Consider the following 72,089-nt stretch of genomic DNA (forward strand, 5'->3'; position numbering starts at 1 on the left):
TAATAGAGGCCGAAATTATTGGGTTTGCTCCACTGGGGGGTGGGGCTCTCTCCATATACTGTATGAGTGAAGATTAATCACATCCGGGTTAACATCCGACGCAGTAAACGCCGGAAAGGAAAGGCAAGGCAAGGCAAGCTGGTTTTTTTTTTTTTACGCACTGAAATCGCTGTACAGACAGACAACTCGTACATAAGTGTTGCAAAAGTCACGTGTAAAAAGAAAGCTAATGAAGAGTTCCTGCTTCACACAATTTAAATACGCATACGGACATTTTTCTTTATTAAAACAAAAGATTTGTTGGGTGATAAAGGATTATTCGTCAGTGCAGTTCCTAAACATATTGAACTATCATGTGCTCGAGACGTCATTCTACACGACAAAACAGATAGAAACCTGGAAAAACATGGAGGTCTACAACTTATTTGTCGGTGGCTGGGTCAAGGAAATTGGTATCAAGACCCTATCGGGTAAGGTTTAAGATCTTTCGCCTTTCTTGATAACCTCTCGAGGAACTCTGAAGAAACGTTTATCCTTTTTGCGATTCAAACAGTTCGTACAGCCAAAAACAACGCAAGCATAGGGCATTTTTCTTCGAGAAAGGATAAATGGTGCCTAGTACCTATTGAGAACAGAGGCGTATTTAATGGCCATATGTGACGTAATCCCCCGGGAGGAGCTGGACGAAGTGGCTGGGGAGAGGGAAGTCTGGGCTTCCCTGCTTAGGCTGCTGCCCCCGCGACCCGACCTCGGATAAGCGGAAGAAGATAGATGGATGGATGGATGTTACGCAATTTTGAATCCAAGCAGTTAGCCCTGTTATCATATCAAAATTTGCATCTTTTGTGATACATGCAGTAGTGGATTCAACAAAACTAAAAAAAACCCCACAATACACTCTCTTCTTCAGCTAAAATATCTTTAATATTTACAATATGCCTTAATTAGCCCTTGTTATGATTTCCCAGGTCTGGCAGCACGGGTTGCCTCTGACATGACAGGCCGGGGCTGGCGCCATTTATGGAGGCGGATGCAGGCCGGCTGGTGTCCCGACGTTGACCGTGATGTTGGTGTAGAGGGGTAGGCGTTCCCAGGAGATGACCTCATACATGTCTTCGTTCAAGCCGTCCCTCTTCCAATTCTCAAGTGCATTGACCAGATATTTGGATCTTGAAAAACAAACAAACCTCAAGGTCAATATGAAAAAAATTTCAAAAATGAAAGCACTTTCATAAAGAGGAACTGTATTTTTTATTTTATTTTGCCTATCTTTCACAATCATTATGAGAGACAAGACGACGGATGTATTTCTTTTTGATGCATTCTTAATTTGTAAATAAATGTCAGTAAAAGTCACCTTACAAAGGAGCCAATGGGAGGTCCTCCTTCCCGCCCTTAAAGCCCTCTAAAAAAACATCCAAAAAGCGCCAACAATATTCCATTTACATTTCGTGACCTAAATTTTAAGCAAGTATTAGCAATATTGTTATTATGAGCGCAAACGCAGTCGAACTATGTTTAGCGGCCCATTGCCACTGAGAGCTAACAGCAGGTTGCTGCTAGGGTTGTACGGTATACTGGTACTAATAAAGTACCACGATACTATCCATCCATCCATCCATTTTCTACCGTTTGTCCCTTTCGGGTCGCGGTGGGGGGGGGTGGGGGGGGGTGCTGGAGCCTTGGCATGGTGTGTTTTGGCATGGTGTGTCTTGGACTTGGTCTTGGCATGGTGTGTCTTGGCATGGGGGGTCTTGGACTTGGTCTTGGCATGGTGTGTCTTGGCATGGGGGGTCTTGGACTTGGTCTTGGCATGGTGTGTCTTGGTCTTGGCATGGTGTGTCTTGGTTTTGGCGTGGAGCTGCGACTGGCGGCACTGGGCGTCGTGGAGCTGCGACTGGCGTCACTGGGCGTCGTGGAGCTGCGACTGGCGGCACTGGGCGTCGTGGAGCTGCGACTGGCGGCACTTGGCGTCGTGGAGCTGCGACTGGCAGCACTTGGCGGCGTGGAGCAGGTAGCGGAACTTGGCGTGGAGCTGGGCGTGGAGCAGGTGGAGGTGGCCTAGCTGGAGGTTGCGGCTTGGCAGGCCGAAAGACCGGTGGTGGTGACCGAACCGGAGGTTGCGGCTTAGCAGGCCGAAAGACTGGTGGTGGTGGTCGTGCTGGAGGCTGTGGCTTGGCGTGACGAAATACTGGTGGTGGTGGTGGTCGTGCTGGAAGCTGTGGCTTGGCGTGACGAAAAGCGACCCCACCTGAACAGTCCCCAGCCCTAGCCCCCCCCTCAAGGAGCGGATCCCAGACGCGCTCCCTGCGGTCTGGAACCGTCTTTTGGGGTGGGTGGAGGGAGGTCAGGAGAGGGCAGAATCTTCCCCTCCAAACTGTCCAAAAAGTCTTTCTTCCTGGGATTGAGTGGGTGAAAAAAAATAATTGTGTGACTTGGGCGTGGCTTGAGTTCTGGGGGGCGGGGCATGAAAACTGGGTGACTGTGACTGACAGGATCTAATTTGTAAAAACATGTCCTGATAATGTCTTACCATGTTTTTAAAGTCTTTTGCTGTAGGTGAGTGATCACAAGAAAAAGAGTTCAGAGAAAAAAAATCTTGAGCTGTGATGTCATCAGGGTGACGCCGGGCTGCCTGTGGCTTGCTTCCGCCCGGAGGGGGAGGAGCTTGCGGGAGTGACGTGTCCTCTCTGCTTGCGGAAGCCCTCCCTGACGTCCTCCGTCGGGAGTGGCGCCTCCGGGACTGCGGTGACGCAGCGCAGTCCTCGGACCAAATGGAGTCTCTGTACTCCATGGAGGAGTAGCGCAGCGATTCCTCCTCCATGGCGCGGAGGACCTCCCTCGCTGCCTCGTCAAAACCGTCCAACTTTCGTTTGGAGAAACTGTTATGCTGGCGTCCTACTGTCACGACTGGGTTCTTGGGTTTTGTTTCTCCAGAAGGCAACGGAAAGTTGGCGCGAGCCAGACGTGAGTTTGAATACATGATTTATTATTTTTTTAACACTAATTAACTACAAACAAAAAGGAAGCAAACAAATGGCGCGCACAAAGGCGGAAATACAAACTTGACTAAGAAACAAAAGACATGCACATGGGCACAAAAACTATGAACAATAAAACAAAAACACTAACTGTGGCATAAATGAACAAAACTTACTTGGTAAAGAACTGTGACACGACATGAAGCAGAGTGACGAAATAGTGTGAGGACGCCAGGACGAACAACAGAAACAGACAGATTTAAATAGTGACGTGATCAGTGAAAACAGGTGCGTGACTCGAAACGTGAAACAGGTGCGTGACAAGACAGGTGAAAACTAATGGGTGACCATGGAAACCAAACCAAACAAGGAAGTGCAACCAGGAACTAAAAAGAGTCCAAAAAACAAACACATGGCCAAAACAAAAACATGAACAGACATGACGCATGACCAAAACAAAAACATGAACAGACATGACAGTTTTGTTTCTCCCGTTTTGGACCCCTTCCCTTGTCATAATAAAGAACTGCTTCTGAAATCCTGCGCCTGTGTTCAGAGTTCAATTCTGGTCGTGATACTTTCATCTGCGGCGGTGACTACAGAGCCGAGGCGCATGATGTTGAGTGAGTCAAAACGCACACACAAACTGCATACAAGTAATAACATTTTGGAGCGGAAGAATGGCAAAAAAATACAATTCTACTGGTTAATAAAGAGGGTGGTGATACTCAATATGAAGGTATGTGGGCTTCAAAACTAACAATAAAGGTGACACTTTAAACAAGGAAGCGCTGCGCTTCAAGCGTTACTTTAAAGCGCTCCTCGCCAAATGTGGCGATTAGTATTACCACCTTTGCTTCAAACTTAGGTAAACATCTAAATAATGAACATTCAGATCTGCACAAGGAGTTAGAAACACCTGTCCTGCTGTTCGCTCCGTTGCAGACTGTCAAGGAGCACAGGGCAGACGTTCCCTTCAGGGTTGATGTTTTCGTCGGTGGTAGCACCCTTCACTTTACAATGGGTCTGCTAAGCTCTGCTTTCCGGTCAGAATTCGAGGCCGCCAATTTGTGACATTCTGGTTGCTTAATAATTAATTTTGCAGGACACAACAGGGCCTGTTCGTTTTTCTACTATGCAGTGCAAGTACTACCTCTCCCTCTCTTTACTCTCCCACTCACTCACTGACGTCAGTCAGACAACACGTTGACATTCTCGCAAACACACATGCACTACTCTCATAAGTTAACCAGCTCCCCTGCTGTGCACATGTATATACATAACATGTAGATACATAACATACACTACCGTTCAAAAGTTTGGGGTAACCCAAACAATTTTGTGGAATAGCCTTCATTTCTAAGAACAAGAATAGACTGTCAAGTTTCAGATGAAAGTTCTCTTTTTCTGGCCATTTTGAGCGTTTAATTGACCCCACAAATGTGATGCTCCAGAAACTCAATCTGCTCAAAGGAAGGTCAGCTTTGTCGCTTCTGTAACGAGCTAAACTGTTTTCAGATGTGTGAACATGATTGCACAAGGGTTTTCTAATAATCAATTAGCCTTCTGAGCCAATGAGCAAACACATTGTACCATTAGAACACTGGAGTGATAGTTGCTGGAAATGGGCCTCTATACACCTATGTAGATATTGCACCAAAAACCAGACATTTGCAGCTAGAATAGTCATTTACCACATTAGCAATGTATAGAGTGTATTTCTTTAAAGTTAAGACTAGTTTAAAGTTATCTACATTGAAAAGTACAGTGCTTTTCCTTCAAAAATAAGGACATTTCAATGTGACCCCAAACTTTTGAACGGTAGTGTATGTATCTACATGTTTGGCATCAAGCTGCTAGGCTTGATGCCAAATATTAGGTGGAAGTAAGACCGCCCATCTAACGTCAACTAGTGCAAGTAAAATTACGGAATTTTGTAACAAATTCTTACAGTTTGTGTTTTATCTTTAACAAATGTGTGTTTTACCTGCTACATGGCTCATCTGTGTACATTTATCCATAGTTTTGTTTTTAGTACTACAGACCAGGATTGGCAACCATCCATCCATCCATTTTCTACCACTCATAAATCATTTAATATTATGTTAATAAAGCTTTTTTATTATATTGTTATCTAATTCTGTCAGGCTTGTCCCTGACAGTTTGGTTATGTTTTAGTTTTTCCTCTGTTTGTTTTATTTCCTGTCAGCGCTCTTATTTTGGTTCAGTTTCCTGCTTGTCTCCCTGAGCGCTGTTTCCCCTCAGCTGCGGCTGATTGGCACCTGGCCACACCTGGTGTCAATCAGCCGGCTGCTATTTAGACCTGTCTTGCCCTCCAGTGTAGGCTGGAGTATTGTCGTTGTCGTTGTAGCTGTAAGCTACTATCTGTAAGCTGTATCCTGTATCCTGTAGCTGTTTGCAGCTTGCTGTCTTTTTGTTCCTTGTTTCCTGTTTGCTGGTACCTGTTCCCTGTTTCCAGTTTCCTGTCTCCTAATTCCTGGTTTGTGTTTTACCTTTATTTTGGACATTAAATTATGTTTTCCTGCACCAAGCCTTCCGTCTCTGCATCTTGGGATTCGTCACCACCAAAACGTGACAAATTCTTGATTATGGAAAATTGTAAATTGTTCTTTGAGTGCAACAAGAAAAACACAATGTGTTTAATGCCTTTTAATTTATATTTTAACCTTCTAAAATTGTTATTTGAGTGCAGTAGGAAACATATGTTTATTGTATTGTAAGATTTTCTGTTAAATTTTTTTCGTAGTTCCCTTTATTTGGAAAAATATCGAAAAGTATCGATATACATTTTGGTACCGGTACCAAATTATTGGTATTGGGACAAGCCTAGTTGCTGCTATGTTAACATCATCGGATGGTGAGTTGCTTTCTTACCTCGGAGCTTGTGAAAGTTAATTCCAGATCATAAATATTGCCCCTCACCTTGATAGGAAACGTATGAAGACCTAATCTGACCAATTGGTCAACTTTGGCATCCAATTTGGACCCCAAAATGGTGAGAAAGACACGAAAAGAGGCTTGGTTTCACCCCCGTGAATGTCCTTGCGATGATTATGAGTCATTCCTTATTTAAACAGGAAAATAACAACGTCTTGACAGTTGCCATCCTAGTGAGAACAGCCTTTGTACAGTAAGTGATGTTTTATTATGTTTGTTGGCTCTTATTTAAATTAAAGTGCCGCTATATGCTTAAAATCAGCAAAATACGCAAATATTACATGCTATTATGAATGTGTTTGTTAATACATTACATATACAGCATGTATATAAAACCTTGAAGGAGATGTTTGGATGTTTTTTAGAGCGCTTTTAAGGTGGTATAGAGCGACTTCCACAGGCTCAGAGTTCCTCTTCATCTTGTTTTTGAGTTGCTTCTGTTACGACCGGGTCGCATCGTGGTGCGAGGTGTTCTCCCAAGGATGCAAACGGGCTCGGACACAGCTTGCAGGTAGGAAAATGATTTATTTTAGAACTAAATCAGACAAGAGAAAAACAAAAACGACTAGCATGGGAGCTAGTAAGCAAAATAATCTAGCATGAGAGCTAGCAGGAAGCAAAGTGGTCGTAACTTGTTGCATGAGAACAAACTAGGAAGCCAGGCAGAGTGCTGCCCGGGCAAAGACTAAATAGCCCTCTGATTAGCGCTCGGGCAACAGGTGCGCGTCCCGAAACGCTAACCAGAGGCAGGTGAGCAAAATATGCTGTCATGGCAACAGAAACGAACAAACACAAGGGGCTGAAAACACATGTGACTAGAAAACTTAAACAAACTATGATCCGGGCAGCGGATCCTAACAGTACCCCCCCCTAAAAGGACAGATTCCAGATGTCCCTTGAAAACAAAAAAACAACTGGAACCCAAAAAAAACAAGCAATAGTTCACGAGTCAAGGGCGGGCGGGGGGGTGAATTGGTGGTGGGTCGCCAGGCCACGTGTCCCCGAATCCACCGGGGAAGGGTCAGGTGGCGGCGGCGAATGGAACGCCGCCGCCGCTGGCGAGGCGGGCGAGGCGGGCGAGGCGGGCGACCACGGTAAGGCCACATTCGTGGCCGCCGAGAAGGTGGGCGTGAGTGGCGCCAGAATCTCAGCAGCCTCTGAGTCCTCGAGGGCTGCATGCGGGGACCTGCTTTCCGCTTGCGCCGCCGGACCACTCGAGGTCGCTGAGATGTCGCCGTGGGAGTCGCTGTCGTGGCAGCCGGAGTCGCTGTCGTGGCAGCAGGAGTCGCTGTCGTGGCAGCCGGAGTCGCTGTCGTGGCAGCCGGAGTCGCTGTCGTGGCAGCCGGAGTCGCTGTCGTGGCAGCCGGAGTCGCTGTCGTGGCAGCAGGAGTCGCTGTCGTGGCAGCAGGAGTCGCTGTCGTGGCAGCCGTAGTCGCTGTCGTGGCAGCCGGAGTCGCTGTCGTGGCAGCCGGAGTCGCTGTCGTGGCAGCCGGAGTCGCTGTCGTGGCAGCCGGAGTCGCTGTCGTGGCAGCCGGAGTCGCTGTCGTGGCAGCCGGAGTCGCTGTCGTGGCAGCGGGAGTCGCTGTCGTGGCAGCCGGAGTCGCTGTCGTGGCAGCGGGAGTCGCTGTCGTGGCAGCCGGAGTCGCTGTCGTGGCAGCCGGAGTCGCTGTCGTGGCAGCCGGAGTCGCTGTCGTGGCAGCCGGAGTCGCTGTCGTGGCAGCAGGAGTCGCTGTCGTGGCAGCAGGAGTCGCTGTCGTGGCAGCAGGAGTCGCTGGTGCGAGAACCAGTCGTGGTACAGGTGCTGGTGCGAGAACCAGCCGTGGTGCAGGTGCTGGTGCGAGAACCAGTCGTGGTGCAGGTACTGGTGCGAGAACCAGTCGTGGTGCAGGTACTGGTGCGAGAACCAGTCGTGGTGCAGGTACTGGTGCGAGAACCAGTCGTGGTGCAGGTACTGGTGCGAGAACCAGTCGTGGTGCAGGTACTGGTGCGAGAACCAGTCGTGGTGCAGGTACTGGTGCGAGAACCAGTCGTGGTGCAGGTACTGGTGCGGGAACCAGCCGAGGTGCAGGTACTGGAACCTGTGGTGGAGCTGGTGCTAGCCTTAGCCTTGGCGCTAGCTTAGGTGCAGGTGGCCTAGCTGGCGGTTGCGGCTTAGCAGGCCGTCGGACTGGTGGCGGTGGCCGAGCAGGAGGTTGCGGCTTAGCACGCCGTTGTGCCACCCCACTCGCACAGCTCCCAGTACTAGCCCCCCCCCTCAAAAAGCGGATCCCAGACGCGCTCCTTGCGGATTGGAACCGTCTTCAAGGGTGGGTGGTGGGAGGTCCGGGGGAGGGCTGAATCCTCTCCTCTAAATTGTCCAAAATGTCTTTTCTTACTCCCCACTTGAGACTGGGTGGGAGCACAGGGGGAAAAAATATGTGCAGTGGGCGGAGCAATAGTCACTGGGGGTGGAGCTAGAAAGTCAGGTGACCGGGACTGACTAGATTTACATTTCACAAAAATGTCCTGATAATGTCTTATCTTAGAATTCAAGTCCTTAGGAGGTGGCTGATAAAAAGGAGCAGAAGAATTTAAAAAAAATTCTTCGTCTCTGACGTCATCCACAGTGGGCGGGATGACGTCATCTGTGTGGGTCTCCAGCTGACTGACAGCCCAATCGGTGAAATGTTTGGCAAAGTGGTCGATAGGGTTGCCAAACATGTGAGGAGGGGAATCTTGGGCTGACTGTTGCTTACTGTGTACCGGTGGAGGAGTCTGTGGGAGTGGCGCGTCTTGGCAGCGAAGTGAAGACCTCTTTGGTGGCTTCCGTCTTCGCTGACGCGTCCGGTGGTGCGGAGGTGTGGCGATGTCCTCGGGCCAAACGGAGTGGATTGGGACCAACCTTCCGTTAGGACCCCATATCAGGTCCTGGCGCTCCGAAGGGGAATAGCGGAGAGTCTCCGCCTCCATTGCTCGCAACACCATCCACGCACCTTCGTCCATCTCCTCCGACGTGCTCGTTGCGGGAGAACTTCTTCTTGCTGGCTTCCTACTGTTACGACCGGGTCGCATCGTGGTGCGAGGTGTTCTCCCAAGGATGCAAACGGGCTCGGACACAGCTTGCAGGTAGGAAAATGATTTATTTTAGAACTAAATCAGACAAGAGAAAAACAAAAACGACTAGCATGGGAGCTAGTAAGCAAAATAATCTAGCATGAGAGCTAGCAGGAAGCAAAGTGGTCGTAACTTGTTGCATGAGAACAAACTAGGAAGCCAGGCAGAGTGCTGCCCGGGCAAAGACTAAATAGCCCTCTGATTAGCGCTCGGGCAACAGGTGCGCGTCCCGAAACGCTAACCAGAGGCAGGTGAGCAAAATATGCTGTCATGGCAACAGAAACGAACAAACACAAGGGGCTGAAAACACATGTGACTAGAAAACTTAAACAAACTATGATCCGGGCAGCGGATCCTAACAGCTTCCAAATGAAGCACCGGCTATGTGCCTGGATGCCGAAGAAGAAACTATGGACCTTGACCCCATCGGTTTGGTTGGATGAGCTCAAGAAAGGTTTTTCCATGAGTGAGGTCATCGGCTGGAGTTTCATTGGTGGCGACATAGCGCCATGTTGACGCTTCCACCAGCTCTTGAATTCCCGCAACACTTGTTCCGGCGAAAACCTTTATCGGCATTAGTCTATTTTCAGGCATGTTAAGACTGTGGTTGAATCAGTCTACAATATGATCTGCTGAGGCGAGAATGACAGTTCGGTCATACTGGCTTTAGCTAAGTGTGCGTCAGATAGAGCTTCACATAAGTCAAAGCGTGGCAATTGTTTGTGGGGGAAAACACGTGATCTGGCCATCACAAATGCCACATGAATATTGCCATTGTTGTCTCGCGTACGCAGATATTCCACTGCCCCATAGGCTCTCTCAGAAGCATCACAAAAGATATGTGCTTGTTGGCAAGCTGGTATATAACACTTGGGTATTTCTAGTTGTGTGGGGTACACCACAACTACAAATACCTTGAAGTGCTAACAGAGCTGATGAATATGGTTTGGGATTGTACATATAAGCTTGTGATAACTTGTAGGCACTTGGCAGCTTTCAATGGTCCAACAGCACTTAAACTGCTCTGTAAGGTGGGCATGTGAATTTAGCAGATTATCCAGAGCCATTTTGAGCAGTGCAAAGTTTGACTCTTTTCCAGATGTGAATTAAGGCAAGGTAGCCTTGAAAGTCCATATGAATTAGCTATGAGGAAATCCATTACGTGCTGTCCTGGAGCCTTTTGGCAGTGCTGTGAGTTTGCAAGACTGCATTTTGCATCATTGGCTGTTGTAGTGGCTAAACTGTGGCAGGGGCTGTAGCAGGAGGAGCTATGGTATCAAAAGCAGGCTGTGGCTGATACCTCAGAAATGCGGTGATAGAAGGCTGATGATCTTGAGGAGCATACTGGACTTGGGGTAAATGCGGACTGGTTGAGACGGTGGGATTAACTGTTGTGGCTGGAAGAGCTGGTGGTGGACCATTTGCTGCTGGACTAGTGAGTCGAGATTCAAGTTCACCTTGGTGGAGCTCCCTTTAGATCAGCTGGGAACCGAAGGTTAAACTCACATTCGCTAAGTGGCCGAGTTAGTACAGAACTATTTGTATCCTCCTTCAGGAAGGATGTACTTCGAGCAGCTTTCTCCGATTCCTATAAATGTGAAAATTGTGCAAGATGGCACCGTATGAACATAAGACAAAACTGCACCTATTGTCCATATAGATAAAAAAGTAATATAGATTATTTTTATTAATATTGAAATGATGATTATTAATCACATTTATTCATTATGTTAGGTAAAACAGTGTTGGGGTGGGGTGTGAACGCAATGCAATCATTGAATTTGTAATGTCTAATAAAAAGGCTATAGATAAACGTTCTCCATATATTTAAAGACAAATATTGGATACCATACCATTATCAACATGACAGTTTGGACTTTAGGTTTCCTTTGTCTCTGCTATGATTTCCTGTTTGGGATTCTTATTTTGTATTTTCAACTCTTTTTGGCAGGGCAGCACGGTGGTAGAGGGGTTAGTGCGTCTGCCTCACAATACAAAGGTCCTGGGTTCGATCCTGCGCCCGGGATCTTTCTGTGTGGAGATTGCATGTTCTCCCCGTGACTGCGTAGGTTCCCTCTGGGTATTCCGGCTTCCTCCCACCTCCGAAAACATGCACCTGGGGATAGGTTGTTTGGCAACACTAAAATTGGCCCTAGTGTGTGAATGTGAGTGTGAATGTTGTCTGTCTATCTGTGTTGGCCCTGTGATGAGGCGGCGACTTATCCAGGGTGTACCCCGCCTTCCGCCCGAATGCAGCTGAGATAGGCTCCAGCGCCCCCCGCGACCCTGAACGGGACAAGCGGTAGAAAATGGATGGATGGATGGAACTCTTTTTGGCACAGTCGGCAGCACCCTCACTTTCAGTATAAACTACTACACACTCAAATACTTTTGTCCACATACAGTACTTAAAATAGGGGTATCCGTATACAATTTTGATATTGGATACCGGTCCGATATCAACAAAAACAAGGATCGGATGATATCGGCTTGCATTGCAAATCTCCGATATAAGCTCTGATACAAGCAGTCCTGGAGAGTGTTACTTGTGCAAAGCTGGACATTCAGTTAACATCTAAATGACCTCTTATAAGCACACAACATTGGTATTTTCATACTTTGGTCATATTGGTTGGTCATATTATATCACTTACACATACAAAGTATCCAAGGCAGATGCGTATTGGAATTATCCCAGTAAAAAATGTGTCTGCATTGTTCAATTTACTGTGTCGACTCAGGATATTGTAGCTCGGTGGGGAGAATATTTCAAAGACGTCATCAATCCCACATACACATCTTCCTATGAGAAAGCAGTGCCTGGGGAATTTTTGGTCGGGTCTCCCATTGCCAAGGTAGGTAAAAAGGTGGATGAGATCCGCTAGTATTTCATTAAGGCTCTCGATGTTGTGAGGCTGTCTTGGTTCACAGGACTCTGCAATATTGCATGGACATTGGGGGCGGTACCTCTGGATTGGCATACCGGGGTGGTGGTTCCTATCTTTGAGAACGGGAACCGGTGGGTGTGTTCCAACCATTGTGGGATCACACTCCTCAGCCTTTCTGGTAAGGTCTATTTTGGTGTGCTGGAGAGGAAGCTAGGCTGAATAGTAGAAGCTCGGATTAAAGAGGTGCAGTTTGGTTTTCGTCCTGGTCGTGGAACTGTGGACCAGCTGTATATTCTCGGCAGGGTTCTTGAGGGTGCATGGGAGTTTGCCCAACCAGAGTATATGTGCTTTGTGGACTTGGAGAAGGCATTTAACCGTGTCGCTCGGGAAGTCCTGTTGGTAGTGCCCAGAGAGTACGGGGTATCGGACCGCGTGATTGTGGCGGTCTTCTCCCTGTCTGATCTCTGTCAGAGCCTGGACCGCATTGCCGGCAGTAATTCGGACCAGTTTTCACTGAGGGTTGGACACCCTTCCAAAGCTGCCCTTTGTCATCGATTCTGTTTACAACTTTTATGGACAGAATTTCTAGAAGGGGCCAGGACAATGAAGGAATCCGGTTTGGTGGCTGCAGGATTAGGTTTCTGATTTTTGCAGATGATGTGGTCCTGATGGCCTCATCTGGCCAGGATCTCCAGCTCTCACTGGAATGGTCCGCAGCCGACTGTGAAGCAACTGGGACTAGAATCAGCACCTCCAAGTCCTAGTCCATGGTTCTCGCCCGGAAAAGAGTGGAGTGCCATCTCTGGGTTGGGTCGATCTTGCCCCAAGTGGAGGAGTTCAAGTACCTCAGAGTCTTTTTTTTACGAGTGAGGGAAGAGTGGATCGTGAAATCGACAGGCGTATTGGTGCGGCGTCTGCAGTGATGCAGACCCTGTATTGGTCCGTCGTGATAAAGAAAGAGCTGAGCCGGAAGGCAAAGCTCTCAATTTACCAGTTGATCTACGTTCCCATCCTCACCTATGGTCATGAGCTTTGGGTTGTGACCGAAAGGACAAGATCACAGGTACAAGCGGCCGAAATGAGTTCACCCTTCGAGATAGGGTGAGAAGCTCTGTCATTCGGGAGGAGCTCAAAGTAAAGGCGCTGCTCCTCACACATCGAGAGGAGCCAGATGAGGTGGTTCGGGCATTTGGTCTGTATGCCTCACTGGGGAGGTGTTTAGGACACGTCCGACCGATGAGAGGTCACGAAGAAGACTCAGGACACGTTGGGGAGAGTTAAACTGGCAGGTTAAAAACAAAAGTAAAAAAATTTGAATATTCATCGAGATTAGATGATTTTTTTTTTGCCATGATCGCCCAGCCCTAAGATCTGATAATCAGCTAGGAAAAATCACAAATAAGGAAGCAACAATAATAAAAATAAGAACGCTAATACAAATGATTATAAAAATGCATTTTTCACATCTTAATTTGTATCAATAAGAATACTGATTAATACCGATATTGATACAATTCTAACACTATTTATCCCAATTTAGTACACCACGTACCTAAACATCCTCATCAAAGAAACCAAATAGTCTACCTCAGCCGGTTGACAGTGTTGCCTTTGTCGTGACCGTGTTTAATCATATCGTAGCGTCCCACCTCCAGGGACGGACGTAGGACACGCATTTTTGCCAAATACACTCTGAGAAGACAAGAGTCACAAGTGTCAAGGCAGAAATGGAAGTTTTACAAGGAATGTGAATTGACACAGAAAGACCGTCCCATCTGTCAGAGTCTAAGTTGTCAAATGTCTCACCTGAGCCCGATGTCATCATCCTCGCAACCCCAGCCCCAGTAGTTATTGGGAAAACCGTTAATTGTGCGGTATTGGTCAGGTGTGAAAGCAGTCACTCCTCCGAAGTATGTATCGTACGGAAGCCTGGAGGGGCAACACAGATACAAAGGTATTACCCAGTCAACAATGTACTCAAGTTATGTACAGACACGAGAAACAACGCACTTGAAGCCAAACTTGTTGATGGCGGTGGCGGCGTGTTTGGGGTGGGATCCGCACACATATATGTTGCGGTCATCTGTGGGAATGAGGTCCACGTCGTGGAAAAAGAGACACTCCCATTCCTTCTCTTGCAAGGCCTCCCGGACGCCGGCATTCATCAGCCTGGCCTTGTTAAATGTGTAGTTCCCAGCCTGCGTTAGGAACAGTACGTTGGAGAAAACAACTATGATATTTTGCATTTAATTCTACAGTGGTACATCACTGAAAACTACAACCATAATAATACACAGGCCTGATCTACTATGATCTCAAATAACAAGTGCTAAACAGAGTGTGTAAAATACAAATAGTGCAGGTACTATTATTGGATGGGTTGCGGGTGATCTACTAAGACTGCGTGCACAATTGATAAAAAGTGCAGAAATGGTGCGCACTGCCCTACTTAAATAATGTTTTTGCGTGCACCATGGAGACTGGTCCTCCCCTTCAGTGGCATCATGCTCTAATCAATGGCGTTTTGCTTTGTTGTGGGACATGCAGCAGACAACTACAGTTTGGAAAACCTTTATGGGCAATATAGAATTGCTTCCCCAGTGCGATCCATACAACAGAACCAATGTTTTACAGAACCAAGTTTGAATGTGTGCAACATTATAGTGAAGTTCTACCAGAATGGTAGGGTTGAGTACAGGAAGCAAGAGAAAAAATCGATTCATGTCTAAATCACATTTCTGACTCGATCCAAAGTTTTCAAGAATACATTTTTTAAAGTAAATGTTTTCAGCCATATTAAAAAGTTAAAGTACCCATGATTGTCACACACACACTAGGTGTGGCGAAATTATTCTCTGCATTTGAGCCATCACCCTTGATCATCCCCTGGGTGGTGTGGGGAGCAGTGAGCAGCACCGGTGGCCGTGCCCGGGAATCACTTTTGGTGATTTAACCCCCAAATTTCAACCCTTGATGCTTAGTGTCAAGCCGGGAGGTAATGGGTCCCATTTTTATAGTCTTTGGTATGACTCGGCCGGGTTTTTAACTCACGACCTACCGATCTCAGGGCGGACACTCTAACCACTAGGTATATCCGTGCTTTCCCGTAAGGTAACGGCCTCCATAGTGTATTGCTTGGTTGCAACCATGTGACCTACAGGCCGCCAACATCTCAGATGGGGCAAACATTCAATAAATGGTGACTGTTCATTTCCCTTTAGTATCGCAGATGTAAGCATATTTTAAAGTTATAGTGGGAAATATACAAGCCGAATAGCATCAAAAAAATTGTTGAAGGTGACTGAGTGGATCCAACACCACACTTACTTTGATCTTTGCAAGGAATAGAAGTCCAAAAGAATGGAGGCACATTATTTCTTCACATCTAGATGGGTCGAAGAGTTAAAGGGGCTGTTTGCAAGTTTGCAAAAGTTATATTTTTAGAGCGGATAAGCTCCTAAGAAGTTTAAATCAGAAGCATGGACACTTTATGGTCCTGCGCTATTCTTTGCACCTAAAATACTTGTTTGTAGTAATTAATATGATTAGAACATTTTAGCATTATGTTTGAACAAAGAGAGCATAGTCTAAAGTCAAATTGTGTTAAACATATTTGGTCAATAAAGCTGATTCAGATTTTTTTTTGACAATACCACAATAATATCGTACCGTGTCTTTAACACCGTGATGATATCATACCGGTAAAAGTTAGAGATGCTACCTCAGTAGAAGCATTTAAGTCTCATCTTAAAACTCATTTGTATACTCTAGCCTTTAAATAGACTCCCTTTTTAGACCAGTTGATCTGCCATTTCTTTTCTTTTCTTTTCTACTCTGCTCCCAACTCGGGGTGGACCGCTAGCCTGTCCATCAGATGGGTACATCTCTACGCTGCTGACCCGTCTCCGCTCGGGATGGTTCCTGCTGGCCCCACTATGGACTGGACTTTCGCTGATGTGATGGACTTTCACAATATTATGTCAGACCCACTCGACATCCATTGCTTTCGGTCTCCCCTAGAGGGGGGGGGGTTACCCACATATGCGGTCCTCTCCAAGGTTTCTCATAGTCATTCACATTGACGTCCCACTGGGGTGAGTTTTCCTTGCCCGTATGTGGGCTCTGTACCGAGGATGTCGTTGTGGCTTGTACAGCCCTTTGAGACACTTGTGATTTAGGGCTATATAAATAAACATTGATTGATTGATTGATTGATACCGTGAGATTTACATATTGTTACATCCCGCCTCATTACTACTAATAATAATATATTTAAAGGTGAACTATGATGAATTTTGTCTTTTCTGACTCATAAATGTTACAAAATTGGATACTCGTTGTAAACAGTCATTTCGTTTCCATGCACTAAATTAGTCTGATTTCTCAAATAGTTTGTTTTATTGTAATTCCACACCTACATGTGAAGTCAAGTGTCCATGCACTCTCTCGAATGCGACTATTGGTCATACGCCATGTGCCTCCCGTACACTGGGGGGCGCTTGTTTCCTTTTAGCGCGGATAAATGTATTGCTTTTCCGGTTGACCTATGTCGTCACACTAGGCGGCTCCATACAAGTAAACAGCTTAGCTCTGTGGTACATGATGTCAGCTGTAATATTGACACATATTACACATAATACATCTCTAATGGATATGTTGATGTTAAATAGCAGACAGCATCAAGGAATGATATTGCGCTATGAACATGACGCTAGTGCCAAGCATGAATTGGAGCAGATGCAGGTCTGAAGCAAAGATATGGGTGAGGGCCGACATCCGGGCAACTGAGCTACATACGGGTTCTTCGAGCCATAGCAACGAGACTGCCGTTGAAAACAAACCGTTGCCATTACTCTTTAACCTGTCGACCTACGCTGGTTAAACCTGTCATTCTGCCTCCAAAATGCCAAAAAACTGTGTTGTTTTTGGTTGTGCTAACCACAACTGGAAACAGGGAAAACAAAGGTTGTATTTTTTCTGCCAAAGCGCGATAAAAGCCCACAGAGACGAGACAAATGGCTCGCAGCTTTACACTGGGAAAACGAGGACGGTTCTCACTGGAGTCCCCCAAAGTCCCGGGTCGTGTGTTCGGATCACTTCGTTTCTGGTAAATATAAGGAACAAAAATCCACCTTCTTAACCACAACTTGGCTATACCGTCCGTGCTAATGTTGTACTTGTTGAATTTTTACCTTATAACGTTCGACAGCTGAAGTTGTTGTTGTACAAAAATAACATGCGGTATATACTATATAGTCTATAGCCTAGCAAGCTATTTTTGAAAACCGGACAACGAGAGGATACCAAAGGCAGCGTTAAGATGGACACCACCGGGAAAACGTAAGCCAGGGCGGCCAAAGAACACCTGGCGAAAAACAGTTGTACTTAAACAATACATGTAGCCCTCAAATCTCTCAATATTTTATACACTAACACTTGATCTTCCGCGTCTCTTTCTTAGTAGCGCGCAGGCTAAGCTAACTAGCAAGCTAAGCTAAGCCTGAGAAGCTTTAAAGTTCACTGAAACGAGTCTGACGCAAATAATACATTTTCGTTTTTTCACACGATATGCGAATAAGTAAAAATGCGTAAATGAAGGATTTAACGCCGACTTCCAAGCCACAACGCTCGTTAAATGCTTTTTCTGTCAATGCTGTGTTCGCTGTGAGCTGGTTTGTTTTCAACGAATTCCCGGTTGCTAGGGGATTGGTAGGCGGAAGTGACGTAGGTCCGCCCTCACCCATACCGACGGCAGAGAGTTTTTTAGAATACAAAACTTTCGAATGTCTCCGAGTTCATTCATAAGGCTCTATATATTGATGGAAAGAGTCTGAAATCCGAAGAAAACGGCCAATTGTGTTCCAGATGAGGCGTGCTATACTTCTAGATTATCGAACCTGTTGTGTGGAATACATAGTTCTTCCTAATCAGTTTGGTAAAGAGGTTTGTGTACGCTTTATTATTTGCCTTTATTATACCTGCTTCGTTCTCTTTTATCTTATTCCTATTTCATTCTGGAGTCCGAATGAAGCCAGCATTCTACATTTCCTTAGCTACCTTCTTAAATAAATCTCTGTTTCTTTTTTCTCCAATTGATGCACTTTCAAATGTTATGTTCTTTTAATTTGTGAAGAATATAAACAGTCTCCTCTTCATTACAATTGTTTCTTATGTTTTTATTGAATGATACGATACGAAAGGTACCCTCCGACAGTTGAGAGATCTAAATGTTTGCCAAAATGCACCTGAAAGACTCTCAGACCATGAGAAACAAAATTCTCTGGTCTGATGAGACAAATTTTGAACTCTTTGGCGTGAATGCCAGGCCTCATGTTTGGAGGAAACAAGGCACCGCTCATCACCAGGCCAATACCATCCCTACAGTGAAGCATGTGTGGTAGCATCATGCTGTGGGGCTGTTTTTCAGCGTCAGGAACTAGGAGACTGCTGCCAAAGGTGCATTAACAAAGTATTGAGCAAAGGCTGTGAATACATATGTTAATGTAATTTTTTTTATTTTTAAGAAATTTTGAGAAAAAAAACCAAAAAAAGTTTCACATTGTCATGGTGGGGTTTTGTCTGTAGATTTTTGAGGACACAAATGAATTTATTCCATTTTAGAATAAAGCTGTCACATAACAAAATGTGGAAAAAGTGAAGCGCTGTGAATACTTTCCGGGCCTACCGCCCGAATGCAGCTGAGATAGGTTCCAGCGACCCCCCGCGACCCCAAAAGGGACAAGTGGTAGAAAATGGATGGATATATATATATATATATATATATATATATATATATATATATATATATATATATATATATATATATATATATATACATACACATACATATTATATTAGTTTATATTTAAATGACACTCGAACCTCTAACCCTAGGACCAACTGTACAGTAATAACATTACATGACTAGTGTACGCACATAGCGGTATTCTGACTTCATATTGCTTTTGATCTTTCTATGCATATGTACAAAGACAAGATAAAGATATAAAAAAACAACAGTATATGTTCGCATCGGACCTGGTGAATGACGTAGATGCTGTAATCAAGCTGCTGCCGCTGCAGGAAAGGATGCAGGTAGTAAAGCAAGAACTTTAGGTGGTGCTCGCGGTCCCTGTGTGGGATGATGATGGCCGTGTGGTGCCTCGCCTCGCAGTCAAGCGGGCGGTAACGTCCACCGAGTTCCACCTGTGGGTACTTCTGCTGCACATTGGCGAGGGTGAGTTCTGATGGGAAGGTCAAGTTGATTGGCCCCCCTGTGAGCAAATGAACAACATGAATATAATAAACAGAGTGAACCCTCTGGTCAGTCATCCACTCGCTTTGTCTACGTGGGTGGAGGAGGGAATCTAGCATGTACACACATGTAAACGTAATAAGATAATGTAGTAGAAATTATCCAGATCACCCCCAAAATCGAATCACTTTTTTCTTATCCCATTTTTGACATTTCCCTAAAAAATATCAAAATCCACATAAGGTATAATTTTTTGAGTTATGTTTCCAACTAACTAAATAACAAACTAATTGACACCGGCGAATACGTAACCTACTGACGCAGGTAAATATAGACAAACAGATGTAAACACACTTGTGAAGTGCATTTAATTGATATTAGGAAAAATTTGTGATCCAATGATTTATTATTATTTTTTCTATAGAACATTTCTCCCTCTATTTTTCTCTCAATGTTCTGAACTCCTATTTCCAAGCTGTACATGTTGTCTATTGAAGTAGAGAAACGTCGTCCTAGGAGTTTTTGGGTAGCATAGCTGTACTATAGCTCGACATGCTGTCTTTCTAGCAGTCTAGTTGAATCAGCAGTCAGTACGTGTCCATGCACTAAATTAGTCCGATTCCTCAAATAGTTTGGTTCTGAAAAAGCATCCTACGACCCACGGAAACACCTTAATCCGATTGTGTTTGGTTTTTGAAAAGTCGGACTAACACACCTGGATTATGCAATTGAAAACCAGATCTCTCGAGTGGATGAGGACCCTACCTATCGCGCACGCGCCACTTTCAACCCGCGGGATGTAACCCGGAAGCGGATCCCATTCAATAAAAACAAAGTCCACAATTGGAATAAAGAGGAGACTTATTATTTGCTTTACAAATTAAAAGAACGTAACGTTTTGAAGTGCATTGATGGGAGAAAAAAGGTAGCGAAGGAAATGTACAATACCGCGGCCTCATTCGGACTCCCAACGAGTGAGATGTAAGGAAAATTACGAGGCAGAGAAGAAAGTGCCCACAAACCTTTACACGCTGCGTTTGTCTACTCTAAACTTGTAAGCAACAACTCTGTATTCCGCACAACTGGCAAGCTTGTACACAACAAATAACAAGTTTGAAGTTAGCAACCTCGATCTAAAGCGGGCACAAACAGTCTTTTCCTTCGAATTTAAAAATCCTTCCATCAATCCACGTAGCTTATTAAATAAACTTCAAGACATTCCAAAGTTTTCTTTTTTTTCTCAGTCCAAAAAATCCCTCAAAACAACTCTCTCAGTTTCTCCCACCAGTCTTTGCTTCGGACCCAATCCAGCAACTCTAAGACCTTCTTGTTAGTAGTGTCATGTTCATAGCACAATCTAAGATCATTTGTCTCCTATTTAACATCAACATAGCCATTAGAGATGTAATATTTGTCTTTTCTGTGCTAATATTACAGCGGACATCAAGCACAAGAAGGACTAGGCTTTAGCGGTAAAGATACATTGTTTTGGTGTGAAGTCACAGGTCACCGGAAAAGCAATACATTTATCTGCACTAGAAGGAAATAAGCGCCCGCCAGTGTACACATGGTGTATGACCAATAGTCGCATTAGAGCAGGGGTGGGCAATTAATTTTTACCGGGGGCCGCACGAGCAACCCGAGCACTGCTGGAGGGCCACACCGACAATATTTCAATTAAATTTTGCTCAAATTATTTTTGATATACCGTAAGATAAATAATAATAATAATCATATTTTTATTTAACCTAACTTATCTTTATACAAAAGCAGATGGCTTTTGATGGTTTTATTTTTAACACTTTCTTACACAACACTTCCTGATGTATAATACAATGCAAAAATTTAAATTTCTGTCACTTTATCCTGCATCCTCTTTGTTGTGAATGTAGCACGCCTGTAAGGTGATTGGCGAAGAAGGAGGAAGCGTTGCTGTTGCGGAAATGAGGAGTGAGGATGGACGTGCGTGTGGAAAAAACGAGATAAGTTGAGCTGTGTTAGTATAAGTTGCTCAATAAAAGTTTAAAAAGAGCATCACACTTGGTGTGCACTTCTTCTGGACGCTACAATTGGTGTCAGAAGTGGGATGAAATGCCTCCCAATTCGCCTTGCCATCAAACCTGGGAGTCTTCATTGAGGGCGGAATTCCCCCATGCCAAGCAGGGTGCGCTGCCTCTATCCTCTCTCCCTCCCTCTCTCTCTCTCCTGTGACGCTGCCTCTCTCCTTCTTCCCTCTCTCCTGTGACGCTGCCTCTCTCCTTCTTCCCTCTCTCTCTCTCTCTCTCCTGTGACGCTGCCTCTCTCCTTCCTCCCTCTCTCGCTCTCTCTCCTGTGACGCTGGCTCTCTCCTTCCTCCCTCTCTCTCTCTCTCTCCTGTGACGCTGCCTCTCTCCTTCCTCCCTCTCTCTCTCTCTCTCTCCCTCTCTCTCCTGTGATGCTGCCTCTCTCCTTCCTCCCTCTCTCTCTCTCTTTGCGGCGAGCTCCTCACGTCCGGGATTCACACGGCACCTTAAGTCCCCACTCAATGTACTTCCCCTCCTGTTCCATCTTGACAAAGTCGCCAGGAAACATCGTGGCACGTATCTCCCGATGACGTAGCAGGCTGAGCACATGCACAAGCAGCGCAGTATGCGCACAAAAGCAGCGGCAGTATGCACAAAGTTTTACTTCTGACACCAATTGTAGCGTCCAGAAGAAGTGCACACCAAGTCTGACGCTCTTTTTAAACCTTTTTTGAGCAACCTATACTAACACAGCTCAACGTATCTCCTTCCTTCCACACGCACGTCTATCCTCACTCCTCATTTTGCAACTCAAGAACACAACATCAGCTTCAGCAGGTTGTTACACTATATTCTTTAAACACAGCAACCTGTGCAGTCCAAGTCTTGTTGAAAAAACGCCATTCGTCATCAACTTTTCTTTTTTTAGCTTCTCGGGGTTAACCGTACATCACTTGTCGCTGTGCGCCTTCACTCACAGGTTACACATGCACATACGCCCATAAATAACACTTTTCAAAATAAAAGCAGCACAGTTGTATTGCACGCACGACATAGATGTTTTTTTAAATTTATTTTGTGATATGTGATTGCCGCCGTTCACTCACAAGCACGAGCACGAGCATACGTCCACACGGAAGTAATACAAATAACGCTTTTCAAAACAAAAGCAGCACCGTTGTATTGCACACTCGAAATAGATACTTTTTAAAATGTATTTTGGAATTTATGATTGGCCTCACGCGGGCCGGACAGGGACGTACAAAGGGCCGGATGCGGCCCATGGGCCGCATCCGGCCCAGGTCTGCATTAGAGAGTGCATGGACACTGGGACTTAAAATCCATCCATCCATCCATTTTCTACCGCTTAAAATGTACGTGTGAAAATACAGAAAACCAAACTCTTTGAGAAATCAGATTAATTTAGTGCATGTAAACATAGTGAGTGCCTCTGCTGGTTGCAGCCATGTGGTGCACACACCATGGCAAATAAAGGCAATTCTACTGGTTAATAAAGAGGGTACATAAAGCACAATATGGAGGTAGTTGGGCTTCAAAACTATTGTTCAAGTGACGCTTTAAACACGGAAGTACCGCGCTGCAAGCATTGGATTAAAACATGCCTCGCCAAAGGTGGTAAGACAGTATTACCCCCTGCGCTTCAAACTTAAGTAGTAAACACTTAAATACCAATCATCCAGACCTTGACAGTAAGTTTAAAGGTTATATAATTAACTATCTCCCCTGCTGTGGACATACAGATACGTACACACACGCACAGCTGGTTTGCTTTTTGCCAAATATTAGCGGAGTCCAAACTGCCCACGTAGCGCAAACTAATGCAAGTGAAATGACTGAATTTTGGAACAAATTCCTACAATTTGTGTTTTATCTTTAACAAGGTGTGTTTTACCTGCTACATGTCTTATCTGTGTACTTTTAGCCATAGGGTTGTTTTTAGTATTTACTAATGATTGTATCTGTCCTAAAGCACAAACCAAGAATGGCAACCATAAATCATGAAGTATTTAATACAATGTCAATAAAGCTTTTCATTGTATTCTAATCTAATCCTAGATAATAGCAAGCTATATGTAATAAATACAATTGTAAATTGTTCTTTGAGTGCAACAACAAAAACCCAATGTGTTTAATGCCTTTTAATTTTTATTTTAATCTTCTAAAATTGTTCAGGAGTGCAGTACGAAACGTATGTTTAATGTATCGTAAGATTTTATGTTGAAATTAATCCAGAAAGGAATTTTTTTTTTTTAAAGTAGCGAAAAGTATCAAAATACATTTTGGTAACGAGACCAAAATATTGGTATCGGGACAACCTAGCGGGGGGTTAATCATTTTGTAATGCAGTCTACTGAAAATGAAAGAAAGCACTACACTAGCAACTGACCTTGTGGTCAAAGTTGGAGTTGCTACAAAACAAATTTTTTGATATTTCAACACTTTACTGCCATCTACCAGCTAAAGTGGATAGTGCACCTCCCTAATTTGCCACGTTTCATGTGTTAGGTAAACTGCGACAAATGGGGCCGTATGAATCCCCTTCCTATTGTATGAAGCATTACTAACACAGAGATTAATGCCAAATAAGGTAATCTTGATTCTTTTTTAAGAAAGAGATAGCGTGACTCGAAGTCACGCTATGCAAATACAAAAAAGTTTGTATTTGCGCTCTGGGGCGGCTGAAAGATTGGCCATACTAGGATTAACTCGGCTCTGTGATCGGTATAGCACTCGCAGAGACAGTTGGCTGCCATGTACAGACCATCGGGCTTTATAACAGTTAATTTATGTATTTTAGTTATTTAAAAAAAAAAAAAACTTTGACAAAAAGATTTTAGTGTGTGTAATGACAAACACGATCATTTTGGTCACGATAACTGTGATAAGAAATGTTGATATTGTTACATTCATTCCTAGTTAAAGGTAATACAAAAACATGAAGACCGTGAGATGCAGCATCAATGCAACAATAGGAGGTTTCCAGCTCAGTTGGGCCAGACGAAAACATGACAGAATACACAAGAAATCAACACTAAAACTTACACACAGGGTCTTCTTACTCACTTAAAAGAGGTGAGGTGTTGGGACACAAAGGAAGCACCTCTTTGTTTTGACTTTTGTTTTGACCTTTGGTCAGGTGAGTGTCCACGTAGTGTTCATACATGTAGTTTTGTCTTGAAATCTCTACGCCGTAGTTCTTGGGAGAGTGAAACATCTTCTGGATGTAATCCAAGAACGCCAGCTCTGATAGAACCATGTAGACGACCACGGCCAATAAACCGCTCACCACCTTCAACTTAACCATGGCAACGGGCAGGATGAGGCTGTGTAGAAAGTGTGAGCCTTTGTCATTATGGAAGGCAAAAACAATCATTCATTATTTTCCTTCAGGAATTATTTTTTCTCCTGCTTGTTCTATTAATAAAAACATATTTAAGAATCTTAATACGTTTGTACATATCTTATAGAACATTGCTGCTTAGTAGCTACTTCCGGTACAGATATAAGATTTAATGGAAACCCAGGACAGCAAAGGTGTATTTAATTGGACAATCACTGTGTAATATCTGTTTTTTGCCATTGTTTTTGTCATATAGGTTGTACACATTGTTACATATAGCAGGGCAATATGGCAAAAAAAACCCCATAACAATATGTTTTTCATACCGTTTGATCTAAGTTACCGTTTTTTTTTTTACATTGGTTTTAACCTTTTTGAACAAACATAATTTTTTTTAAATGTATTTCAAGCTCACTATCTGTATTTTTACATAACTTTACAGAACAAAAATAAAGAAAATTACAATGAACATTATCAGCATGGCAAGCTGGCATCATTTTACATGGTTTAGCAATACTTAAATCTACAGACATACATTCAAATGTTTACTAGGGTTGTACGGTATACCGGTACTAGTATAGTATTGCGGTACTAATGAATCAAAAACAGTACTATACTCTGTTTGAAAAGTATCGGTTCGCCATATTTTTTTTTTACAGGCATGACGGCACGGTTGTCGTCACGTCATGACATTGCTGGTTTTACGAGCAGAGGAGCATGTTAGGCAGCGCACAATCACAGAGTACTTACAAGCAGACACAGTGTGTAGACAGAAAAGGGAGAACAGATGGATTTTGTCACTGAAACGCCCTCAGGAAGAGGTGCTTTAAAACATGGCTAGCTAGTTAGCGGCCAATGTCCATCCGCAATCGGCAGTGTTTTAGCTTCTTCTAAATCACTAATCCTCGCCTCCACAGCGGCGAATAAAGTGAGTTTCTTACAAGTATCATCCCTGCAGGACGAGGAATAGCTAAACATGCTTCACTACACACCGTAGGAGGATACAATAGCTCACCGGCGTCACAATGTAAACAAATGCCATGAGTGGATCTACACCTGACATCCACTGTCATGATACCAAGTACAAGAGCGTATCTAGTTGATACGCTCTCGGTATGCTGTAAAAAAATAAATTATATTAAATTCATAAACTCAGAAAATACCTCCCTGGACACATGAGAACTTAAATTATGACCATTGTATGGCCCTGTAACTACTTGGTATCAGATCGATACCTAAATTTGGGGTATCATCCAAAACTAATGTAAAGTATCCAAACAACAGAAGAATAAGCTGACCGCACTACCACCGCCGTTGCCAGACGTACGATAATTACCGTCTTTATTTGATCATTTCCCTTTGTACATTTAATAACCAGAAATACCAAACAAACAAAATATATCCTGCCCTGTGCCTGATGTTCTGCATTGTAACAAGTGTGACGATCTGTTACATCACATTTGTCATGTTTTTTTAATTTTTGCATTTATTTCCTAGTCAGCACTCCTATTCTAGTTCGACTTCTTCTTTGACTCTCTTAGTCATTTTCCTCCTCAACTGTCCTTGGTTGACAGCCTGGCACACCTGGTTGCAGTTGCTAATCAGGCCGCTCAGTGGCCTTGTGGTTAGAGTGTCCGCCCTGAGATTGGTAGGTCGTGAGTTCAATTTTAATAGTCATACCAAAGACTATAAAAATGGGACCATTACCTCCCTGCTTGGCACTCAGCATCAAGGGTTGGAATTGGGGGTTAAATCACCAAAATGATTCCCGGGCACGGCCACCGCTGCTGCTCACTGCTCCCCTCACCTCCCAGGGGGTGATCAAGGGTGATGGGTCAAATGCAGAGGATAATTTCATCACACCTTGTGTGTGTGTGACAATCATTGGTACTTCAACTTTTTAACTTTAACCTGCCTTGCCCTCCAGTGAGGGCTCGGAGATTGCTTAGTTCTTCCTCGTTGTCACTGTTGGCTGCATGCAAATCCTGTGTTTGCTATAATTAAATACTTGTCTTACCCGTACATCGTCTTCCCGTCTCCTGCATCTATGAGTCACAATTACTGCAGCCATGCGAGTTTGTGACAACACGTCTCCTTACAGCCATGGTCATTATTTTTCCGTGTGTTTGGTGTTTATGTTTGGCTTTAGCGCTCCCTGCTTTTTTATTACTTTACTTTTCCTTTGCTACGAGCCTTTAAGGCAGGGGTGGGCAATTAATTTTTACCGGGGGCTGCATGAGCAACCCGAGCACTGCTGGAGGGCCACACCGACAATATTTCAAATAAATTTTGCTCAAATTATTTTTGATATACCGTACGATAAATAACAATAATAATAATATTTTCATTTAACCTAACTTATCTTTATACAAAAGCAGATGGCTTTTGATGGTTTTATTTTTAACACTTTCTTACACAACACTTCCTGATGTATAATACAAAGCAAAAATTTCAATTTCTGTCACTTTATCCTGCATCCTCTTTGTTGTGAACGTAGCACGCCTGTAAGGTGATTGGCGAAGAAGGAGGAAGCGTTGCTGTTGCGGAAATGAGGAGTGAGGATGGACGTGCGTGTGGAAAAAACGAGATAAGTTGAGCTATGTTAGTATAGGTTGCTCAATAAAAGTTTAAAAAGAGCATCAGACTTAGTGTGCACTTCTTCTGGACGCTACAATTGGTGTCAGAAGTGGGATGAAATGCCTCCCAGTTCGCCTTGCCATCAAACCTGGGAGTCTTCATTGAGGGCGGAATTCCCCCATGCCAAGCAGGGTGTGCTGCACCTGTAGACGCTGCCTCTCTCCTTCCTCCCTCTCTCTCTCTCTCTCTCTCCTGTGACGCTGCCTCTCTCCTTCCTCCCTCTCTCTCTCTCGCTCCTGTGACGCTGCCTCTCTCCTTCCTCCCTCTCTCTCTCTCGCTCCTGTGACGCTGCCTCTCTCCTTCCTCCCTCTCTCTCTCTCTCTCTCTCTCTCTCTCTCTCTCTCTCTCTCCTGTGACGCTGCTCTCTCTCTCTCTCTCTCTCTCTCTCTCTCTCTCTCTCTCTCTCTCTCTCTCTCTCTCTCTCTCTCTCTCCTGTGACACTGCCTCTCTCCTTCCTCCCTCTCTCTCTCTCCTGTGACGCTGCCTCTCTCCTTCCTCTCTCTCTCTCTCTCTCTCTCTCTCTCTCTCTCTCTCTCTCTCTCTCTCTCTCTCTCTCTCTCTCTCTCTCTCTCTCTCTCTCTCTCTCTCTCTCTCCTGTGACGCTGCCTCTCTCCTTCCTCCCTCTCTCTCTCTCTTTGCGGCGAGCTCCTCACGTCCGGGATTCACACGGCACCTTAAGTCCCCACTCAATGTACTTCCCCTCCTGTTCCATCTTGACAAAGTCGCCAGGAAACATCGTGGCACGTATCTCCCGATGACGTAGCAGGCTGAGCACATGCACAAGCAGCGCAGTATGCGCACACAAGCAGCGGCAGTATGCGCAAAGTTTTACTTCTGACACCAATTGTAGCGTCCAAAAGAAGTGCACACCAAGTCTGACGCTCTTTTTAAACTTTTATTGAGCAACCTATACTAACACAGCTCAACGTATCTCCTTCCTTCCACACGCACGTCCATCCTCACTCCTCATTTTGCAACTCAAGAACACAACATCAACTTCCGCAGGTCGTTACACTATATTCTTTAAACACAGCAACCTGTGCAGTCCATGTCTTGTTGAAAACACGCCATTCGTCATCAACTTTTCTTTTTTTAGCGTCTGGGGGATAACCGTGCATCACTTGTCGCTGTGCGCCTTCACTCACAGGTTACACACGGACATACGCCCATAGATAACACTTTTCAAAATAAAAGCAGCACAGTTGTATTGCACGCACGACATAGATGTTTTTTTAAATTTATTTTGTAATTCAAAGGGACAAGCGGTAGAAAATGGCCGCTGTTCACTCACAATCGCGCACGAGCATACGTCCACACGGAAGTAATACAAATAACGCTTTTCAAAACAAAAGCAGCACCGTTGTATTGCACACTCGAAATAGATACTTTTTAAAATGTATTTTGTAATTTACGATTGGCCTCATGCGGGCCGGACAGGGACGTACAAAGGGCCGGATGCGGCCCGCGGGCCGCAGAATGCCCAGGTCTGGAGTAGATGAAGTAGAGGATCCAGGGGAAACATTTAAAAACAGGTTTCCCACGGTGTTTGCTGGTCTAGGTAGGCTCGATGGGGACTACAGCATTCGATTGAAGGAGTATGTGAGGCCCTATGCACTTACGACACCACGCAGGGTGCCGATTCCTCTGACAGAGAAAGTAAAGGAGGAGTTAGAGAGGATGGAAAAGATGGGGGTCATTTTGAAGGTGGAAAGGCCAACAGCGTGGTGTGCAGGCATGGTGCCTGTAGTTAAACCTAATGGGAAAATCAGAATCTGCATGGATCTGACCAGACTTAAAGGCCTACTGAAACCCACTACTACCGACCACGCAGTCTGATAGTTTATATATCAATGATGAAATCTTAACTTTGAAACACATGCCAATACGGCCGGGTTAACTTATAAAGTGCAATTTTAAATTTCCCGGGAAACTTCCGGTTGAAAACGTCTAGGTATGATGACATTTGCGCGTGACGTCAATGGTTGAAGCGGAAGTATTCGGACACATTGTATCCCAATACAAACAGCTCTGTTTTCATCGCAAAATTCCACAGTATTCAGGACATCTGTGTTGGTGAATCTTTTGCAATTTGTTTAATGAACAATGTAGACTGCAAAGAAGAAAGCTGTAGGTGGGATCGGTGTATTAGCGGCTGGCTGCAGCAACACAACCAGGAGGACTTTGAGTTGGATAGCAGACGCGCTATCCGACGCTAGCCGCCGACCGCATCGATGATCGGGTGAAGTCCTTCGTAGCGCCGTCGATCGCTGGAACGCAGGTGAGCACAGGTGTTGATGAGCAGATGAGGGCTGGCGTAGGTGGATAGCTAATGTTTTTAGCATAGCTCTGTCGAGGTCCCGTAGCTAAGTTAGCTTCAATGGCGTCATTAGCAACAGCATTGCTAGGCTTCGCCAGGTTGGACAGCATTAACCATGTGGTTACAGGTCCAGTGTTTGGTAGTATTGTTGATCTTCTGTCTATCCTTCCAGCCAGGGGCTTATTTTTTTTGTTTCCATCTGCATTTAAGCACAATGCTATCACGTTAACTCCGTAGCTAAAGTGCTTCGCCGATGTATTGTCGTGGAGATAAAAGTCACTGTGAATGTCCATTTCGCGTTCTCGACTCTCATTTTCAAGAGGATATAGCATCCGAGGTGGTTTAAAATACAAATCCGTGATCCACAATAGAAAAAGGACAAAGTGTGGAATCCAATGAGCCCTTGTACCTAAGTTACGGTCAGAGCGAAAAAAGATACGTCCTGCACTGCACTCTAGTCCTTCACTCTCACGTTCCTCATCCACGAATCTTTCATCCTCGCTCAAATTAATGGGGTAATCGTCGCTTTCTCGGTCCGAATCGCTCTCGCTGCTGGTGTAAACAATGGGGAAATGTGAGGAGCCCTTCAACCTGCGACGTCACGCTACTTCCGGTACAGGTAAGGCTTTTTTTTATCAGCGACCAAAAGTTGCGAACTTTATCGTCAATGTTTTCTACTAAATCCTTTCAGCAAAAATATGGCAATATCGCGAAATGATCAAGTATGACACATAGAATGGATCTGCTATCCCCGTTTAAATAAGAAAATTTAATTTCAGTAGGCCTTTAATGAGGCAGTATGTAGGGAGAGGCACATATTGCCATCAGTAGAGCAGTCACTGGCACAGTTAGACGGAGCAAAGGTATTCACCAAACTGGATGCCCGGTCAGGTTTTTGGCAGATTCCCTTGGCAGAAGAAAGCAGAGAACTTACAACATTTGTAACCCCCGCTGGCCGCTTTTGTTTCAATGTCCTACCATTTGGAATTAGCTCAGGGCCAGAACACTTTCAACGCCGCATGTCGCAGCTCTTAGAAGGACTGACAGGGGTTGTTTGTCATGCTGACGACATATTGGTGTGTGGGGTGGACCGGGAACAGCATGATAAGAGGCTGTCAGCGGTGCTCTCCAGACTTCAGGATGCTGGGCTCACCCTAAATGAAAAATGTGCATTCGCACAGCCAGAGTTAGTGTTTGTGGGACACAAAATCAGTGGCGAGGGCATAGCACCGGACCCTGAAAAAGTCAGAGCAATCACAGACATGTCTACTCCACAAAATGTAGCAGATGTGAGCAGGTTTCTAGGCATGGCAACATACGTAGGTAAATGTTTGCCTTTTTTCACAGACATAACCAAACCGTTACGGGACTTGTTAGCAAAAGAGAGTGAGTGGGTATGGTGAGAAGTGCAACAGGCCGCATTTGAAAAAGTGAAAAGGGAGCTGGCCTCAGACAGGGCGCTGGCACAGTACAGGCCAGGTGCCAAAACGAGAGTGTCCGCAGACGCTTCTTCTTTTGGGCTCGGGGCGGTTCTCACTCAGATGCAAGAGAACAAAGAGTGGCGACCAATAGCATACATATCACACAGTCTCTCTGATGCTGAAGAGATATGCACAGGTAGAGAAGGAGGCGCTTGCAGTTACATGCGCATGCAAAAGGCTCAGCTCATACCTAATAGGCCTGCAGTTCACCCTAGAAACAGACCACAAGCCACTGTTAGCTCTGTTAGGAACAAAGGCACTGGATGACCTACCCCCGAGAATCCAGCGCTTTCGCCTCAGGCTCCTCAGGTACTCATATCAAATAGTACATGTCCTAGGGAAAGCATTGATAACGGCAGATGCGTTATCACGCGCACCCATCGTGCACACACTCACAGAAGATGAAAGGGAGCTAGAAGGGGAGGTGAAGGTGTTTGTGGAATCAGTGCAACAGTGCCTACCTGCATCTAAGGCAAAACTACAACAGATTAGAGATGCACAAGAGCAGTACTCCATATGCAGATGGCTTAGAGAGCTATGCAAAAGGGGGTGGCCCAGACAGGAAGAGCTGCCAGAGCAGCTAAAGCCCTGCTGGACGTACCAGGGCGAACTATACTGCGCAGGAGGACTTTTAATGAAAGGTCAGAGGATTGGGATTCCTGAGACTATGCAGGCAGAAATGCTGGCCCGTCTGCATGAAGGTCATATGGGTATATCTAAATGCAAAGCAAGAGCAGAGCAGTCAGTGTGGTGGGTGGGCATAACGAGTCAAATCACTAAAATGGTGGCACAGTGTGTAACATGTATTAAAAGCCAATCACAGCGTCCTGGCAAAAGGTGGGGGTGGATATGTTTTACCTGGAAGGAAGCTCCTACCTGTTTGTATTCGAGATACATTGACATTGAGAAAACCCCAATTACCACATCTAAGGGGATTATCAATACACTTAAAGGCATGTTCTGCAGGCACAGAGTCCCAGAGGAGCTACGGAGTGACAATGGTCCCCAGTTCTCATCAGCAGAGTTCACAGCCTTCGCCAGAGATGATGACTTTTCTCACGTGACTAGTAGCCCTTACTTCAGCCAGAGTAACGGAGAGGCGGAGAGGGCTGTCAAGACGGTGAAGTTGTTGTTACTTAAGAATGTGGAGGACCCATACAGGGCAATGTTAGCATATAGAGTCACACCATTGCACCATGGGCTGTCACCAAGCGAGCTCCTGATGGGAAGGCGTCTCCGCTCACCGCTGCCACAAGCACCATCCAAGCTCAAACCACAGCGGCCTAGAACAAAGGCCTTCGAGGAAAAGGACTATCAGCTGAAATGCACACAGGCTCAGAACTTTGACAGCAGACACCGGGCCACACAAAAGCCCGAGCTGAGGCCTGGACAGTCAGTATGGATATCTCCGTCAAAACAAACAGCTACAGTGATCAGGAAGGCCTACACGTCACGCTCCTATGTGGTCGACACTGGAGCAGAGGAGGTGAGGAGAAACAGGGCTCACCTTCAGGCTCTCCCTGGGCCACAGCTCCAGCCACAGTCGGCCCCACAAGAGCCACCAACCCCACAAAAAGAACACAGAACAGAGAGGGAAGCAACACCAGGTACACCAATCAGAGAGCAGGTAACCCAGACACCGAAAGACGGCAGGTAAAGCCACCGGGGTGGCTTAAAGACTGTCTCGTGAAAGGACAGGACATAACGAAACTCATCTTGTGTAATGTTGAAGAAAAAAAAAAAAAAGGCAATTACTGTTTGACTGTAAGTTGGCAACACTGTTGTTGTTTTGTTTTTTTTTCTCAGGGAGAAATGAGGACGGTAAGGAATTTGTTATGCAATTCTCATACATAATGCCTTTATAGGGTGTTAGGTTGATTCATTATAAATGGTGATGCTTATTTATAAATACATTGCAATGATTGTTCATTCCTTGTTGTACATTGGAGAAGGGGAGATGTAGTGGATGTCCCTTATGGGCATCCGTAGTTGTGTTTGTATGTCCGGGGCATGCGCAGTTGGTTCAGTAAAGTCTACACCACTGAAGTGGAGAGCCGTGTGTGTGTCACTGATTTCTACACTATCCAAAGACTGTGAATTTATCGATGTGGACAGTGAGATAAAAGCACAGCTCATTCAGAGCTGCACTTCCTCGAGAATCCGCAGGAGGGCGCTCAGAGACCATGAAATGACGCTGGAAGCGCTGCTGAATTTTGGGAGAACGTTAGAAATATCAGAACAGCAAGCAGAGGTCATAGAACAGGGGTCGGCAACCCAAAATGTTGAAAGAGCCATATTTGAGCAAAAATACAAAAACAAATCTGTCTGGAGCCGCAACACATTAAAAGCCATATTACATACAGATAGTGTGTCATGAGATATACATTGAATTGAGATGACTTAAAGGGAACTAAATGAGCTCAAATATAGCTACAAACGAGGCATAATGATGCAATATGTACATACAGCTAGCCTAAATAGCATGTTAGCATCGATTAGCTTGCAGTCATGCAGTGACCAAATATGTCTGATTAGCACTCCACACAAGTCAATAACATCAACAAAACTCACCTTTGTGCATTCACTCACGTTAAAAGTGTGGTGGACAAAATGAGACAGAAAAAGAAGTGGCATAAAACACGTCCTAGAAAGTCGGAGAAAGTTATACATGGACACAAACTAAGGTGAGTTCAAGGACCGCCAAAATTAGTAGGACAAAACGGCGCTCGCCAAATACTCGAATCAGTGAAGCATGTTTAATATAAACAGTGTGCTTTATAACAATTAGGGAGGTTTATGTCATGTTTGTCCTCCTACAGAAACCATATTAAAACAAAAAATGTATTTTTTTCCCCCTCATCTTTTTCCGTTTTTCATACATTTTTGAAAAAGCTTCAGAGAGCCACTAGGGCGGCGCTAAAGAGCCGCATGCGGCTCTAGAGCCGCGGGTTGCCGACCCCTGTCATAGAACAAGGTCCATCCACTGCTGTTAACGCACTTGAACACAAGTATAAACCACAAGTGAGTGATCAGAGGGGAAATAACAATTATAACAAAGTCACTGAATGCAGAAACTGTGGGGGGAGATATCCTCACAGAGGAGACTGTCCAGCAAAAGGCAAGGACTGCAATGCATGTGGAAAACCAAACCATTTTGCAAAGGTATGCCGCTCAAATCAAAGAAAATCAGCTCAAGACAGAAATATACGTCATGATCACAATAAAGACACCACATTTGGACAACAGGAAAACACAAGACGTGTAAATCGAGTGACTGCATCAGACTGTGGTATACGCCGGGATAGGGATGATGTTGATAAGAAATTATCGAGTTCGAGCCCATTATCGAATCCTCTTATCGAACCAATTCTCTTATCGATTCCAGATAGGTTGTTGTATATGGAAAAAAACAATATTTGGTTTAACAAAAGCTCACTTTTATTTTATAAGAAAAAAATAAAATAAAATAAATAAATAAATATTGACTGTTGTTACGCAAAGTATATTAAGTGGGATTTTTCAGAAAAATAAATATATGCAGTAACACAAAAACAACCTGTCGCTGTGATCACTATAGGTGTATAAATAATAATATAGTGTTAAATAAAATCAGTCCCTTGGGCACAAAACTGAAAATAATACAGCTCTCCAAAAAGTGCACTTCTTGTCAAGGTGTGTTGGTGACGAACCCCAAGATGCAGAGAAGGCGGCAGGCTTTGTGCGAGAAAACATGATTTAATGTCCAAAATATAAAAAAATAAAGAAAAGACACAAACCAGGAACTAGGAATGGCAAACTGGAAACAGTGAACGGGGATCCAGCAAACAGGGACTAGGAACAAAAAGACAGTAAGCTACAAACAGCTACAAAATATAGCTTACCGCATACAGCTACATTGATATCGACACGACAGGTCGGAACGACAATAATCCAGCACTGACTGGAGGGGAAGGCAGGTTTAAATAGCAGCTGGCTGATTGACACCAGGTGTGGCCAGGTGCCAATCAGCCACAGCTGAGGGGACAGCACTCAGAGAGACAAACAGGAAACTGAACCAAAATAAGAGTGCTGACAGGAAATAAAACAAACACAGAGGAAAAACTAAAACTTAACCAAACTGTCAGGGACAAGCCTGACACTTCTGCTGCTATTGGAACATACTAACTACACACACTATGACGCTAAGAACACTACAGTCATCAATCAACAATTCTTCTTCCCTTACATGAGAGCGAAGCCTGGCAATAATTGCATATTGCCTGTTCTGCCCTCACTATACGTGTTGAGGTTATACAGCTTGGCAGACAGCTAACAAACAATCCAAGACGTCTAATAAAGTTCCAAAGCAGATTAATCCATTTAGGCTCTTTATTGTTGTTGATCTTGCTTTGTCTTTTCCTATCTTTACTTTTGTTTTGCACTGGACTGTTATTTTTTTTTTTTTAAACTGAAATACACACAATGACAAATGTATAAGCTATGTGATTCAATTAACATACTGAAATGTAATACACAATATGTAAATATTAGCTTCACACTAATATACAGTACTATTATCAAACAAATACTTCTGAGTGTTGAAACTACACGACTGGCAGCCATTTTAAGTCCTCAAAACATCCATTGAAACAGTGGAGAAAATTTGTTTTTCAATAGACATCTTACTATCAAATTGAAACACTTTCCACCTTAATATTGAGTTATATAAACAAGTTAAACAGTTTACTTACATACTTATCTTTTCCAAGGCTTGTAAGAGCTAACACAACTTGTCTACTTCTCAATTGTCTCATGAACTGAACTGACTCGCCAACCCGGAAGTGCCCAAACTAATGACGCGTAGTATTTTCATATCACCACAAGGTGTCAGTAAGAGTCTACAATCAAATGGGCATAACATTGCGTCCCACGGGCATTTCCTGTGGGAAGGGATTCGTTCTCAGGGATTTGAATAAAGAACCAATTCTTTTTCTTTACTATAGTGGTCTCGATAACGGGTACCGGTTCTCAAAAAGGGATTCGAGTACAAGGACTCGGTTCTTTTCTTATCAAACAACCAGGAAAACCGGTTTCGAGCATCATCCCTACGCAGGGATTCATCAAGCAGTGATGATCAGTATGTATTTTCAGTAAATGGTGAAGCCTGCCCCAAACACCCCAGAACACACATACTGCTCAATGATGTGCAAGTTGCAAGTGTTGATTGACTCTGGAGCAGCAGTTAACATTATTAGTGAAAACATATACAATATGCTCAAGCCACAGCCAGAAATGAGTGCTGCCAAAATCATGATTTTTTCATATGGGTCCAAACATGCTTTGCCTATTATTGGTGTTTTTGAGTGCCGTGTGAAAGTAAAGGGCAGAAACATGCAAACAACCTTTTATGTGCTGAAGGGCAGTGGACACTCTCTTATGAGCTATGACACAGCTAGCAAGCTTGAATTAATCCATATTGTAAATGCTGTGGACCCCACCATCAGGAGTGTGTCAGATCACCTGATTGACAGTTATCCAGAACTGTTCACTGGGATAGGCAAGCTCAAGGATTTCAGTGTGAAGCTACACATTAATCCAGATGTACAGCCAACGTGTCAACCACACAGAAGGGTGCCATTCCACATCCGACAGAAGGTCGAAAAGGAATTACGAAAGCTGGAAGAGGACGACATAATCGAAAGAGTGACCGGACCAACACCTTGGATCTCTCCAATAGTTACCCCACCAAAGCCTAAAGACTCGGATCAAGTAAGGATCTGTGTTGACATGCGACAAGCAAATGTAGCAATACAGCGTGAACGTAACCTCTCACCCGCGATAGACGACGTGATCCATGACCTAAACGGTGCACGTACCTTTTCAAAATTGGACCTCAACAAAGGCTACCATCAGCTAGAGCTACATCCGGATAGCCGTTACATCACCACCTTCACAACTCACCTAGGCCTGAGACGGTACAAAAGACTGAGCTTCGGCATATCGTCGGCTGCTGAAGTCTTCCAGAATACCATCTGTCAGGTATTGCACGGCATCCCTGGTGTCAAGAATTTAAGTGATGACATCATTGTGTACGGCTCATCCCAGAAAACCCATGACGATGCTTTGCGAGCAGTCTTTTGCAGACTCAAAGTAAGCGGCCTCACACTGAATCGCAACGAGTGCGAATTTAACAAGCAAAGACTGGAATTCTTTGGCTTCATCTTCTCAGCTGATGGCATCTCAGCTGACCCTCGCAAAGTGGCAGCCATACATCGAGCATCAGAGCCCAAAGACCCTGCCGAGATCAGAAGCCTTCTCGGCATGGCAAATCACTGCACCACTCAGAGAGCTCACCAAGAAAGGAGCAGCTTGGACTTGGGGTTCTGAGCATTCAGCTGCGCTACAAGCACTCAAGGAGCGCCTCACCAGCGACACTACCATGTCCTACTTTGATCCGAAAAAGGACACTGAACTTGTTGTGGACGCCAGCCCATGTAGTTTGGGTGCGATTCTTTTTCAGACAGACAAGGGAGAGAAGCATGTCATAGCGTATGCCAGTCGGGCACTGACGGAGGTCGAAAGGCACTACTCGCAGACAGAACGAGAGGCCCTAACGATCATCTGGAGCTGTGAGCATTTCCACCTATACCTATACGGTAATCAGTTTACCCTTGTGACTGACCACAAACCGTTGGAGCTGATATGGCACAACCCAAAGTCCAAGCCACCTGCCCGGATAGAGCGATTGGGACTTCGGCTTCAACCCTACGACTTTAAGATTGTCTACAGTAAGGGAGCTGACAATCCTGCTGATTACATGTCTCGACATCCGCTTACAGCTCAGACTTTCGGAAGCACGAGAGCTTCCAAGATTGCAGAGGAATATGTCAACTTCATATCGCAGTTGGGTACGCCCAAGGCAATGATGCTGGACCGCATCAAAGCAGAGACACTGAAATATGACATTATGCAACAGGTCGGTGCACATATTAAGAACAATTCATGGCACACAATCACTGACAGAGAACCGCATGCTGTTACACTTCAGCAGTACAGACATGTCAGAAATGAACTCACACTGTCAGCAAGCAAGGACCTCATACTCAGAGGCTGTAGGATTGTAATTCCATCATCTCTACAACGCCATGTCCTGGAACTTGCTCACGAAGGCCATCAAGGCATTGCCAAGACAAAGGTCCTGCTCAGAGAAAAAGTGTGGTTTCCAGGCATTGATCAACAAGCAGAGACAATCATGCAAGGTTAGCGCCTTGCATGGCAGCTCCCGCCATCAGTGTGTGAATGTGTGTGTGAATGGGTAAATGTGGAAATACTGTCAAAGCGCTTTGAGTACCTTGAAGGTAGAAAAGCGCTATACAAGTATAACCCATTTATCATTTATTTATTTATATCAAAACCTGTCTAGCCTGTCAGGCTAACACTCCAGTCACCAGGACTTAGCCACTCAAAATGTCCAAGCTACCGGAGTTACCATGGCATTCAATAAGTGCAGATTTCTATGGACCTCTCCCATCCGGAGAATACCTGATTTTGATTGTAGATGACTACACACGGTAACTACTGGACATTCTACAGGCAATTTCCTCCAGTGTGGTGATTCCCCGCATGGACAACATCTTCTCAATTTTTGGGATACCATGTTGTGTGAAGACAGACAAAGGACCTCCATTTAATGGTTCCCAGTTTTCCCAGTTTGCTCAACACATGGGATTCCATCACAGAAAAATAACACCACTTTGGCCACAAGCAAATGCGACAGCAGAAAGATTCATGCGTACCTTTGGGAAGGTGATTCGCATCGCTCCGATGCAAGGCATGCATGGAAGCAACAAATAAACATCTTCTTACGTGAGTACCGAGCTACACCACACTGCACGACAGGAAGATCTCCGGGAGAGTTGATGTTCCAACGACGCATGAATACAAAGATATATTATCAGCCTGCTCAGCAACCATAAGTGCTGACGAAGAAGTGCGTAAAAGGGACACTGAGGAAAAAGCCAAAATGAAGTACCGTTCTGATGAGCAACGACATGCAGCACCATCTTACATCAAGCCAGGTGACATTGTGCTTAGTCAAGTGAAACAGAACAAGTTCACAACACCGTACAGCAAGGAACCACTCACAGTCACTAACGTGAAAGGCTCCATGGTGACAGCTGAACGGAATGGCCATACCCAGGCACGTGCACACATAGGGCCCTATGGGTGCCTGAGCCCCTGCCCTTTTTTGCCTTGTCTTAAAAAGTGCCCTCTGCCTTTGTGTGTGTTTTTTTTTTTTTCTTTTTTTTTTTTCTTTAAACAACATTAATAAATTCCTGTCAGGGATGTAAAAAACATAAAACAAAAAAAAAAAAAAGTAGAAAAACTCCACGTTTTCTTGTAATACCGGGTTGTTTGAGCCTGCCGCTTCCGCCAGAGAGAGCAAGTGCCCCTGGCTGCAGCCCGCAGATCGAGGATGGGCTAAACGTTTAACCCATGGGTTCACCTCCGCGGGCTCCATCTGGTGGCGGAGATCCGGCAGATTCTCAAACGTCATTATATATAAAGTTCCGGGAGTTGCAAACGGCAACAATCACTTTCTCCTCCATGCTGCAGTTCACCCCTGACTGCACTACACTGCACTGAGTTTGACGGTTGAATGCTGATTGGCTGTTACTTGCATGAATATTTTAATGATCGACTTGTTTGTCTATCCTTACATTAGTTTATGATGTACAATATCGAAGTTGGTCTTTATTCGTTTCGAAACCGGGTTGCTTTCGCGGTTCAAGGGAGTAACCCCTGACTGCAGCCTGCAGATCGAGGAGGGGCTTAAATTTTCCCTAAATGTGGACTGGTCTAAACTTTTAAACGTTTAGCCCCTCCTCGATCTGCGGGCTGCAGCCAGGGGTTACTCAGAGAGAGAGAGAGAGGGCAAATGAGTGAGTAAGTGAGAGGAGAGAGAGCCAAGTTACTGCGCCCCTGAGACGTGACAGTGGAGCAACTTGAACCTGTGAGTTATGGTCTAGTCGCCGTCCACTTATTCAGCATCTAATATGGGTAATACTTCAGAAAAACGCTGTATTATTCTATTATTCAATGTGTCAGCTTCTGTTTTTGCCGGACGTCGGAGCACAGCGCATCAATTGAGCACGGCACATCAAGTCCGCACAGAGCAGAGCGGATCGTGCGGGACAGGAAGTAATGTACAAAATACAAAACAAAACACCGGGTTAATTTTCAAAATAAAATGCACTGTGTTTACGGCGGATCACATTTCTCTCACAGTAGAGTTTTAGATATAAGGTTATTGTAACTTTGCTACTACTGTGTGGGTTAACAAAATAATAATAATAATAATGATAATAATAACAATAATAAGAAGAAGAACAATGGTAATAATAATAATAATAATAATAATTATTATTATTATTAATAATAATAATAATTTCAGCATTCTGGGGATATAAGATGTAGGTTATCTGTTAGGAATATTGCCATCTGTATTTAAACTTGATTCATGTTGATTATACCTGCAGCACAATGCCAAAAAAAGAAAGGATACAGCCCTCTACTGGCCCCTGGTCCATATTTTTGGCCCTGTATTGCGTTTCAGTTGTTTAGTCTGAGCATTAAGTGAGATAGACCATACGTTACAAGTTGATGGTGTTTTAATCAAGTTAAGGGAAGAAGGACAGATTTTCACATTGAAGTTTTTTCCATTTGGGTATTTATTTTTGTATTTTTTTTTCAAAGTTCATGTTGCACTGTTCAATGTTCAATATTAAAGTGCTTATCTTTAACAATAAATAGCCTAATAATAAACCAGTGTTTTGTTGCTTTTCATGTCTCCCAAGCCTATGATAATGTGAATTAACTCATTATGACCATAATTTGTTGACACAAAAGAAATGGCAATCACTTTTACCTACAAAGGACACACAGCTAAGTAGTTAGCTTCCTATTAGCAAATTTAATTTTACATTAATTTCCATATTGTGTAAAGGACCAAAAAAAAAATTCCTGCCCTTTTCTGACTTTGAGCCCCTGCCCCTCTATAATCATGTGCACGTCCCTGGCCATACCATCACTAGGAACAGTTCGATCTTCAAGAAAATCCATCCCATGGCGCAGCAAGACAAACTGCCACCACTCGACTTCGACCTGGATCCTGATCCTAATGATGGCAATGATCACCCAGAACCAGCACCTACACCGCCTAGATACATCCTCCAGCCTATCTGCGTGACTATGAATGGACTGTTTAGAGTTTACGGAGACACACAAAGAAAATATATCCTTTCAATATCTTGTTTAGCCAGGTTGTGTTTATGAATGTCTTTCATATGTCCTGTATCAACAAGTGTATGCAATGTGAAATATGATGTTGATATTTTGAGTGTCCACACTTGTGATTTCAAGGCAGTCATTTTAAGTTTACAAGACTAACTTAAGTTGTATAAGAACCTGTGTTAGTGTCCATTTGATAGACAGGTTGTCTTTAAAAAAAAAAAAAGAAAAAAAAAAAGAGTGATGTGATATTTAGGTATACGTTGGCTGCGTGGTGACACGCACTAGTGGACAATGTTAGAACAGTTACGCCTGATGCATGAGACAGGTGCATGCAAGCGATGTGGATGATTAAAGCATCCAAATCCATCTAACCGTCTCAATATTGAACCAGCAACAAAGTACACCTACAAACATTACACTCCCCCAGAAGATTTCTTTGTGATTTTCACATACAAATATTGAAGATCTTTGCTCCTTCTCAACTCTGTGGTAATATTATTTTCACAAAATACAACCAATAGTACGTTAATGTTAAATCTTACTTGTGAAAAGTAATCCCCCGATTCCTATTTTCAACTGTCCGCTCAGTTGAGCAGGAAAACGCTGAACACCAGCATCTTTGTTTTCTACCTGTCAACTGTCCGTTTAGGCTGCTTGCCGGCTCCTCATCACCACTTCAAGATGGCGGCCTAATTTCTCACGTCACAGCAGCCAATGCTGCGTCTACTTATAAGATGTCTATGGTTATAAAGTCATTGCAAACACGGCAATCTGTTGGGTCCACTGCAGTTCGTTACCTTATTCATACTTTTGTCAAGTGATTTTTTTTAAGCAGGGTTGCACGAGGTACCTGTACATAACGTTACGTAAGTCAATGTATCACACACAGTAACGTAACGTTAGACGGCGGTCTGCAGCACCGCATATTTTAGCCACCTACAAAAAGACAAACATAGTCAAATAAAGGTCAGTTAAAATGTACACTATATTAAAAATATGTGTACATATTGCATAGGGCCCTGACATCTAAAAAGTACAACTCTGTTCATTGTTATGTTCATGTATTTGCTATGAGATCAATGAGATAAAGTAAGAACAGGATAGAAACTGCTGTGGTTACAATGCAATATGCCATGGAAATACAATGTTAACACATTTGTGCAAATAAGTACAGTTGCACTTGTTTTTTCAAATGTGTTTATTCTCTAAAGGAATGAGTTAAATGTTTAAAATGACTGGTTAATAGTGCTATTATTAAGTGTAATGTCAGCAATATTTTTTTCCCTGCAATTTCAAATGCACTTGTTTTAATAAATAAATACAGCATTTTAAAAGCATACACAATCTGTGTAAATATATTAGTCTGTGGTTAAAAGGACTTGAAAGGACTCAAAACGCAAAATGCAGGACTTCGTGTCATGACATGGACTTTGGCGCAGTTTCCTGCGCGGATTGCTTTCCCGAGATGCAAAACAACTGGACCGGTCATGGCTTGAAGGTAGATACATGATTTATTTTAACACTAACAAAAGGTGAAAACAAAAGGCACGCACAAGGCGGAGAACAAACTTAGCTATGAAAACAAAAACTAGCACAAAGGCAAAAACTATGGACAAGAAATAAATAACACTTACTGTGACCAGAATGAACAGCATGAACTATGATAAACATGAGGTAGCATGGATAGTAGAGGGTAATCTTGGCATGAAGTGAGCAGAGGTATCAGAGTTAATGTCGCCAGCCAGACTAACTGAAAAGGACAGGCTTAAATACTAGTGACATGATTGATGACAGGTGTGTGAGTCCGAACGTGAAAACAGGTGCAACTAATGGGTTGACATGGTAACAAAGCAAGGGAGTGAAAACAGGAACTAAAAAGAGTCCAAAAACCTAACAGAACATAACTTAAACAAAACATGATCACAGACATGACACTTGGGACTTGACTTGAGACTTTCCAGTCTTGACTTTGGACTTGACTCGGGACTTGCCTGTCTTGACTCAGGACTTGACTCCAGACTTGAGAGCAAAGACTTGAGACTTACTTATGACTTGCAAAACAATGACTTGGTCCCACCTCTGCCACATAAGATACGTTTTAATTGATGATGCGTGTTTATGCGCCAGAAAATAACCCGTTTTGTACACTGTTGGTGGTGATCAATGGCCAGTAGTGCGTAAATGTGTTTTTGTATAGTATTTCTCAAGCTTTGGTCATGTGGGGACATAAATTATGGTATTTTGAAGTCGGATATCACTAAAGGCCTAGGTGGGAAACGCACGGGCCACCACTGCAGTTTAATATACCCACAAAATGTATTTATGACAACTTGACAACATTATCGGTAGAAGCGTAGCAATCCGTTGAAAAAGAGACATGCTACAACACTGGTATGAAATCATCTTTCTTCTTTTCTGTCCTTTTGCTGTGTCAGAGGCTCCGCGAGTCCGCACGCACACACACAGACACACACACCCCTTCCCTCAGGCCTCAGTAAACCATCCATCCATTCATTTTCTACCGCTTGTCCCTTTTGGGGTCGCGGGGGGTGCTGGAGCCTATCTCAGCTGCATTCGGGCGGAAGGGGGGGGGCACCCTGGACAAGTCGCCACCTCATCGCAGGGCCAACACAGATAGACAACCAGTGTCGACGAATTAAAAAAAAGTGTTGTAGAATTTCTGACCTTTTGACCTATATTTCTTGTCTTTTAAGAATGTCCGCTCATTTTCAATTCTCTTGTATTTTGTGCCATTGAATGGACCAGTTGTGGGACAAAAGTGAATATTAAGTCGTGCCAACCTGTCTACAGAATGTGTTGACTGTCTAAAGGATTCGAGTTGTTATGGAACAGATAGGGAAAACAACAAGACATTGACGCATTTAGATAACAAACAATGACGCACAAGAGACATATAAAAAATGGCAGAAGACCGGAACTCGACAGTGATTTTGGCTTGTGTGTGTCTTGTTTACTCCGGAGTAACATGTGGTCTGTCTGCACGGCCAACTTAATTCAACCTGCACTTCTGATAATGGGTAAATAAATTTGTTGTACTAAACTACTTTTGTTGCCTGTTTAAGCTTCGGACAATCCACTACACAAATTGGCGTCACGAACAGGATGGTTTAGAAGCTACAGGTCGACAGCCGCTCCCGCTCTCTCAGTCAGGCAGACAGTGTGCTGCACGCGCGCATAACAAGGTAAGCGTTTTGCTTAAAGTGTAAACATTTTCTGCCTGGAGAGAGCCGGATCGATAAGACTAATTGCTGAACCTATTTTTGATAAAAGATAGGTTTAGTCAGGTTCTCCAAAAACAACCTGGAATGTGGTAAATTATGGTTGGATTGAGTTGTTTTATATGTGATCATTTGTCTGTGAGTTTGTTGAAAACTTGTGATTTCTTGTCTTTAACATAAGGGGATTGTTGATAGAATTTTGGTGGTTTGGAGTGTTTTTGAAGCGTAGACTATGTGAGACGAAAAATTTCTTTTAACCTCTTCATCCTCTGTCGTTGCTGGCAGAGGATGCTTCTTTCTGCAAGTGCATCAGAATTAGCCAGAGTTGGATACAGCTAAATTTAAGGCAGGGTTTGCTAACTGGTGTGACATTTGGCCCATACAAATTTATGAAGTCTATGAATGTGCGACATATCTCTCTATGTGGAAACTGCAGCGGTGGAAAAGCCTCATTTTGGGTGACCGTTTGGTGACTCCGGTAAAGGAGATCAACTGAGCTGTATTTGTCACGACGTTCTGTTTAATTGGCTGCAGTATAGATGGATAGAGATCGCGCTCCATATGGTAGAGCTTTGGTGGAGCTTTGGTGAAGCTTTGGTGAAACTGTATGGAACTGACCAAAACATGATGACTGTAGAGCATTGGGTGATTATCAGTGACTCTATGGTGCTTTTATGCTGTTGCCGTGTATTGGTCAGGGAGTAAAACCAGGGGCTGCTCCGCTGAACGGGTTAATCGCCGTTGTATGAGTAATGATGGGACCTGTGTTTGTTAATGAGACGGCCGATTCCACAAAAGCACACGTGCATTAGTTGTTTATATTGGTCCGGACCAGGGGGGCGTGTATTGTGGGATAAAAATGTGTGTTTTTTAAATTTATATATATATATATATCTGCGTATTGTAATAACATTTGTGTAGCACCTGGTTTCTTATCTGTTTTAATTCCCCTCTGAAAAAATCAACCTCTCCTCCTCACCTCCCTCCCTCATGCTTTTGTGAGAGTTCCCTCACACTTTTTTCGCACCCACGCTGATCTGCAAGAGCTGGGAAATTGTCGGTTATGTGTGTGCGTGTGAGAAAATAGACAAAGTTATGTACAGAAAACACATGAGTGAATGATCCATCCATATAATTATTTTCTTCCGCTTATCAAGAGGTTGGATCGCGGAGGCAGCAGCCTAAGCAGGGAGGCTCCCCCTCTTGGGCGCTGCGAGCGAATTCCAGTCATTTGAATTTGTTTTTAACTATACTGGTGATTGTGACTGTGCGATATTACAGTTGTTTTACACACTGAGATTTTGAGTACGGGAAAAAAGGCTCTTGCTCGCTGGTAAATTCTCTGTGTGTGAGTGACTGTGTGACGCATATAAAGAAAAAAAAAAAAAGGAGTCTCAGCTGGGAGACATTATGAGATAAGAGTGTGTGCGTGTGACGAGGCTGTGTGAGTGACAGCTTCGTGAGGCGTGGTTCGAAGAGGTGTGACAATGTTAGGATAGCATTGAGCTAGGATAGCATTGAGCTAGGTTAGCATTGTGTTAGCATAGCATTGAGCTAGGTTAGCATTGTGTTAGCATAGCATTGGGCTAGGTTAGCAAAAGTTTGCTTACTGAGGCATAGTAAGGCTAAGTTAGCATCTAGCTTGGCATTACTAAGTGTGGTTGAACAGTTATTCTCGGTCTGTAGAGTGTGCTAGTAGTAGGTGCTTGCTAAGTCCAGTAAAATAATAGATATATGGAAAATTACACGTTTAAATATCAATAAATAAATACGGATTGTGGGACATTGAAACATTGTTTAATTCATCATTCATTTATATGTTTAGTATACTTTTTTTTGGTACAGCCTTGTTGCTTATCTGATCCATCCAGTTTCTGTGTGGAAGTTGAGACAAACACACACGCACGAACATCATAGATTAGGACACATTGTAACTTTGAATTAATAGTTATACAACAAATAAATTAATAATATTGAATTTAAATTTGATAAAGATAAATTGATCATACATTGACATTTTATTTTTTTTTAGGAATAAACACACAATAAAATAAAAGTTAAATTTATATTCTAATACATCTAAGGGCATCTGTGAAACATAGAGTCTGAAGAAGTACAGATAAGCGTCGCCAACACTCAGCGCCATTGTCAAAACAAAACGTAGAGAAGCGTTAAACAAATTCTAATCAGAAGGAAGACAGACCAAAAAATGAGAACTTAAGTAAACAGACAGCAAGTAAACCAGAAATAATAATGTAAATAAATAACAAAGAAAGCAAATTTCTATGTGACATTGGTGCATGTAGAATTACATGTAGAGAATAAAATTAAATGGAAATAACTGTCTGCAAGATGAGCATGATGTCATGAATTGTGCTCGGGTTAGTAATAGATAGATAGATAGACAGATAACACGTTATTGATTCCTTCAGGAGAGTTCCCTCAGGAAGAAGAAGTAAAAAGTAAACAGTAACTAATAAGGGTATAAATGGAAACAAAATAGAAAAATATTACAAGGAGAATAAAAATAGAACAGTAAAATAAGAGAAACTAGGCATTAACGACCATGATATATTGCACTGTTATTGTTTTGCATTCCCTGTCATCCTAGCCCCCCAAAGAGGAGTTTTTCAGTCTAATGATGTATGAGACAAAGGATTTTTTATAGGCTAAACCAGTAGTTCTCAAAGGAGGATATGGTGTTTCCGCCCGGACAAAAAAATAGGGGGTACTTGAAGGTATGCCAAGGGGTACCTGAGATTTTAAATATTTTAAAATAGCGACAATTCAAAATCCTTTATAAATATAATTATAGAAGAATAATTCTTCAACAAAATAAATATTTAGAATTAAGTTCACGAGCCCAGATGGATCTCTATTGCAATATCCAAAGAAGGTTGATGATTGATTATATGTATAGAAATCTTTATTATAATTTAATCACTTGTTTAATTTTTAAAAACGTTTTAGTTATTCTTATTTTTTTGTCCAAATAAGTCAAGTAAGACCACAACAAATGAGCAATATGGTGCACTGTTATACAATTTAATAAATCAGAAAATGATGACATTATGCTGTATTTTATTTCTTTATTTTACTGGGAAAAAAGGTTGAAAACCACTGCCCTAAATCATATCTAAAGCTAAAATTATTTTATAAGACTGATTATTTTGGATTATTGTGTTTGTATTGTGAGAGAAGGAGAGAAAGTGAGAGAGAGAGGAAGAGAGAGCAGGTGAAAAAACAGATTGAGGGTGAAGAGGATGGTTTGAGAAAATATGGGAAAAGGATGTTTATAACCTTACGTTATGTGAATGGTTTCTAGGAGAACAGAAAATAGAAACATTGTGTAAAGTGTAAGGAAGAGATGGATACAGGATGTTGTTTGTAAAGGAAAACGAAAGTGAAGAAAAGATGAGAAAGTGACAAATGAAGGTATTCGTAAATGGTATGCTGTTGATTGTGGTTAGCTGCAAGTTTGTTTATTTGTTTGTTTGTTTAGTTGTTTGAGTGAAATGTGAAGAAATCAATAGGAATAATTACATGCAAAATGGAATAAAACTATGAGTGCGATAGATAATGAATGAATAAATGAAATAAGTTTATTTTGGTCATATAATCAACCATCAACCAATTTGTGTGAGCAGTTTAACAGTAAATTAGACATATTAACAATCATACACATTTACACACAGAACAAAAAAGAAAAAGAATGACCGAAAAAAAAAAGAATAGGCGGAAGCCAAAGCTTATATTGGCCTATGATATACAATTACTGAACATTAAATTACCTGGAACATCAACGTTAAAAGATGAAAGTAATTGTTACTATATTTTATAATGTTCAAAAAACTTTACCTTTCAAGGGTCTCCAAAACCATAACAAAAAACTACATGTGTTCAGCTCATCACTGAGGATGGTACATCATTTAACTCCTAAAACTGAAATACATTTGTGTTTTTATTTTATTTTACTTGACCTATTTCAAAAATCAATATCAGATCAGATTCAGATTCAGAGCTTTATTTGTCCATTCTTAACATGTACAAGACACATAAGAACTGAAATTACATTTTCGGCACAATCCCGCTAAGAGCAGACATACGTTACAGGGAGACAAGACGGGACCGCCAACGGATCAGCCTCACTTAGGCGCTCCTTAAAAAGGTGGGAAAAAGGTGACATTGGGGAAGGGGGGAAGTAAAAAAAAATATCAGTCTGAGGCTGGACCCTCAGGAATGGTCCAGACTGAGTCCGAGGAAAAAAACCTCACATAGCATGGCACACATAAACATGGTACATGTAATCACAACAACTCGCAACAGAGTCATCCAACAAGACTTTGGAGGCCGGCAAATGGTAGTTTTCTCCTCATAATGTAAACAAGCTAAGAATACAAACTGGAAGGCTGTTGTTCTTTACTCGGAAACATAATTGCCATTGTTTTAAAATTAAATTATCTGAACATTTAACACATTATGACTTATAAAAATAGATTGGTATGATCATAACAATAATGCTTTGTGTAATATTGAAATGAGCCTTTTAAGTTTAAGTATTGGGTCTATATTTCTTCTATAAACATTTCCCCAAACTTCAAAACAATATTACATATGGAAAAATAAATGAATAATATAACATGTGCAGACATTTCTTATTCAGCATGTGTTTTACTTTATACCGAATAGCAATGGATTTGGATATTTTTCTTTAATATGTTCAATATGCGGCTTCCAACATATTAATGATCAATTACTATTCTCAAGAATGTAGTTCATATACTCTGTCAATTTCCACTTGATTCAACTTTAATTTTTGTTTCACAATTTGACTTTGCACCCTGGACAGGTCGCCACCTCATCACAGGGCCAACACAGATAGATAGACAGACAACATTCACACACTAGGGCAAATTTAGTCTTATTAATTTCTACATATTGAGATCTATTACTTAAAATAACTACTTAACCACTGTTGTGAAACACCTTTCTAATTTATGGGAGTATTGGGATAGGATTGAGGAAGATGTCTGCTGTGGTGGTGGTTAGTTTGGAAATTAATTTAATAAAAGTAACTTTAAAGTGCAGTCTGACATTTTAGTTTGGAGTAATTTATAGTTTTATTTAGACATTGCAGTACACCATACCATACGCCCGGGAAACATTTTTGGTGATTTGGCTCCAAAATTTTTTGTAGTCTTTGGTATGACTCGGCCGGAGTTTTGAACTTGCGACCTGCCGATCTCAGGGCGGACACTCTAACCACTAGGCCACTGAGATGAAGGAGGCAAATCAAATCTCAACAGCTTTCAGTTAGCTACAGATTTTGAGAGTATAATGCGAATAATTATAACTTTACAACTTTTTGCTGTCAATAGTGTTGAATAATAATTACAAATAACAGCCTACATTAATAATTAGAATAAGAGCCGATATGTAAAGTGTTAAAAAGAGGAGAAGTGTGATTAGGGCTGGCGCTTAGAGCATGGCCTTGTGTGTTTGTTGTGACTAGGTTGGATAACCAGTCAGAGACAGGCAAGGCAAGGATATGCAGCTTTGTTTGTGTGGCGTTTTTCCAGGAAAGGGCAGACTCAAAGTGCTTCACAGACAACAAAGTGAAATGAAAGAAAATAAAAGCAAAATTAAAATGCAGACAATAAAAATAAAAACAGTGCGGACGTTAAAAGTTAAAAGATTAAAATATTTAGCTGAAAGATAAGGAGAAATGTGAATAAATACATTCTTTTGTTTTGGAGAGTATCACGTACAGCAGGAGGTCAGAGTGCAAGCATGACAGCTTGCTCGCGCCTACTGATAGACAAATGATAGTTTAAATTAACATATAGATAATCTTTAAGTGAATTAAAAGGGTACTTAAATACACATGAAGTAGTACGTATAATCTTTGAATTAAGGTTATTGATTAGCAATTAATGGGATAGTTAAGACTGTAATTTTAAAACGTGATATGCAAAATTGAACTAACCGAGAGAATATGAAAACGATGGGTGTACATGTTTTGAGTTCCAAATTCTGGAGGAAAAAACCTCAACAAAACGTAAAACCATACAGACGGACTTGGGTGGTAGCCACGGTTGTGCTAGGTCAAGCGAGGGTGGAAAGGATATGCAGCAGGGGGACTGCCAATCTGAACAAGACAAGCTCCAAAGTTGTAGCCAGAACATGCTCACAAAAAATACAGGTGTGACAGCAGGACGAACAGCAGGATACAAACAGACCCCTGCTGGACATAAGTGTCAACGGACAATGTTCAACACAATCTTTGAAGCATTCCTTTGTGGTCAACCTGCACACACCTTGTAATGACCTGCTTACGAACTGTGCCCTGACAATTCAATACCGCACAGAAGGAACTTCCTGATGTTGCCTGACAGCACGACATCAGCTGACAACTACTGGGGACGCCTCCCAGGAACGAGTGGAAGACGGGGACTGCTCCAACTGTCCTAGCACTGGCTGACGGAGGTGCGTCCGTGTGTCCTGCCACCCAAACCGCCAAACTGTATGATCACCAATTAGACGACTCATAATAGGAGCCTTTTGACTCTTATATATGGTGGGACTCAAGGTATGGCCGCTCATGTGAACTATCCTTACAACAATTAGAATGGTGTAAGATGGACAACTAATGACCCACATTGTTCCCTCTGTCCTGCCTACGAAACCAAAAATTTAGGTCAAATGATAAAACAGGGCGTAGCTGCCGCTGATTGAACCGATACGCTAATACCACATTTTCAATTATTTCGGTTGTCTGTTAAAAACATAGCTATTGGTTGCAATTTGGACATTCCTGCTGTAGGCTATAAAGAGCTAGCAGCTACACAACAGCTGAGCTAAAACAAAATTTAAGCATATCAAATAATTGTAGTTGCTTATTACATACACAAAGTCGCAGAGAGACAGAAGTATGTATAAAGTATTCAGTAACAAACGTGTCCGCATTATTAAACTTTCTACCACAGGAAACATACTGAACAAATACAGCAGTTACTGTCAGACTCTAATCTGGGATACCTTGTCTATCAGAGACATGGTTAAAACCCACAACAACTTTCGTTCTAATTAATGTCCCGGGGTACAAGATTACAGAAAATACAGATCGAGTGACAAAGGGGGGGAGGAATTATGATTTATGAAAGGGAAAACATTAAAAGTAGATCAATTTGAGTATGTTGAAATTAAAATCACATTTTCCTCAGAAATGTATTTCAAGGTAATTGTAGTATACCGACCGACCACAGCTAAAGACATTTTTCTTGATTCATTTTCAGACATCCTCAAACAGCATAGTATGAAAGAAGTAACGTCATGGAAGACGTTAATCTGGACTGGTTAAATAAAACACGTAGAAAGAAATTTAAGGATATTATAAACGGCTTCTACATGATACAAATGATAAGCAGCCCTACTAGAATTACAATTGGATGACAAAAATCAAAGAGAACATCTGTAAATACACGAATACAAAACCAGAAAGAAGAGTGTAAAATAAAAATACCATTGGATTAATAAAACAATTTGGATTCTAATAAGACATCGGGACTCAGCTCTCATAAGAGCAATTAAAACAGGTCTAAATACAGATCGTATGATTTTAAAAGTTTGGAGGAACAAAGTTACAATGTTTAGGCGGAAGTCTAAGGCTGACTTTCACTTAGAATTAATCAAAGCTGCAAAAGGGAACATTAGAAAGTTATGGAAAACCAGATACAAACTTACGGAAAGAGAGCAAACAAGAAACAACACTATAACATTAAATATCAATGGCGCTACTATCGCAGACAGTCTGGACCTAAGTAATAATTTTAATGAACATTTCATCCAGTCTGTACAAACCCTGAATAAAAAAATTCCTCAAAATCAGTGCAAATAATTGTCATTTATTCAGGATGGACTAATTTTAGAATTAACAAATGAAACAAAGTTAAACAAAATCTTCACTGCATTACCAGACTCACGATCTAGAGATATATATATGGGTTGGACACTATCTTCCTAAAAACATATAAGGATTGTATTATTGCTCGTATAACAACGATTGATAAATAAATCAATAACGGAAAACACTTTACCTACCACGTCGAGAAACTGCTACTATAATTAAATCCATAAAGCAGGAAATAAAAAAGACCAGAACATGTACAGACCAATTAGCCTTCTCCATGTTATAACAAAAGGAATAGAACATTTGAAATTAAAAAGTGGCTTTGGAGCAACCAAGGCTGCTCACACAGTCAATAAGAGGGGCATTATGTTGACACATGAATTTAATGAGTATTATATTTATCCATGAGAGCATTTTTGTTGTAAATTTTGAGGTATGGCTGTTAAAATCTTGGTTATTTTTACGAATGATGACAGATGTGAACAAGAGCATGTATGGTCTTTGTGTGATGATGTAAATAAGGTGTGGTTATATTGTATATTAAGAATGTGTCCATGAAGGGGCATTTTAGGACTTCTCTTAATTTGATTACATGCTACAGTATGATTATTTTTTGATTAATTATTGATTATTATGAATGTATATATTTAGTATGATTAATTAGTGTCATAATTGTATTGCTTGATTTGTGGATCCCTTTAATTTAGGTAGCCAGGGACTACAGATGGAAAGTAGCTATTTAGAAATAATCTGGTACAGAACATATCTGTTTCTGAACTTAATGTATCTGTGCATTGTCCCATCATAGATAGACTAAATTAAATACAACTATTTAGTGAATTATTGAGGCCACAATAATTCACTAGGTGTTGTAAAATATCAAAGTACTATTGCAAAAGCGAACAGTGACCTCAAACATGACCTGTCCTCCGCCTCTGTTCTTGCTGCGCTTGACTATCAGCTGCCTTTTCTTTTTCTTGGATGTTTCTGAAACTACTAATACTACTACTACTATTACTATTACTATTACTACGACTAACACTGTCCCTGTGAGAGGGACAGAGGGGGGAGGTGAGTTTGGATTGGGTCAAGTTTGAGCGTGTTGAGGTTTTATTTAATCGATATGATCAATCCGGTACAAGGATAAAGGAACGTAATGATTTAGATTGACAATTGCAGTGGTTGGCGGAAGCAACCCCACCCTCAAAGGAGGGTGCCAATTCAGTAATTAAATGTTTTGTGAATGATGTAATATCCCGACATGGTTTCCCCAAAAAGATTAGGTCAAACAACGGCACCTATTTTAAGAAAACAGGTTATCATCTTCAGTCACAAGATCAGCACTTTTCAGGACCAGCAGCTTCCTAGGAAGGTGGAAAGACCATGAGACCAAAATGGTAAGTTTGCAAAATGTAGAATTTGTGTGCCAGTTACTCTGTGCAGATTTGAGGATGAAATCAGCCACTCCAGATTCCCTTGCACGCGCTAAGAGGGGCAGGGTCAAAGCAAATCCAGGACCAACACCCGATACCTGACTGGAAGGAACCGAGAGGAGAGACAACACCTTGCCAGCGATGACGAGAACAACTAAGGTTGCCAGCCAATGTGTCCACCGGGACTCCAGCAGCTGTGGAAAGAAGTGTCGGGAGTGCCGAAGCAGCGAGGAGGCCTGAAGCAAGCCGAGGGCCTGGACCAAAGCCCCACGCCCCATACTCTGCCCCAGCCTTCCCCAAAGCCCCCACAGCTCCAACTCTACCTGAGTTTTCCCCAATTTCGGCCAGCACGCACCGGCCACTGAACAGTCTGCCCAATGGACTGAACCACACCCCAAGAAGAGACAGAGACAGACTGTTTGAGTGGATCTCTTTCTTCACCAAGGCAGCCAAAAGCCCAACGAGGTGTCGGCAGGCCACCAGCCTGAGGCACCACCGAGCCATCTATACGAGCACTAATCGAACATGGACTCATACGAAATTCAGTTGTGTGTTCAAAATCAATTGATAATTAACAATATTGGTAACTACATTCATTGCAAATGCCGGGAAAAATATTTTTGCAAATGTCTTACAGTCATAAGTCTATATACATTCATCTATTTATGTTCAATGATGTTCATGATCAAAGTATTTGTTATTCCTTTACTAAATCAAAGGGTAGGCCACTAATTGTGTTCTGTGAGATGGTTTTACTGCAGGCTGGTAACAGCGATCGCTCTGAAGGAGGGTCATAGACGGAATTTTTGCCTCGTATAAAAACATTGAGGTTTTTGCCTCTATCTGTGGTTAACTTAGTGGTCTACATCAGAAATTGTTTTGGTCCAGGGTCTTAAGACCCTGGAAGGAGGGTATGTCGTAGAATTTCTGACCTTTTGACCTATATTTCTTGTCTTTTAAGAATGTCCGCTCATTTTCAATTCTCTTGTATTTTGTGCCATTGAATGGACCAGTTGTGGGACAAAAGTGAATATTAAGTCGTGCCAACCTGTCTACAGAATGTGTTGACTGTCTAAAGGATTCGAGTTGTTATGGAACAGATAGGGAAAACAACAAGACATTGACGCATTTAGATAACAAACCCATGACGCACAAGAGACATAAAAAATGGCAGAAGACCGGAACTCGACAGTGATTTTGGCTTGTGTGTGTCTTGTTTACTCCGGAGTAACATGTGGTCTGTCTGCACGGCCAACTTAATTCAACCTGCACTTCTGATAATGGGTAAATAAATTTGTTGTACTAAACTACTTTTGTTGCCTGTTTAAGCTTCGGACAATCCACTACACAAGACTAAAAGTAGTCAGAAACGAAATCCAATCATATTTAATTGCGTCATGTAGATTGGTGGGAGAAGTTTAGAATATATCCTACCACATTCATGATTTTTGGTGTATGCTATCCAGTGGCATGACGAATGCACTGATTCACATATTGGGGAAACAAAACATCCAATAAGCCGACGCGTGGCACAGCATAGACGGGGCAAACTCTTCAGGCCAAGACTCAGCTGTCTATGTGCAAGTGGCAAAAAAGACTGAGAAAGTTGAGGAATGCTCATCAAAGACTTATTTGGAACATTCCACAGGTGACAGGCTAATTGGGAACAGGTTGTACTACAATAAAGATCATTCCATTCCTGAGGTGTGTGTGGAAGACGGAAACGAAAAGACCGACTTTACGTTGCTTCTGATAACATTTTCACATTGTGTGGTGCCTTCTGCGGTGGGCTAGATTTAGGCACAAGAGCTAAAGGATTGGTTTGTGATTGCTTATTTAGGTCAGTCAATCAAAGTTACTCAAAGCCTGAGACTTGGCAGCTCTGTTAGAAGAATGCTAGCTTCTCCTATGCTATAATGCCAACATCCTACAGGTGAACAGGCTAATTGGGAACAGGTGGGTGCCATGATTGGGTATAAAAGCAGCTTCTATGAGATGCACAGTCATTCACAAACAAGGATGGGGCAAGGGTCACCACTTTGTGAACAAATGCATGAGCAAATTGTTTAAGAACAACATTTCTCAACTAGCTATTGCAAGGAATTTAGGAATTTGACCATCTACGGTCCGTAATATCATCAAAAGGTTCAGAGAATCTGGAGAAATTTGGCAAGGTGGCAAGGCTGAAAACGAACATTGAATGCCAGTGACCTTCGATCCCTCAGGCGGTACTGCATCAAAAACCGACATCAGTGCGTAAAGGATATCACTACATGGGCTAAGGAACACAGAAAACCACTGTCAGTAACTACAGTTTGTCACTACATCTGTAAGTGCAAGTTAAAACTCTACTACGCAAAGCGAAAGCCATTTGTCAACAACACCCAGTAACGCCGCCGGCTTCGCTGGGCCTGAGCTCATCTATGATGGATTGATGCAAAGTGGAAAAGTGTTCTGTGGTCTGACGGGTCCACATTTCAAATAGTTTTTCTAAACTGTGGACGTTGAGTCCTCCGGACCAAAGAGGGAAAGAACCATTCGGATTGTTATAGGCGAAAAGTTCAAAAGCCAGCATCTGTGATGTATGGGGGTGTATTAGTGCCCAAAGCATGGGTAACTTACACATCTGTGAAGGCACCATTAATGCTGAAATGTACATCCAGGTTTTGGAGCAACATAAGTTGCCATCCAAGCAACGTCTTTTTCATGGACGCCCCTGCTTATTTCAGCAAGACAATTCCAAGCCACATTCTGCACGTGTTACAACAGCGTGGCTTCGTAGACTGGCCTGCCTGTAGTCCAGACCTGTCTCCCATTGAAAAGCCTAAAATACCACAACAGAGAGCCCCGGACTGTTGAACAACTTAAGCTGTACATCAAGCAAGAATGAGAAATAATTCCACCTGAAAAGCTTCAAAAATGTATAAAGTTATAAAATATTATCACAAAGTGTGTGATTGTAAAACCTCCTGTGGAGAATGTATATGTATTGTGTTAATTGTGTTGCAAAGCGGAACCAGTGTTGTGATGTTGCGCCCCCTAGGTCTGTAAACAAGAGAGAACATGCAAGAAGGGAGGGGGCATGAGCATGTTATCCTTAGCTCCTTGAAATATTTTTAAGTTGATTCATTGATTCGTGCAAAACTTCAAGCAAGTCTTTGTTAAAACCTATTTTCGTTACAAGCAGCCAACGAGGTATCGTATTTCTGTAATTTAATTTATTTCCGAGTGTTTATTGATGCAAAACCGAAGTTGATGTGCTGTATTGTACTGTATTTTCTAAGCTCTCACGGCGTGGATGGTGTGTACAGCAAGGAGTGTTTCTGTGTATCGAAAGGAGCTACAGTAAAGGCCTGACAAGGTGCAATCCTCTTCTCCAGGTTAGAGTTGGACACATAGGGCTTGATATTTTTAAAGGTTTGTGTGTACTAAAACAGGTGCAAAGTGGATTGCGTCTCTTCAGTGAGCAATCTATTTTGCATCTCTGTCTTCATTACTATGGAAAATATATGCTGATCATCAAAATGCCTACAATACTGGGAGGAGAAAAAGCACATATAATTATTTATCAACACTCATCACCGTTTTGCCAGCACTGTTTTGCGTTTTTTTACTAACTCATGTTAAAGTTAAAGTACCAGTAATTGTCACACACACACTAGGTGTGGTGAAATTTGTCCTCTGCATTTGACCCATCCCCTTGTTCACCCCCTGGGAGGTGAGGGGAGCAGTGAGCAGCAGCGGTAGCCACGCCCGGGAATAATTTTTGGTGATTTAACCCCCAATTCCAACCCTTGATGCTGAGTGCCAAGCAGGGAGGTAATGCGTCCCATTTTTATAGTCTTCGGTATGACTCGGCCGGGGTTTGAACTCACGACCTACCGATCTCAGGGCGGACACTCTAACTACAAGGCTACTGAGCAGGTGCAAACTGACAGTTCCACACACAGCTGCAGGATCTGTGCTTGTGCCGCGCCGACACATGATGTACGGACAGACAATCACAAATAAAAAAATTTAGACATATCGTCTATTCAGCAACATCATTTTATAACTTTATAGCTGCTAGAGGACTTAAGGGGCTGATTAAAACAAATACAATTGATGCATTTTGGTGTTCTTTAGTATTTTTAGATAACTGTTTTTCTTTCACATAAAACATATAAAATTAAAATATTTCTTATATGAATAAAAATTTATTGAAGTATGCATTATTGTGTATTGAGCGAAGTAAGTGCAGCCTTTCTCCCATGCACCTTCAGCGGTAAAAAAGAAAAAGAAAAGAAAAAAGAAATGGTGTCAATGTAGATGCACTGCACGACTGCTTCTAAAATGCCCGTAAAAAGTGGTACATGTCTCCTGCATGTTTGAGAACATAGCAAAACGCCACAGGTAGGAAAATCTGGAATAGGCTTCCAGAAGATTTGAGACAGGCCTCAACGTTGTCAATGTTCAAATCTAGGCTGAAAACTGTTTTATTTAATTGTGCATATGGCAACTGAAAGTATTTTATCGACACTCTTTGATTTTAATTTGAATTATGATTGATTTTATGAAGATTATATTTCATGAATTTAACATAAATTATGATTATTTTTAAGATTTTTTTTTTTCCTTGCAATTTTCTGTAAAGCACTTTGAATTGCCGTGTAATGTATGTATAGATGTACATCATTCTGGAATGGGTTGCCATCTCACATTAATCTCTCACAAAATAAATTGTCATTCAAGACAGCTTTGAAGATACACCTATTGCAGCTGCCCACATGACGTGAATTTTTAATACTGGTTTTAACTAGCTTTTTATCTTATGTTGTATTTTTCCATTGTATAATGTCTGGTAATGCATGTATTCTTTGTATTTTAATTTTGTATGCTCCTATATGGACCCCAGGAAGACTAGCAGTCGCCTTGGCGTCAGCTAATGGGGATCCATTCAATAAACAATAAACAATAAACAATTGAGGTGTGTATGAATTGTGATCTACACATGCCTTGCCTTGCCAGGTGAGTCATCCTGGCAAGTGACGCACATGATATGCACATGATATTTTGCATAATTGCTACGACTTTGTTTGTGTTTGTTGTGAAGCGCAGTGTTGCACAATGTACATGACTAGTGTGCTACGCAGAGTCAATTTATGACAGACGCTGTCAAATTAATGAAATATATTATTTAACCACTGATGTTGAATAATATTCGTTGTGGCTTGTGCAGCTCTTTGAGACACTTGTGATTAAGGGCTATATAAATAAACTTTGATTGATTGATTGATAATATACATGATTGTATTTAAAGTGAAATAATAACTTGAAGGTTAGTGTGAAATGATGAACCTATTAATATATTAATTAAGAGCATTGAGCTCTACTTTTTGTTATCAATTCCATTATTGAGATGCTTTGCAATTAGCATAAATAAACATGTTTTTTTAAGTAAACTTTTTTGTTGTGTTTCACTGCTCGTTAGTATTACCATATCTGAGGTATTGTGCAGAAATATGGGAAAATAAATACAAAAGTACACTACATTCAGTAACCGTGCTACAAAAAAGATCAGATTGAATAATACATAATGTTGAATATAGAGAACCTACAAACCCTTTTTTTATTGAATCAAACATATTAAAATTAAATGATTTGGTGCATTTGCAAGCAGCCAAAATTGTGAACAAAGCAAACTATAACCTGCTACCCAAGAATACACAACAATTCTTCTCAACAGAAGAGGAAAAATATAAGCGTACAAAAAAAATCTAATTTAAAACAATTGTATGCACGTACAACACTTAAAACCTTTGGCATATCAGTATTTGGAATTAAATTATGAAATAGATTAAGCAAAAAAGTTAAAGAATGTACTAATATGATCCCATTTAAGAGGCTGATCAAACAAAGTGTTTACAAAGTACAAGGAAGCAGAATTTTTATGAACATATATTATTCATCTCATATGTGAGCCATACCTGACTTGACCATTATTAAGAGATCTGGTGTATTCACTGATGTAAATTGTGTTACAAAATGAGGACAGGAAGTGAATATGTGGTACTAAATTGCTAGGAATTGGAAAAGGGGTAGGATAAAATATATGCTTGGCTTCTTCCTACTCCTTTTCGAACATGTTGTAAAGAGATGTGTAAACTATATGATTTTTTTTACTTTCGCTTTACTGACATTTTTAGTTGACTAAAATATTGTGAAATTGATTTTGACTCGAAACAAAACCATTTCGATGACTATATGACTGAAACTAAATAAAACATTGCTGTCAAAATGTAAACTTGGAGCACTAACTTTAAAATCTACATCAATTTAAACACATTAAATACTGAACAACAAATATTGAAGAACAACATATTGATTACAAAGAAACATAAGATATGACTCACAGAAGCTTGATGTACCTGTTCTCTCCTTGAAATGTGGTGTGTAGGTAAAGTCACTTGAGCACTGGGTGTCACTGTGGGCGTGGTGTCTTTATTAAGATGCAATGACCTTAGTTGGTTGGTGTTACGGAGTGAAGGGAGGAAGACTTTTTCCTCCAACGCGTGTTCTTTTAATCTCTAATAAAGCTCACTGAGTCGTTGTCAATTTTCAGATTGGCCATTTTAGATTTCTTTTACAGTGTGATCGTTTGAAACAAAGAAACACAATTCCCTAGTGAAAGGGAGAAATCCTGCTTTCTCTAGCTCTTTGCAAAATGTCTGTTGTCTCCTGCTCCACAAAGTCTTTCTTTTCTAAAGAGGGGTTGGGTTGTCTTTGTCCCACCTGAGTCCCGTTTCTATGGTAACTGCTCCTCTACTGCCTTATCTTAATGATTACTGCTGCTCGATGTCATGGCTCTATTGTTTACACGTGTTACTTTAAAACTAACCAGTAATGGGACGCCGTGGTGCGGCTGGGAGAGTGGCCGGGCCAGCAACCTGAGGGTTCCTGGTTCAATCCCCACCTTCTACCAACCTTGTCACGTCCGTTGTGCCCTTGAGCAAGACACTTCACCCTTGCTCCTGATGGGTCGTGGTTAGGGCCTTGCATGGCAGCTCCCGCCATCAGTGTGTGAATGTGTGTGTGAATGGGTGAATGTGGAAATAGTGTCAAAGCGCTTTGAGTACCTTGAAGGTAGGAAAGCGCTATACAAGTATAACCCATATACCATTTTAATACCTAATGATATACTATGAGAGTTATATGATAATTGGCATGCAGAAATATGATGGCAAGATCAATATACTCATTTTATTAGGTGTATATGTATGCTAGCAATATATGTAGTTAGCATTTAAAATATTCAAATCCTTCAAACCCTTCGATGAGGTGGCGACTTGTCCAGGGTGTACCCCGCCTTCCGCCCGATTGTAGCTGAGATAGGCTCTAGCGCCCCCCGCGACCCCGAAGGGAATAAGCGGTAGAAAATGGATGGATGGAAATCCTTCAAACCCTCCTTTCACACTTCCTAAGTGGTGTGAACCATACGTACAATTTTAACCAAGAGGAGTTGTCAGTACTCACATTTGTGTATGATCTGCATTGCAATGTATCAATATGTGTGTGTATGTGTGGGTGTGTGTGTGGGTGCGTGCGATGAACTTCAGGTACATCCTTGATGTTAGATGAGTCAAAGTAGGCATTAACCTGTCACGCTATCTCAGCTTCATATTGTTGTTTCAGTCTCTCTTTCATCGTCCGGAACATCTTCTTGCAGGTGGCCTTTTATAACCTGTGAGAATGAGATATTTTTAAGTGTTCTTTTTTAATTCATAGTTGTCGAGAGGTGGGTAGAGTAGCCAGAAGTTGTACTCAAGTAAGAGTACTGTTACTTAAGAGATGTATTACTCAAGTAAAAGTAAGGAGTAGTCACCCAAATATTTACTTGAGTAAAAGTAAAAAGTATGTTGTGAAAAAACTACTCAAGTACTGAGTAACTGATGAGTAAGCTGTTCGTTTGATGATGACGGCAACAAATGATGCACAAAAACATAAAAATAGCAATGAGCAAATTCAGAGCCAGGAATATCTCTTAAGCAACTAAAACAATAACATATAATAAATAATAATACATTAACATAATAAAATTAAGGCAAATTGAGCCACAATAACTTAACAGCACCATAGGCTCAGTAGGCAGAGATTACAAAGGAAAATAAGTTAGCCTTTACGCAAACCATAAACTGATAGGTGTGGGCTGCACTTGATGCACTTCTGATTGGTGTTTGTATGCATGCGTGAGCGTGTGTGTGTGTGTGTGTGTGTGTGTCTCTCTCTATGAGGCTGCAGTGCGTTAATAAATGTCCCCACACGATGTACATTTGACAGTGATTCATAGCAGGGAAGCTAACATCAGCCTACGGTGACAGCCAAAATATCTACTAACGTTACTTATCGCGATGTGCTTCCTCAAATTTGACGTTGAACTTATTAAGCTTGTTGTTGTTTTACATAAAGTTTCAGCGGCGGTCACATGACCAGGCGGTCATGTGACCGCTTGGCTCTGTTTGATTGGTGAAACAGAGTCAAACGTCACCAGTGACTGCATTTGATTGGTGAAACAGAGTCAAACGTCACCAGTGACTGTATTTGATTGGTGGAACGGAGTCAAACGTCACCAGTGACTGTATTTGATTGGTGGAACGGAGTCAAACGTCACCAGTGACTGTATTTGATTGGTGGAACGGAGTCAAACGTCACCAGTGACTGTATTTGATTGGATGAAACGCAGGCATGCGATAGATCCTACTTTGAAGGTCTGTCTGACAAACCAAAACAAACAACGCGTGCATTAGATTAGATTAGATAGATTTATTGGTCCCCATGGGGAAATTCATTTTCACTGCCGTACATTTAAACAATAGACATTACACATCACAAAACAAAAATAACAAAAATACATCATACATCATACATGACAAACAGATTTACAGGCTTGTCAGACAGGTCGGCCGGGCCTGCTGTTAAGGGCGGCTATAGCGGCAGGGATCAGGCTTTTCCTGAGGCCGGCCCTCCGGAATTTGATGGTTCTGTACCTGCGCCCTGATGGTAGTGGGATGATGTATTGGTGTAGTGGGTGAGTGATATCCTGGACTATTGTGTTTGCCAGTCGAGTGATGGACCTGTGGTTTAAGTCTGAAATGTTGGGTGTGGGTAGGCCGATGATTTTAGCTGCTATGTTTGTAATGCGTGTGAGTTTGGTCCTGTTGGTTACAGAAAGCATGGTGAAAAAACATGTAGAATGGTACATAAGGATGGGTTGAACAATGCTTTGGTAAAGTAATAACAGGAGATGAGGTGCAACGTATAGTCCTTTAAGTTTTCGGATGGCTGACAGTCTTTGTTGACTTCTTTTTTGAATGTCCGTGGTGTGCTGATCAAAAGTGAGTTTATTGTCCAAGGTTACGCCCAGGTATTTAAAAGTGTCAACTGTTTTAACTGTTTGTGTGTTTATGATGATGGGGTTCTGAGGTGAGGGGGAGTTGAACCGTATTTCTTCTGTTTTATTGGCATTGATTTCCAGATAACTGGCTGAGCATGACTCTATGAAATGTTTGACTGTGTTATGATAGTCCAGGATTGATTGACTGTTGGAGAGGAGTGCAAGAATGGCTGTGTCATCTGAGTATTTTAAGTATTTTGTGGTGGGTGAGGGCAGCACGGTGGAAGAGGGGTTAGTGCGTCTGCCTCACAATACGAAGGTCCTGAGTAGTCGTGAGTTCAATCCCGGCCTCGGGATCTTTCTGTGTGGAGTTTGCATGTTCTCCCCATGACTGCGTGGGTTCCCTCCGGGTACTCCGGCTTCCTCCCACCTCCAAAGACATGCACCTGGGGATAGGTTGATTGGCAACACTAAATTGGCCCTAGTGTGTGAATGTGAGTGTGAATGTTGTCTGTCTATCTGTGTTGGCCCTGCGATGAGGTGGCAACTTGTCCAGGGTGTACCCCGCCTTCCGCCCGATTGTAGCTGAGATAGGCTCCAGCGCCCCCCGCGACCCCGAAGGGAATAAGCGGTAGAAACGGATGGATGGATGGTGGTGGGTGAGATGCTATGGCAGTCATTGGTGTAGAGTGTGTACAGGAAAGGGCTCAACACACATCCCTGTGGGACCCCGGTGTTGATGGTAAGCATCAGGGATGTGTTTGAGCCCACCCTTACTGCTTGCAGTCGGTCGGTGAGGAAGTTGTGGGTGAGGTGGATCAGCTGAGGGGGTATGTTGAGCTGGTGTAGTTTCCGGATCAATAGATGCTTCCAGAGGTGGGACCAAGTCATTGCTTTGCAAGTCACAAGTAAGTCTCAAGTCTTTGCCCTCAAGTCTCGAGTCAAGTCCCGAGTCAAGACAGGCAAGTCCCAAATCAAGTCCAAAGTCAAGACTGGAAAGTCTCAAGTCAAGTCACAAGTCCTGCATTTTGAGTTTCGAGTCCTTTCAAGTCCTTTTAACCACAGACTAATATTTTTACACAGATTGTGTATGCTTTTAAACCGCTGTATTTATTTATTAAAACAAGTGCATTTGAAATAGCAGGGGAAAAAATAGTACTGACATTGCAATTCATAATAGCACTATTAACCAGTCATTTTAATAGTTTAAACAATTTTAAACATTTAACTCATTCCTTTACAGAATAAACACATTCGCAAAAACAAGTGCAACTGTACTTATTTGTACAAAAGTGTTAACATTGTATTTCCATGGCATATTGCATCGTAACTAGTTCCACAGCAGTTTCTATTCTGTTCTTACCTTATCTCATTGATCTCATCTCATACTGTATGTGTGTTTATGTGTGCGTACACATGAAAAACATAACAAATACATGAACATAACAATGAACAGAGTTGTACTTTTTAGATGTCAGGGCCCTATGCAATATGTACACATATTCTTAATATAGTATACATTTTAACTGACCTTTATTTGACTATGTTTGTCTTTTTGTAAGTGGCTAAAATATGCGGTGCTGCTGACCGCCGTCTAACGTTATGTTACTGTGTGTGATACAATGACTAACGTAACGTTATGTATAGGTACCTCATGCACCCCTGCTTAAAAAAATCACTTGACAAAAAGTATGAATAAGGAAGCAAACTGCAGTGGACGCAACATATTGCTGTGTTTGAAATGATGTTATAACCATAGACATCTTATAAGTAGACGCAGTATTGGTTGCTGTGACGCGAGCAAATTGCATCTTGAAGTGGTGATGAGGAGCCGGCGAGCAGCCTAAACTGACAGTTGACAGGTAGAAAACAAAGATGCCGGGCTGGTGTTCAGCGTTTTCCTGCTCAAATGAGCGGACTGTTGAAAATAGGAATCGGGGGATTACTTTTCACAAGTAAGATTTAACATTAATGTACTTTTGGTTGTATTTTATGAAAATAACATTAATACCACAGAGTTAAGAAGGAGCAAAGATCTTCAATATTTGTATGTGAAAATCACAAACAAATCTTCTGGGGGAGGATGACGCCCCTACAGGGGTTTGGTTTACAAACTTTCAGCCCCACCTAAAACAAAATTCACCAGCCGCCACTGATTATGATGCATTCTCATTTTAGGCAAAATATAAGACAATACTTTCTTAACAGTATAATTGTAACCAGGAATAAGTCTTCAAGTAACAATATTCAAATACTAACATTGTTGGGTAAGACAGCATTTGGTTTTATTCTGAATCCAGTGAAACAGATTGGTGGTTTTAGCTGATATAAAGACTTTCAGGTGTTTATATATGTTTAAGTATTTGGCAGACGCTTTTATCCAAAGCGACATACATAAAAAATACATATATAACAATCACTGTAAACATTATCATTTAAGGGAAGAATGTAATACAAAATATCTATACAAAGTGTCAAGACAGAATAAACTCTCTGCTGCTGCAGCAACAGAGATACGGTCTATAAGATATATAGATATCTAATGTATTCATACATTGTTTATGTAGGATATACGCATGTATATATAACGTAATTATATTGTTTCTTCAACTTAAAAATAGCTGACCGTTTTTTTCCCCCTTCTCTGGGCTTATATTCCCAGTTTTGATCTCGGACGTCTGGTCACTTATAGCATATAAGAATATTCTATTACTGTTAAGCAAACTATGAATAATAAAACATGTGTCCGTTATCATAGCTACACGTATGACAAAAAAGCGAGTGAAAATGAGTGGTATTCAGTGAGGTAAAATGAATTAAATGCGCTGACAGTTCATTGCTCCTGCCAAATGAATTGCACTGAGTGGAGCGGATCACCACTCCAAGATGGCGGCCCCGCGTCTCGTCTGCGCCAGTAAGCAGTAGCGCTCGATGCTGCGTCTACTTATAAGATGTCTATGCTTATGACGTTAGCAGTGAGTTTACAGCCTCACTGATTTAACTACACAGCAAATAAAAGTCATGTTACTTAGCCAATAAACGTTAGCTTACATTCAAAACTTACCCTTCTTTGTGCAACTTCAAATGTCGAACGAAGTTGGAAGTTGTTGCGTCTCCGTCTGTAATATTCGAACTGCGTGATTTGCATACGGCAATTCGTTTTTTGTTGACCAAGTCGTAGTTTTTATACCCGAACGAAACCAACTTTGGTATAAATCTTTCTCACTGGCGCGTTGTTTGACAACTCTTGTTCATTGGTTGTCCTGCAATTTGATTGGCTGAATGCTGTGTGATGAAAACAATGTAGATCTAATTTGATTGGCTGTTGTACTGAGAGCACACACGCTGACACGCAGCACACACGCTGATAGACAGACACGTACAAAATGAAAGCTACGGAGCGCTCCCAAATAACTTTTTAAACTTTAGGTTTTGGGGAAAGTAGCAAGTCATGTCAAGTCAAAAGGCTCAAGTCCAAGTGAAGTCACAAGTCATTGATGTTAAAGTCTAAGTCGAGTTGCAAGTCTCTTTACATTTTGTCAAGTCGAGTCTAAAGTCATCAAATTCATGACTCGAGTCTGACTCGAGTCCAAGTCATGTGACTCGAGTCCACACCTCTGGATGCTTCTGTAGGGAGTTGAAGGCGGAGCTGAAGTCCACGAAGAGGATCCTGTCATTCAGACTACCATCAAAAATGGCCCAGTCAGTACAAGCTAGGGAGCTTTGGAGTTGAGTGGTGGCGTCCTCCGTCCACTGGGGGGCACTGCTGCAGTGTGGTTTGTGGTGTTTTAGTTCCTGCTTGTATGACGGAAGCAAACAGATGACGTTGTTTTTAAGGTTTTACTACTTACGTATAAAATATTACACTGTTTAGCTCCAGCCTATCTCGCCGATTGTATTGTACCATATGTCCCGACAAGAAATCTGCGTTCAAAGAACTCCGGCTTATTAGTGATTCCCAGAGCCAAAAAAAAGTCTGCGGGCTATAGAGCGTTTTCTATTCGGGCTCCAGTACTCTGGAATGCCCTCCCGGTAACAGTTAGAGATGCTACCTCAGTAGAAGCATTTAAGTCCCATCTTAAAACTCATTTGTATAATCTAGCCTTTAAATAGACCCCCCCTTTTTTAGACCAGTTGATCTGCCGTTTCTTTTCTTCTCTCCTCTTCTCCCCTGTCCCTTGCGAGGGGGAGTTGCATAGGTCCGGTGGCCATGGATGAAGTGCTGGCTGTCCAGAGCCGGGACCCCGGGTGGACCACTAGCCTGTGCATCGGTTGGGGACATCTCTGCGCTGCTGACCCGTCTCCGCTCGGGATGGTTTCCTGTTGGCCCCGCTGTGGACTGGACTCCCGCTGATGTGTTGGATCCACTGTGGACTGGACTTTCACAATGTTATGTCAGACCCACTCGACATCCGTTGCTTTCGGTCTCCCCTAGAGGGGGGGGGGGGGGGGGGGGGTTTACCCACATATGCGGTCCTCTCCAAGGTTTCTCATAGTCATTCACCGACGTCCCACTGGGGTGAGTTTTTCCTTGCCCGTATGTGGGCTCTGTACCGAGGATGTCGTTGTGGCTTGTACAGCCCTTTGAGACACTTGTGATTTAGGGCTATATAAATAAACATTGATTGATTGATTGGTTGTGGTCGGCAGCTCCGAGCTGAGGGAATGAACTGGCACGGAAGGCATCAGTGATGTTCCCATAGCATAAGTCCAATATGTTTCCCCTTCTTGTTGGAATGTCCACATACTGATCGAAAGATGGTAAAATATTGTCCAGTCTCCATCCGTTAAAGTCCCCCAAATAAAGCAGCGGAGCACCGGGATACTTAGCTAACATGGCATTAGCATCCTCGGCTATCAGCTCCGCTGCTGTGTTGATGTTAGCACTGGGGGCTACATAAATCAACTGACTACAACAGTGGGGAATCCCCGGGGGAGATAGAAAGGACGGAGGGACAGGGTCAACAACTCCAGGTTGGGTGTGCACACTTTACGGTGCACTTTGATGTTGTTACACCACCTGTCGTTGATGTAAAGGCAGACCTCACCACCTCGCGTCTTCCCCGAATGCTTTGTCCTGTCGGACCTGACGATGGTGAAATTGTCCAGGCTCACCTCAGAGTCGGAAACCGACTCCTCCAGCCAGGTCTCACTGAGAGCGATGATACAGATGTCTCTGAAGGCCCTTTCAAAACGACACCTTGCATGTAGTAGATCCATCTTGTTACGGAGTGATCGTACGTTGGACATGATGATGGTGGGCAGAGGAGGTTTAAAGGGACGTCTTCTTACCCGGCTCCGGATGCCTCCACGCCTTCCCCTTTTCCTCATCCGAAGCTCCGAAGGTAGGACCACGGCAGGCCTGGTGTTACTCCACAGCGAGGCTCGATGTAGCAGGAGTTCATCTCGGCTGTAGGTGAGTAGCCGGTCGTTGGTGTCGGGCTGTAGTGCTAAGCTATTGCAAGTCAGCGATAAGATTGTGAAAAAAGCGGCGATCACCGTGTAACTTGTCATAGCTGATCCGTCTGACTTTTGCCTACATACAATGTGACAGTTATATGTAAAGCACGGACAAACATACATAAGACACTAGACACAGGTTACGGTCAGTGCTGTCGCAGCAGAGCATGCGCCATTTTGAATTAACAGATCGATAAAAATTAGTAGCGAGTAGCGAGCTGAATGTAGATAAATGGAGCGGAGTAAAAGTAGCGTTTCTTCTCTATAAATATACTCAAGTAAAAGTAAAAGTATGTTGCATTAAAAATACTCTTAGAAGTACAATTTATCCCAAAAGTTACTCAAGTAGATGTAACGGAGTAAATGTAGCGCGTTACTGTTATAAGGTGCGGTGCATTATAAAGATGACAAGAGTCCTGCTGTGTCTCAGTACCGTGTATTCAGGCTGCATGTAGGAAGTACAACGGAGGTAAACACACGTGACGCAGGGATATGTTATAGGTGAGGTCACCGTGGCTGCCACAGGGTGGCGCAGTATGTCAATACAATCACCCTGTAACATCTCCCTTCCTTTAGTAAAGTATCCCCACTGGAACAATGCTGCCTGTAAATCAACTGTAGACCCTCAACATACTAGTAACACCAGATTCAACCTCAGATAGCAATACCTGGTTCAACATCCAATATCAGATATCAAATATATAGCAATAGAACGTAACACTACATAGTAGCAGGATAAGAACACACCTGTCATCAAATCACCATCAATCAGAACATCACTTTTTTTTTGGATTGTTACAACACTCACTTCCTTTTCTTTTCTTTTTTTTTTTTTCAACAAAATTCACAGCCCATGTGTGTTTGAAAGTGCAAACAGTCCATACATGTTTTATTCGAGTGTATGTCAGTGTGTGTGTGTGTGTGTGTGTGTGTGTATGTGTGTGTGTGTGTGTGCATGTGTCTGTGTGTACGTGTGTGTGTGCGTGTGTGCGTGGTACAGTCCATGTGTGACCTAGAGGTCAAGTCTGTCAGGAGGCTTAATCAGCCTCCCACTCCGGGAGAAAGTCCGGCCCTGTAGCACACGGCGCGGTGTGTCTCTGGCCTGCGGAGAAGACGGCGGTGACCTTGGGGCCGGTGAAGACCTTGGAGACCCCCCAGCACCGCCAACACTGTCTCTGTTGCCACCTCCACTCGCAGGCTGTTCTGGGGTCAATTCTGGTCGAGCCAGCGGTTGGGCAGGGGTTGCCTCGGCCGGTCGAAGATCAATTCTGTTGCGTCGATATGTGGTCTCCTGTACGTCGACCAGATAGGACCGGAGTCCCAACTGCTGCAGGCACACCCCTCTCCTCAATCTGCCAGTCCTGTCTCCCGGGAGCGGCTTCATTCTGACGGGCTGGCCGACGTTCAGCTCCGGCAGATCCCTCGCCGATTTGTCATACACCAACTTCGCCGCCTGATGCTTCCCCCTCAGGTTGTCGGAAACCCCTGTGATGACCTGAGGTGCAAGGAGCTGGTCGGCCACTGGAAGAAGTGTTCTCAGCCTTCGTGACATGAGCCGCTGTGCTGGGCTGCAATTTATGCCCTCAGTGGGCGTGTTTCGCCAATGCAGAAATGCCTTCCAGGGGTCCTCTTTGGCACGGTCCGCATTTTTGCAGAAGCCTTTCACAATCTTTACTGCTGACTCTGCTTTGCCATTAGCTTTTGGGTGCCGCGGTGAGGACATGACATGTTCGAAGCCCCACTCCCTTGCAAATGCCCGGAATTCACTACACGCAATCTGGCTTCCCCCATCTGAAATGGCTATGTCCGTGACGCCATAACGTGCAAACTGTGCCTTGATTCGTCGGATTGTGGTGTCGGCCGACAAGTCAGGGAGCAGGTCGATCTCCCAGAAGTCAGAGTAGTGGTCCACCACGAGCAAAAAGTTCTGTGCTGCGTAGCTGTACAAGTCCATGCTTACCAGCTGCCATGGACGTGTGGGGAGCGGGTGTGACATCATGGTCTCTTTTTGTTGTTCGTGCGCATACTCGCTACACACAGAGCACTGCTGTACATAGTCTTTGACTTCCCCTTGCATGCCGGGCCAGTACAATGTATCGTGGGCATGTCTGTAGCATGCTTCACCACCCACATGATTGTAGTGGATCCTCTTCAGCATTTCCGGACGTATGGCTTTTGAAATGATGACGCGCTGGCTCCTGAAAAGCACGCCATCCTGTGCGCTTAGTTAATCTCTGATGTCCCAGTAGTCCCTGATGAGTATGGGGGCCTCCTCTTTGTGTTCTGGCCATCCCTGCAGTACGACTGCCTTGAGCGTTTGGAGACACACATTCTCCTCTGTGTGTGCTCGGATCTGTGCCAAGCGTTGGCTACTGACATTGAGGTAGTCTGCCTGCTGAATGGCCGCTGCGTCACACTGCTCCTGTTGCATGCTGCAGACCATTTCTCGTCGGTACAGTGTGTCTGTTTTCCGTGGCGGGGTGGTGGCTCTACTAAGCGTGTCACTTATGTACATTTCAGGGCCTGGCTTGTACACCACCGTAAGGCAGTAATTCTGAAGTGTCAGGAGCATGCTCTGTAGGCGCTTGGGCGCGCTGAGGAGGGGCTTACTGAAGATGGACACTAAAGGGCGGTGGTCGGTCTCTGCTGTCACATCACCCCGTTCATATAGGTAGTAGTGGAAGCGTTGACAGGCGAACACGATGCTCAGGCACTCCTTTTCTATCTGTGCGTAGTTTTGTTCCGTCTGGGTCAGGGCGCGGGAGGCAAAAGTGACAGGCTGCCCTTCCTGTAGCAGACAGCAGCCCAGGCCTGTTTGACTGGAGTCGCTCTGTATGGTGACTGGCTTGATGGCGTCATAATAACGTAGGACCGGTACTGCTGTGACCAGTGTCTTCATTTCCTTCATGGCAGCATCATGTTTTGGCAGCCAGTGCCACGTCACGTCTTTGTCTAGCAGCCTCCTCAATGGTTCACATACCTCTGACAGGCGGGGCATAAATCTGGAAAGATAGTTCACAAAGCCCACACACCGCTGGACCCCTTTAGCGTCTGTGGGGTTCGGCATGTCCAGAACCGCCCTGACCTTGTCAGGGTCAGCCTTGAGGCCCTCGGCAGACAGTATGTGGCCGTGGAAACGGACCTCCTTCACTCGGAACTGCAACTTTTTCAGGCTCAGCCTGAGCTTAACTTCTCTGCATCTGTCCATTGGGGAAATTAGGTTTGTGTCATGGTCGCGGTTGGCCTCATCGTCCGTATCCCCGCAGCCAACTATGAGGATATCATCGGCAATGGGCTCAATCCCAGTTAATCCAGCTAGGAGCTCATGTTGCTTTCTCTGGTACAGTTCCGGAGCCACTGACACCCCAAAGGGGAGCTTCAGCCACCGTTTTCTGCCCCATGGTGTCCAGAACGTTGTCATCAGGCTACTCT

The 72,089-nt window shown here is 42.9% G+C and overlaps 1 protein-coding gene across 1 annotated transcript; it reads right to left on the minus strand.

Annotated features, from left to right (window-relative positions):
* Nucleotides 1–924: 924 nt before the first annotated feature.
* LOC133651572 (beta-1,4-galactosyltransferase 3-like) lies at nucleotides 925–33,930 on the minus strand. Its single transcript, XM_062049553.1, has 7 exons — nucleotides 33,546–33,930; nucleotides 24,263–24,522; nucleotides 18,959–19,194; nucleotides 13,931–14,118; nucleotides 13,727–13,849; nucleotides 13,508–13,612; nucleotides 925–1,169 (listed from the first exon to the last, which is right to left on the minus strand). Exons 2-7 carry the CDS (start codon nucleotides 24,501–24,503, stop codon nucleotides 1,019–1,021), a joined length of 1,044 nt encoding a protein of 347 aa, XP_061905537.1. The 5' UTR covers nucleotides 24,504–24,522; nucleotides 33,546–33,930; the 3' UTR covers nucleotides 925–1,018.
* Between the last annotated feature and the right edge of the window lie 38,159 nt (nucleotides 33,931–72,089).

The sequence above is a fragment of the Entelurus aequoreus genome, linkage group LG06, assembly GCF_033978785.1.
Source record: "Entelurus aequoreus isolate RoL-2023_Sb linkage group LG06, RoL_Eaeq_v1.1, whole genome shotgun sequence".
In the NCBI taxonomy this organism is placed as follows: domain Eukaryota; kingdom Metazoa; phylum Chordata; class Actinopteri; order Syngnathiformes; family Syngnathidae; genus Entelurus; species Entelurus aequoreus.

What these genes read in the sequence shown, in the direction of transcription:
- LOC133651572 (XM_062049553.1), bottom strand. Translation starts at nt 24,503, where the DNA reads ATGGTTAAGTTGAAGGTGGTGAGCGGTTTATTGGCCGTGGTCGTCTAC. An exon ending in GCATCTACGTCATTCACCAG is followed by an intron (nt 14,119 to 18,958) that starts GTCCGATGCGAA and finishes TTCCTAACGCAG; the next exon opens with GCTGGGAACTACACATTTAA. An exon ending in AACACTGTCAACCGGCTGAG is followed by an intron (nt 1,170 to 13,507) that starts GTAGACTATTTG and finishes TTGTTTTTCAAG; the next exon opens with ATCCAAATATCTGGTCAATG.